The following is a 72,089-nucleotide window of genomic DNA, read 5'->3' on the forward strand; positions in this document are numbered from 1 at the left end:
CTAGTGATTATGTTGTTGGTGCTGTTCTAGGACAAAGAGTTGACAAGAAGTTGAATGTCATTCACTATGCTATTAAAACTCTAGACAGTGCCCAAAGAAAGTATGCCACTACGGAGAAGGAGTTTTTAGCAGTCGTGTTTGCATGTGAAAAGTTCAGATCTTATATAGTTGACTCCAAAGTCACTATTCACTCTGATCATGCTGCTATTAAGTACCTTATGGAGAAGAAGGACGCTAAGCCTAGGCTAATCAGATGGGTTCTCCGGCTACAGGAATTTAATTTGCACGTTGTTGACCGAAAGGGTGCCGATAACCCTGTAGCAGATAACTTGTCTAGGCTAGAGAATGTCCTTGATTACCCACGACCTATTGATGACAGCTTTCCTGATGAGCAATTGAATGTCATCCACACTTCACATAGTGCACCTTGGTATGCTGATTACGCAAACTATATCGTAGCCAAATACATACCACCCAGTTTCACCTACCAGCAAAAGAAGAAATTCTTATTTGATTTGAGACACTACTTTTGGGATGATCCTCACCTTTATAAGGAAGGAGTAGATGGTGTTATTAGACGTTGTGTGCCTGAACATGAACAGGGACAAATCCTGCAGAAGTGTCATTCCAAAGCCTACGGAGGACACCATGCTGGAGACAGAACCGCTCGTAAGGTATTGCAATCAGGTTTCTATTGGCCCACTCTCTTCAAGGATGCCCGTAAGTTTGTCTTGTCTTGTGACAAATGCCAAATAATAGGGAACATAATTAAGCGTCAGGCAATGCCTATGAACTATTCACTTGTCATTGAACCATTTGATGTCTGGGGCTTTGATTATATGGGACCTTTCCCGAGTTCCAATGGGTATACTCACATCTTAGTTGCTTGGATTATGTCACTAAGTGGGTAGAAGCTAACCCCACTAAAAATGCTGATCACCACACCTCTATTAAGATGCTTAAAGAAGTCATTTTCCCAAGATTTGGAGTCCCTAGATATCTGATGACTGATGGCGGTTCACACTTCATTCATGGTGTTTTCCGTAAGATGCTCGCTAAGTATGATGTCAACCATAGAGTTGCATCTCCTTATCATCCTCAGTCTAGTGGTCAAGTGGAGTTGAGTAATAGGGAGATCAAATTGATCTTACAAAAGACCGTCAATAGATCTCGAAAGAATTGGTCTAGCAAACTTGACGATGCATTATGGGCTTATAGGACTGCTTATAAGAATCCCATGGGCATGTCGCCGTATAAAATGGTTTACGGTAAGGCCTATCATTTACCTCTTGAGCTGGAACACAAAGCTTATTGGGCAATCAAAGAGCTCAACTTCGATTTCAAACTTGTCGGTGAGAAGCTGTTGTTTGATATCAGCTCATTAGATGAATGGAGGGCCCAGGCATATGAGAATGCCAAGTTGTTTAAGGAAAAGGTTAAGAGATGGCACGATAAAAGAATACAAAAACGAGAGTTCAATGTAGGTGATTATGTCCAGCTATACAATTCTCGTTTAAGATTCTTCGCATGCAAGCTTCTCTCTAAATGGGAAGGTCCCTACATTGTCGAGGAAGTATATCGTTCCGGTGCCATCAAAATCAATAACACGGAAGGTAATTTTCCGAGAGTGGTAAATGGGCAAAGAATCAAGCATTATATCTCTGGTACTCCCATAAATGTTGAGACCAATATCAGCAATATCATAACTCTAGAGGAGTACATAAGGGATGTTTATCACCGTGTTTCAGACCCTGAAAACGAAGAGGTATGTGTTTCGGTAAGTAATTGGACTCCGAAACTTTTCCAATAGGAATTTTTATCCATTTTGGAATTTATGGAAAATTAGAAAAATAAAAAGCAGTCCGGAGAGCGCACGAGGCAGCCACAAGCTTGTTTGCCGCGGCCTCCCCCTGGCCGCGGCAACAGGGCTTGTGGGCACTTCGTGTGCCTCCCGGACTCCGTTTTCTTGAGGAGCACTCCTTCTGGTCCAGAAAAAATCATTATAAATACGCCCGATGGTTTTGATCTCTGTATCGCACAGTTTTCCTCTGTTTTCGTTTCGAGCCTGTTTCTGTTGCAGCTCTAGATCGTCATGACTTCCCCAAATGTTCCTAAGGACAAGATCTTCGAGAAGGTCATCAATCCCTACCTCACGGAAGTATTGCAGCACCCCCAATCTATCAAGATGAGCGAGGGGATGTTGCACATCCGTGATGTTGAGGGGCCTAAGAAGACCGGAAGCATGGAGACGAGGCTCGAAGCAATGGAGCAACAAGTCTTCAAGTGCCAAGGGATGGTGGAGCGTGGACTCAACGCTAACCATGTGATGATCACGGAGTTCACCAGCAATCACAAGATGGATGCCATTGACATTGGGAAGCACCTCTCCAGGCTTTATGATAGGGTTGATCAACTTCAGGGCCAGATCTATGACCTACAGAACCAAAACTGTGAGTATGAGTATAGATTTAAATCAATACGGTTGGCTGCAGATTTGAGGATTTCAGCGACTCGTTCATCCTGCCATGATGGAGCACCCATGCCTTGGAAGACGGAGGATCATACTACTTCAACAACTCCACCACCATCACCACCAAAGGAAGACAACTAAGCACTGGTATGGGCAATCCCCTTGGCTTTTGCCAAGCTTGGGGGAGTTTCCCTGGTATCGTATCATCTTTATATCTTTTGCTTTTACCTTTGTTTTAGTTCTTTCCTTTTCAGTTTTATTTCTTCTCTCAGTGGAATAAGTCTTTAGTGTTTTAGTTTGAGTCTTTTGCCTTCTGACTCCCCCTTTGTATTCGAGCTTGCAAGCTATATAATAAAGAGTATCTTAGTCAAGGGCTTTGTTTTGTGCCGTGATCAAAAGTATGAAAAGAACGATAGCATGAAAGATCATGAGATGATCTTATGGAAAGTGATAGCTTCACATATAACAAGTATGATGATTGAAACTTGTTGAGAGTAGACCAACATAGACCTCAGTCATTGTTGCAATTAATAAGAAGTAATAAGGAAAGAGAGGTTCACATATAAATATATCATCTTAGATACCTTCTATAATTGTGAGCACTCACCAAACTACTACATGCTTAGAAGTAGATGTTGGACAAGGAAGACAACATAATGAATTGTGTTTGCTTGGTTCCAAACAATGTTATATGCTTAGAGATCCCTTAGCATGTGACGGTTGTTTCCACCTCATATTAGCCAAAACTCCCGCACCAAGTAGAGATACTACTTGTGCATCCATAAACCTTCAACCCAGTTTTGCCATGAGTGTCCACCATACCTACCTATGGATTGAATAAGATCCCTCAAGTAAGTTGTCATCGGTGCAAGCAATAAAAATTGCTCTCTAATATGTATGATCTATTAGTGTGTGGAAAATAAGCTTTGTACGAACCTGTGATGAGGAAGACATAAAAGCGACATACTGCATAATAAAGTTCTTTATCACAGGAGGCAATATAAAGTGACGTTCCTCCGCACTAAGAGGAGACGCATCCAAACCTCAAAAGCGCATGACAACCTCTGCTTCCCTCTGCGAAGGGCCTATCTTGTACGTTTACTTTTTTGCCCTTGTAAGAGTCATGGTGATCTTCACCAATTCCTTATTTAGCCTTTTTCTTGGTGAATGTCTTATGCTTGGGAAAGATCTATATTCATATATCAACTTGGAGCTGAGTACTTATGCTTTATTATTGTTGACTTTACCCTTGAGGTAAATGGTTGGGAGGCAAAACTATAAGCCCCTATCTTTCTCTGTGTCCAACTGAAACTTTGATACCATGAGTACCACGTGAGTTGTAACAATTGGGGAAAACAAAAGAGATGATTGAGTATGTGGATTTTCTTTACAAGTTCTTATTTGTCTCTTTCTGATGCTATGATAAATTGCAATTGCTTCAATGACTATGGACTGTTGTTGGCTACTTCTCGGTAAGGTTTTTGTTTCATACTTTGCTTTGTGAAGGAATTGTTACTTTCCCATAAGAATCTCTATGATGTATTGCTGTTCTATGTGTGATCATGATGCCCTCATGTCCGTATTATGTTTTATCGACACCTTCATCCCTAAACATGTGGACATGTTTTGGGTCTTGGTTTTCGCTTGAGGACAAGCGAGGTCTAAGCTTGGGGGAGTTGATACATCCATTTTGCATCATGCTTTCATGTTGATATTTATCGCTTTATGGACTGTTATTATACTTTGTGGAACCTTACTTATGCCTTTTCTCTCTTATTTTGCAAGGTTTATTTGAAGAGGGAGAATACCGGCAGCTGGAATTCTGGACTGGAAAAGGAGCAAGTCTGAGTCCTCTATTTTTCGCAACTCCAAATGCCCTGAAAATCAACGTGGATTTTTTTGGGAATATATAAAAAATACTGGGCAAAAGAAGCGTCAGAGGGGAGCAGCCAGGGGCCCACAAGCCTGGTTGCCGCGACCTACCCCCCTGGCCGCTGCAACACGGCTTGTGGGCACCCTGGTGGCCCACTGGCCCCCTCTTTTGCTATATGAAGGGTTTCGTCCGAGAAAAAATCAGGGTGGAGCTTTTTCGTGGATTCTCCGCCGCCACGAGGCGGAACTTTAGTAGAACCAATCTAGGGCTCCGGCAAGACGATCCTACCGGGGAAACTTCCCTCCGGAGGGGGAAATCGTCGCCATCGTCATCACCAACACTCCTCTCATCAGAGGGGAGTCATCTCCATCAACATCTTCATCAGCACCATCTCCTCTCCAAACCCTAGTTCATCTCTTGTAACCAATCTCCGTCTCGTGACTCCAGTTGGTACTTGTAAGGTTCCTAGTAGTGTTGATTACTCTTTGTAGTTGATGCTAGTTGGATTACTTGGTGGAAGAGTTTATGTTCAGATCCTTGATGCTATTCATTACACCTCTGATCATGATTCTGATTATGCTTTGTGAGTAGTTACTTTTGTTCCTGAGGACATGGGATAAGTCATGCTGATAATAGTCATGTGAATTTGGTATTCGTTCGGTATTTTGATATGTTGTATGTTGTTTTTCCTCTAGTGGTGTTATGTGAACGTCGACTAGATAACACTTCACGATATTTGGGCCCAGAGGAAGGCATTGGGGAGTAGTAAGTAGATGCTGGGTTGCTAGAGTGACCGAAGCTTAAACCCCAGTGTATGCGTTGCTTCGTAAGGGGCTGATTTGGATCCACTAGTTTAATGCTATGGTTAGACGTTGTCTTAATTCTTCTTTCGTAGTTGCGGATGCTTGCGAGAGGGGTTAATCATAAGTGGGATGCTTGTCCAAGTAAAGGCAGTACCCAAGCGCCGGTCCACCCACATATCAAACTATCAAAGTAACGAACGTGAATCATATGAACATGATGAAACTAGCATGACAGAAATTCCCGTGTGGCCTCGGGAGCGTTTTTCCTCTTATAAGACTTTGATCAGGATTGTCCCTTGCTACAAAAGGGATTGGGACACTTTGCTGCACCGTTGCTAGTACTTGTTACTTGTTACTTTTCGCTTGCTACGTTTCACATTACGACACCATCACTTGTTACCGCTACTGTCAGTGCTTGCAGTTATTACCTTGCTGAAAACCGTTTATCAGAGCCATCTTCTCCTCGTTGGGTTCGACACTCTTACTTATCAAAAGGACTACGATTGATCCTCTATACTTGTGGGTCATCAAGGTGGCATGATAAAACGATACAAAAAGGTGAGTTCAATGTAGGTGATTATGTCTTGCTATATAATTCTCGTTTAAGATTTTTTGCAAGCAAGCTTCTCTCTAAATGGGAAGGTCCTTACATTGTTGAGGAAGTATATCGTTCCGGTGCCATAAAGATCAACAACATGGAAGGTAATTTTCCAAGATTGGTAAATGGGAAAAGAATCAAGCATTATATCTCAGGTACTCCCATAAATGTTGAAAGCAATATTATCAATACCATAACTCCGGAGGAGTACATAAGGGATATTTATCAGCCTGTTTCAGACTCCGAAAACGAAGAGGTATGTGATTCGGTAAGTAAACCAACTCCAAAACTTTTCTAGTAGGAATTTTTCTTCGTTTTGGAATTTTTAGAAAATTAGAAAAATTTAAAGTAGTCCGGAAAGCGCACGAGGAGGCGACAAGCCTGCCAGGCGCGGGCCACCCCCTGGCCACGCCTAGGGGGCTTGTGACCACCTCGTGTGCCTTCCGGACTCCGTTTTCTTGCGGTGTACTCCTTCTGGTCGGGAAAAAATCATTATATATTCTCCCGAAAGGTCTGAATCTCGTATCACGCAAATTTCCTCTGTTTTCGTTTCGAGCCTGTTTGTGCCGCAGATTTAGAGCAAGATGTCGTCTCAGGAATCTGTAGGGGAGAACGATCTCCCTCAAGTCTTTGAAGAAGTAAATGCTGATCTGAAAAGAATGGAGGTCATGGAGGCTAAGGAAAGGCTACCTGAAGAAACTAAGGGCAAAAGTAAGGAGAAGAACCCGGCGTTGGACGAAGGGCAATCTGTGCTCAACAAGGAAGATGCTGAGGAAGAGGATTTTCTTCAACCCTACCTCCTCCTTTTACCTCCATCCTTGATAGAGCTCTTGAGGTTATATGAAATAACTCGTGTTCGTAATACTTGTCATGGTTTTGTCACGACAGATGTCCTCGTGAACGGACTTAAAGATGGAGCCGTCACACCTTGGTGGCGACTCGAAGGGGTGAGCGAAAGCAAGACTCAGATTTACCCAGGTTCGGCCCCTCGTGAGGAGGTAAAAGCCTACGTCCTGCTTCGTGTGCATTAATGGTGGTTTCGATTACAAGGAGGGTGTAACTGGCCTAACCCAGCTCTCGATTCTCTCTCACTCGCCCAACCTTTCCCCGGGACTCGCCTTTATATACAGGTCGAGGCCCTAGGGTTTACAAAGTCTTGCCATGCTACTCCTCATGGCTTTCCTTATGTCTAAGTCGCCGTGCTCTCCATGATTGGGAACTCCCTTGGTAATTGTCATCCGCACGACCTCTTGAACCGTCACCGAGCTTCTGGTCCACGAAACACGCGTTGAATGGTAAGTCGCCCCTTTAATGACCCGGCCCACTAAGGGTGGGTTATCCGCAGGTAATATCCCCAATATTAGGCCCAGATTGTCTTGAATTCATTCATGTCAATAAACCTTCACCAATTTGGGGCGACTCCTACCATTTCTATCTTTCGACGATCGCTAAGTCGCCACTCGTGGTGATCTGCTCTGACCCGCAGTGTAATCTTCAATGACATCATCTCATCCCTTTAACTCCGGGGTTGTTAACACCGCAACCATCAACAGATCTTTTGCTCCATAATCACTTATCTCGAAAATCTAGGCGCCATCATCGCAGTCTCTGACTTGTCGCCTCGATCTCTGCCTTTGACAGCCTCGATTCCCGTTCCTGCCCTTCAAATAATCGTAGGAGAAATGGGGGGGGGGACCCCGTCACCTACCTCCATCTCTCCCTCGTCTTCCTCGCGCTCTTCCTCTTCGAGCACCAGCACCCCGACATCGTCACCGGCTCCTAGAGCTCCTCCATCGACCGTAGTCTTCCGGGCACCAAGAAGCACAAAGTGCTGCGCTTTCGTCCCCAGCACCGATCTCCTTTCTCCAGGTACACACATTCCCTTATTAGGGTTAACCCGAGGACACCATGACCATTGTTCTTGCATGCCAGCTCCGTGACGCGACGAATGTTCTTTACCTGCCTTAGATCCACTTCGTATCTTCGCAATATACTTTAGGCAATAGAAAACTACGGCTACGCTATCGCGTCCTTTTGCTATCTTAAGCCTTCATGCCGTAGATCCAATGCTGTCACTGCCTTATGCTCATAGCTTTCCTCCATTATTTCTAGCAATATCCCTTTATTTTGATCCACTCGTAGATCCATAGTTTACTTCCTGTTTTTAGATATATGTGTGTTCGCCTCCCGAGAATATCCCTAAGGAAAAAGGACCTTTAAGAGTCGCTTCCATATCGACTTAAATTTATTACCATAGCTATGCCCCTTTCTTTCCAATTGAAAGGCGAGTTACAATACTTCAAAGATACTTCCATGAATCGCCCGAATAGCGGGTTATGATGTATCTCACCCATTTGGCGAGTCACCAAATCCTTTTTGAACATACCGTAGACCCATACCGGCGAGTTAGAATACTTCATAATTGTCACTGAACCGCCTCGTTCCCCTCTCTTTTGTAGTCATGGCTATTTCAAAGTGCAATTGGTTACCCACGAAAATCGATGACGCCGCTCTCGAGAAATTTTTGAAGGAGGGTCTCCTTAACAGTAAGGAAACCATCGGTTGGAGAACTGCCCCGGGCGAGTTGACTCCCAATCCTGCTGCAGGAGAAGTAGTCATGTTTACCGATTACCTTGAACGAGGCTTTAAACCGCCCGGGTCGAAGTTTTTCTGAGACGTCCTGCACTTCCTTAACGTTCATCCTCAAGACCTGGGACCCAACTCCATCAGCAACCTTTGTCAGTTCCAGGTCTTTTGTGAGGTATACTTGCAGAGAGAACCCATAGTTCCTTTATTTTGGAACTTCTTCCATTTGAATCGCCAGACCGAGTTTCCCAACGGTCCCAACCATGAACTTGGAGGAGTCAACATTCAAAGACTGGCCATCCCAAGGGCTGGGCTGAGTCATGGTTTTATTGCCGGGACACCTCTCCACCTGGCGAAAACCCTCTTTCGGGCTTCAGAGTAGATCGCCTTCCAATGGACTTCAAACTGCCGGAGAAACTCACAGAAGAAGAAGAGTCGGAATTTATCCCCATTTTCTCTGAGTTAAAGTCTTTGACCAACAACGTACTCATCGGGATTGATCTATTCTGCTGCTGGGTGGAGTGGAGTATTCTTCCCTTGAGTCGCCGAGATGGGCTGATGTACGAATATGATGGTATGGTAGACCATCTGCAGTGCTTCAATTGCAAAAGACTCTCAGAGAGTGAAATTGTCGGAATCATCAAGAAGCTAACCGGTGAGCCTTTGGAAGAATGTGCCAAGATTGGGCTCAAGGCCTTCTACCGCTCCAACCCGGTGCCGCCAGTAAGAATCCATGCCGCCTTTCATCTTTTTTATGCTTACCAATGCTCTTGGTTTGAAATTCGCTTCTATTCATCAAAAAACTGATCGATTTTGGCGAAGGGGCCCCAAAGTGATCGCCCAAAAGACCACCAAGCCGCCACCAAAAAAGAAGAAGAAAGCAAGCAAAAGTAAAGCCGCCACCAAAGATTCATCTTTTGTTGGCGAGTCACGAGCTGACGAAGTGCATTCAGAGGTAAGGCTTCCCCTCACTCATTATCTGTGTATTCCGACTTATGCTTATACCATGCGTCTTTATGTGTAGGGCGAGGACAATGAGAGCCAAGATGATGCGGTCGAGGTAATTTCCATTTCTTCCGACTCACCTTCTCCTTCTCCTAGACCAGCCAGACGGATCTGTGGGAAAGTGCCCATGTCTCACCCATATGCTTATATGGACCCTGATTTCCTTTTGAAGAAAGCAAGATATACCCCCAAGCGCAAGACCCGTAGTCACTCTAGCTACTTAATCTCCGGACTGCCTAAGAAGGCAACCGGTCGGAAACGCACCAGCGAGGTACACTTTTGTTTTATCATACCCTTCCTTGTGTAAAATATGACTCGCCACTTTTTTAACTTTAAGCCTTTGTTCTACCAGACTTCACCACCTACATCTGGCGACTCGGCAATATCAGCTCTCTTGCCGATGGTTCGTGTACAAGGATGAGTTCCTTTGTTAATCCCAATTTCTTCTAAACAACAGTATGTTCTTTTAATCTTGGTGCCTTTGTCTCAGAGCACAAGCGAAGAGAAGGAAAACTGGCGACTTATCTTCTGCTCCTAAAGCAGCTGATGCCTTAGGCACGAGCACCTCTGTCCCAGAAATTGATGAAGAGCAAGCGGCGGCTCATGATATTCATGTGGACGATGTTCCCGATGTCCGGGATGACTCGCCCGTAATTTTGAAGGAAACTACTGACAAAGTTAACCCGCCAAGCCCTCTCAAGGCGACTGAAGATCCAGATGATGTCATAGTCACTGGTACTGGCTATTCCACTCCTCCAGCTGCGGTACTGTCCAAGCATACCTCCAAGGAATCTCGTCCTTCCCCTGACCAAGACACCGGTAAATTCAAGCTCCCCCAGTATGAGAAACTGGAATTTGACCAACTTTGTTCCGGCTTCGCAAGTCATCTGGAGAGGGATTATGAGATGAACAAGAGCTTGATTCATCTTATGAGGGTTAGGCATGAGGTACGCCTACTTATGTATTCTCCCCCACCCATTAGCCTTTCAAGGACCGGCTCATCTTTTGAAAGATGAGCTGGGTCTTTGAATATAGTTAAAATCTTCAACCTGTAGCCCCCAAGGGCTGGGTCATCTTTTTTGAAAGATGAGTCGGGTCTTGAATATAGTTAAAATCTCCAACCTGTAGCCTCCAAGGGCCGGGTCATCTTTTGAAAGATGAGCCGAGTCTTGAATATAATTAAAATATCCAACCTGTAGCCCCCAAGGGCCGGGTCATCTTTTGAAAGGTGAGCCGGGTCTTGAATATAATTAAAATCTCCAACCTGTAGCCCTCAAGGGCCAGGTCATCTTTTGAAAGATGAGCCGAGTCTTGAATATAATTAAAATCTCCAACCTGTAGCCCCCAAGGGCCGGGTCAGCTTTTGAAAGATGAGCCGGGTCTTTGAATATGGTATGACTTTTGAATAAAATCATACATTAGCCCCCAAGTATCAGGAGTATTGCTTGCAATAATGTTGAAATTTGTCTCCCCAAATTTAATGTGCAGGAATCTATGACCCAGACAGAGTCGGATATAGCCGACTTAAGGAAGAATCTGGTGGAACAACAAGACACACAATCTGAGTCGGAGAGAAAATACCGCTTGGTTCTGGCTGAGCTGGAGAGGATGAAGGCCGACCACCAAAAGCTGGAGAAGAAAGCCAAAGCTGACCAAGCCGCCCTCTTCAAGCGTGCTGAGCAGGTTGAAGAAAAATTGGAAGACGCCCAGCAAGAGCTGGCCGGCTTAAAAAAGCACATTTCCAACATGACTGTTGCTATGTTTGGTAAGAATTAACCCTTGCCTTGTTGAAGAAAAAATCTGGTCTCCCAAAAAATTATCACATACTGATGTGTCCTTTGTAGGTTCACGAGCCGCCAATCTTCCAGATGACTGCATGTTGAAGCTGAAGAATATATATACTTTCGCTGAGCAGCTATATACCGGGGGCGTGCTGACGATTAAGGCGGTGATGGGCAACAAGGATCCACTCAGAACTATCAAACACATGCTCGGCTATCTTTCCACATTGCCCCCTCAAATAGAGGAACTAAAAAGACCAGCCACCCGAAAGGGAATCCTGAACACCCTGAGTCGGTGTTTAGCCTATGCCCCGGAGCTCAAACCAGAAGAAATAGCCGTCTTCTACCCTGAGCTGAAGGATGATGGGTCAGAATTCACCGAGGTGGACTACCACCGAGTTATCATAGAATCTCGCTTCGCGGCGACTCAACTGGCAGCCAGCTTGGATCTGAGCAAATACCAAGCCACCTATGATGAGAAGAAAAAGAAAGTGACGCCTCCCTCGTATGAAACTGCTAGCTTGGTTCCTCGTCGACCCAAGAATCCCTTTGATCTTGATGAAGATGAGTTCATTGCCCTGTCCAAGTGTAATTGGAAACTGGGTGACTTACGGATCGAAGGCGGAGAGAGCTCAAGGCAAGGCGACTCGGAGGCAGCTTGACCCGTCATCTGATCCTTTCTTCACTGGGGGATAACACCCGCTTTGGCCATGCGAGCCATGTAATAGTTTGTTTAGATTTTGCGGAACAACAGTCAGTCAGTAGTACCTGTTGATGGAACCTTTCCTGAACCACTTTTATTCCTTGAATCTATGCGTGAATCGTCTTATGTGTCAAGAAAAACATGAGCCGACTCAGTGAGTGCTTGGAAAAGAATAAACCAGCCCCCTGGATTATGGCAAAAAATAGATTAGCCCACCCCGGGTTATGGCAAAGAATAAATCAGCCCCCGGGTGATGGCAAATAATGGTGAAAAAATGAGCCGGGGCGAGTTATAACCAAAAGCCGACTCAAAAATATTTAAGAAACCTTGTGGTCTTGCCATCAAGAAACAAAATTTTATCGACTCAGTGAGTTACGATAGGATAAGATGAGTTTGCAAAACTCTAGTATTACCCTTAGAAAGCTTTTGCAAAAGCCTTGTTTGTTTTAGATCGGCTGATCAGGCGCGAGTCAAGCTTCAGTGAAGCAGGTTCAATGAACCAATGGTTTCTCTATTTCCCATGTGTGACTCTGGCTGGTACCTTTTATGTTTTAACCAAGGCGAGTTCAGTATCCATATAACGAATTGACTCGCCCTGAGTACATAGGTCCATGTGGCGACTTGTTCAACACAAAGTCCAGTATAACCATTTGTAATGCAGTAATTTTTCGCTAGCCAAGAGGGTATTCAGGCTGAACTCAATGAGTGGAAGCCCCCAAGTGACCTATGATTCAGGAAAAAGCCGGGCATAGGATCACAGAAGCGTATACGCTCTTACCGTGAAACAACTTGGGAACTAGTAGCCCCCAAGTAAGCCGGCTTAATTCTCAAAACCACATAAGGTGCCTATGTTTGAACCGTGCAACTTGGCAACGTTGGTCCTCTTTGGCTTTATCAAAGCCCAGTTTTGAAGTAAGTGCAGCATGGCGACTTACGCTCTTTGACCTTGATAGCGTCCATGTTTGGACAACTTATAGAACAATAAAGACTCATGCTTTCAAAAGCTGAAACGGCAAAGGACCCCGAAATTCATGGGTGCCGACTTTATTGCTTTCATAATTCATGGATTACAATTTTTCTGAAAACTCGTAAAGAAAAGGGGAGCCATGGCTCTAAGTGTAGTAGGGCCGCAGATGGGCTATGTTCCAGGGGCGAGTTGTCTCAACCTCTGTAGTTGGCCGATCTAGGCGAAGATCCATCAAGTAATATGATCCGTTCCGAAGAGCATTGCTGATGACAAACGGTCCTTCCCACGGAGGTGATAGCTTGTGCATACCAGTATGATCTTGAATCAAACGGAGCACCAAGTCGCCTTCTTGGAAAGTCTGGCTCTTGACCCGGCGACTGTGGTAACGTCACAAGTCTTGTTGGTAAATCGCCGATCGTGATGCAGCTAAGGCACGTTCCTCCTCCAAGGCGTCCAGCGAGTCCTCTCGCGCCAGCTCGTGCTCCAGTTCCTTGTAGGCGGCGACTCATGGGGAATCGTGTTTGATGTCACTTGGTAACACCGCTTCTGCTCCATAGACCAGAAAGAAGGGAGTAAAACCCGTGGAGCGATTTGGAGTTGTCCTGATACTCCATAGTACTGACGACAACTCCTCCACCCAACATCCTGGAGTACGTTCCAAAGGTACCATGAGCCGAGGCTTAATCCCTCACAATATTTCCTGATTCGCCCTCTCCGCCTGCCCATTAGATTGGGGATGTGCAACCGCGGAAACATCAAGCCGGATATGCTCTCGTGAACAAAACTCTTGCATTTCCCCTTTGAATAAATTGGTACCATTGTCAGTAATGATACTATGAGGATATCCAAATCTAAAAATTAGTTTCTTCAAGAATTAGACGACCGTATCTGCGTCACAGCTGCTAACAGGTTCTGCCTCCACCCACTTGGTAAAATTTTCAACCGCCACCAATAGGTGAGTCTTTTTGGTGGAAGACATCTTGAAAGGGCCAACCATATCAAGCCCCCGGACTGCAAACGGCCAAGTTATTGGTATCATCCGCAATTCCTAAGCCGGTACGTGCATCTGGCGTCCAAATTTTTGGCAGCCATCACATCGGCGAATGATCTCCTCTGCGTTTGCGTGAGACGTTAGCCAATAGAACCCATGTCTGAAGGCCTTAGAAACCAAGGATCGGGACCCAAATGATGACCACAGTCGCCCGCGTGAATCTCATTGAGGATCACACATCCTTATTCAGGAGAGACGCATCTTTGAAATACCCCCGAGGTGCTTCGCTTATGTAACTCACCATTGTGTGTGACCATGGATTTACACCGATGGACGATTTGGCGAGCTAATAACTCGTCGGCAGGTAACTCGCCTCTGGTGAGGTATGCCATGTAAAGAGTCGCCCAGTCGGGAGTAGAGTGTAGAGCCGCCACGAGTTGAGACTCGGGGTCCAGTACTCCTAAATCTTCCTCTGAAGGCAGTTTTACCGAGGGGTTATGCAATACATCCAAAAAGACATTGGGAGGGACTGGCTTACGTTGTGAACCGAGACGGGAAAGAGCGTCCGCTGCTTCGTTAAGCTGCCGGTCGATGTGATCCACTTGATAACCATTGAAGTGACACGCTACATCTGACACAACTCGTCTGTAAGCCGCCATCAGAGGGTCTCATGAATCCCAGGTACCAGAGACCTGCTGTGCCACCAGATCTGAATCGCCCAGACACCGGACTCGCATGAGATTCATCTCTTTGGTGAGTCATAAACCATGGAGCAAAGCCTCGTATTCCGCTGCATTATTGGTACATGGGAACATGAGCCGAAGGACATAGCAAAACTCTTCACCTTGAGGCGAAGTTATCACCACACCAGCCCCCGAGCCTTCCAATTGCCTGGACCCATCGAAATAGATGGTCCAATAAGTAAGATTGGGTCTCTCCTCTGGGATTTGTAACTCGGTTCAATCATTGATGAAGTCCACGAGTGCTTGATATTTGATGGCCGTCCGGGGCGTATATCACACATGATGGGATCCAAGCTCGATGGCCCACTTAGCAATCCGTCTAGTGGCCTCTCGATTCTGTATGATGTCACCAAGGGGGGCGGAACTGACGACCGTGATCGGGTGTTCCTGGAAGTAGTGCTTCAGCTTTCGACTCGCCATAAACACCCCCAAAACCAGCTTCTGCCAATGTGGGTAACGTTGCTTGGAGAGGGTCAGGACCTCGCTGATGAAATACACCGGTCGCTGGATCGAATACTCCTTTCTTCTTCCTTTCGCTCGACAACTACTGCCACACCGACTGCCTTGGAATTTGCTGCAATGTACAGGAGCATAGGTTCCTTATCTGCCGGAGCCACCAACACTGGCAGGTTAGCTAATTGCCGCTTCAAGGCTTCAAAATCTCCATCGGCTTCGTCCGTCCAAACAAAACGATCAGTTTTCTTGAGCAACTGATAGAGAGGGATGACCTTCTCCCCGAGGCGACTTATAAAGCGGCTTAGAGGTGCGATTCGTCCCGCCATACGCTGGACTTGGTTAACGTTGGCCGGTTTCCCCAGTGAGGTAATTGCCTCAATCTTGTCCGGGTTGGCCTCAATGCCACGCTCCCATACCAAAAAACCCAATAACTTCCACGTAGGGACACCAAAAACGCACTTGGTGGGGTTAAGCCTCATCTGATAAACGCGCAGGTTGTCAAATGTTTCCTTGAGATCTCCCAAGAGCGACTCTTTTCGGTGAGACCTGACCACGATGCCATCCACATAAGCGTGGACATTACGGCCTATCTGGTTATGCAAAAAAATTGGATGCAACGCTGATAAGTCGCCCCCGCACTCTTGAGCCCAAACGGCATGGACACGTAACAGAAAGCTCCGAATGGGGTTATGAAGGATGTCTTCTCCTGATCCGCCACCGCCATCTTGATATGATGGTATCCCGAATAAGCGTCCAAGAAACACAGACGTTCACAACCCGCCGTCGAGTCAATAATTTGATCAATGCGGGGAAGGGTGAAGGGATCCTTCGGACAGGATCTGTTGAGGTCAGTGTAGTTGATGCACATGCAGAAAGTGCCGTTCTTTTTGAGCACCAGGACCGGGTTAGCCAGCCATTCAGGATGGAAAACCTCGATGATGAACCCGTCGGCCAGGAGCCGGGCTACTTCCTCTCCAATCGCCTTACGATGCTTTCATTAAACCTGCGAAGGTACTGTCGAACTGGTTTTACTTTAGGGTCAGTATTGAGATGGTGCTCAGCAAATTCTCTCGGTACACCCGGCATGTCAGAAGGCTTCCATGCAAAGATGTCCCAATTCTCACGGTTGAATTCGATGAGCGCACTTTCCTATTTGGGGTCGAGACCCGCTCCAATGGTGAACTGCTTGGTGGAGTCGCCAGGCGTAAAGTCTATAACCTTGGTGTCGTCCTTTGGTTTAAACTTGAGGGGTGGCTTAGAATCGATGGTCGACCTTTTGAGCGGCGTCATGTCCGCCGGGTCAACATTAGATTGGTGAAACTGAGCTCCTCAGCCGCGCAAGCTGAGTCGGCATAAGCCGTGTCTCCTTCTTCACATTCTTGAGTTATCTTCCTGTCGCCGCTGATGGTAATAGGACCCTTAGGTCCGGGCATCTTGAGTTTGAGATAAACATAGCATGGACGGCCATGAATCTTGCATACGCCGGCCGCCCAAACAACGCATGATAGGGGCTCTTGATTTTGGCCACTTTGAACAGGAGGGACTCGCTCGTGTAATTTGACTTTGTGCCAAAAGCTACGTTAAGTTTAATCTGCCCAATTGGATATGCCGACTTACCGGGGACGATGCCGTGGAAGACCGTGGATGATGGCATCAGGTCTTTCTCCAAGAGGTTCCCCATCCATGAGGACCTTGGAAAGGGTGTACCCTACGACTTGGGGAGCCACCACCAAAGCCAAGTCGTCGGGGTTGTCTACTCGGGGGGATGGTCTTCCTTGCTCCAGGTTATGGGCTGCTCAGACCAGTGAAGGTACCGGGGGAGTGCCGGCTCAGCTGTGCTGAACGTTCTATGCTTCACCTTACGATCACGCTTGCACGTGCTGGTGGTGAACACGTGATATTGCCCGCTGTTTAATTGTTTGGGGTTATTCTGAAACCCGCCACGATCTTCCTATCGCTGGGGATCCCCTTGCGGGGGTGGTTGCTGGAATACTCCCGGTGGGTGGTACTGCTGATTGTGAACTTGGTACCGCCCAACGTTGGGCTGAGACCCGCCCTGCGGTCCCGGGTTAGGAAAACCACCGATCGGGACTTGGCATGACCCGGATGCACCGGGTTGTTCCTGTCGCTGGCCCTGTTCACCACCTTGGCCTCTCCTGAGCACCTCGGCCCGGAATTCCTGCATCACATAGCAATCCTCCCAAGAGTGAGTCGCCGGTCCCTCTGCCGTGGCATGCTGCGGACAAGGGCCTTTGAGCATCTCGTGATAATTGCGTGGTTTCTTCGCACTAAAGCCCCGCTTTTTCTGGCGCAGATTTCCGTTGCTAGTATTAGTATTAGCAACAAATTCTGTAGGACCCTCATGTTGTCTCTTTTTGCCGTGTCCGCCATGATGGTGGTTGCCCCGGCCCTGAAACTGAGAATGGCCCTTGTGTAACTAGCCCTTCCTGGCGGTACTAACTTTATCATCGTCCTCCCCGGGATCCTTGGTGTCGTCCGACTCAGCATACCTAGTAAGGGTATCCATTAATTCGCCCATATCCTATACTTTCCGCTTGAGCCGCCCTAGCTTTAGTACGAGAGGTTCGTAATGGCAGTTCTTTTCCAGGATCAAAACCGCCTGAGCCATCAAGATGCCTTCTGATGAGTGAATAACTTCCGCGACTTGCCGGGTCCAATGGTGGGCCGACTCATCCGGCCCCTGAACGCAGTGCTGTAAGTCGACGATGGTCATCGGGCGTTTGCAAGTACCTCTGAATTTTTTGATCAAGCTCTCCTTTAGCTCCGCCCAAGTGTTGATGGAGTTGGGTGGCAAGTTTTTCAACCACGCACGTGCCGTACCTTTGAGCATCATGGTGAAGTACTTAGTGCAAACCACCTCGTTTACGTCGAGCATGTCCATCACGAGTTCGTAGCTCTCGATCCATGACCCTGGCTCAAGATCCGGCGAGTAATTGGGGACTTTCTGAGGCCCTTTGAAATCCTTCGGCATTCTCTCGTTGCGCAGAACTAGTGCAAGACATGACACACCGATGTGCTTGCCTCCGGCGTCCGGGGGCGCGGGAGGCGACGACGTGTAAGCCGGGTAGACCCGACCCGCCGTGGTTGCTGTCTCTATCTGACGCGCAGCTCGCGCCGCGTCCACGATATCCCGAGCTCGCGTGTCGGGCATCCTGAGCGGGTTACGTTGAGGGGGTCGCCGCGGCCCGCTAGTTACCGCGGGTAGGTTCTCGTGGCGACTCCTGGTGTGGCTCGCCTGAGGCGTGGAATGCAGTCGATCGAGCTATGAGAGTACTACGTGTGCTGGACCACGGCCGTCTTTAGAATCTGGATGGTGTTTCTGGCCTCTATTTCGGTAGGGGAGTTTCCATAAATCGGCAGGGACTCCAAGTGGCGGGTTGCCACCAGCACATTATCCATGGGATTCGAGAAGTGACCCCGTGGCATCTGGAACCGAGTCGCATGGGCATCCATTGGTTGAGGCGGTGGTGGATTGGGCGGCGGAACCGGACCTCCCTGCTACGGCAACAAAAGTTCTTCCCCCACAATAGTGCCAGAAATCCTTCTGTCATCTCTTAAGCTTGCGTTGGTTTTTCCCTTGAAGAGGAAAGGGTGATGCAGCACAGGAGCAGTAAGCATTTCCCTCAGTTTGAGAACCAAGGTATCAACCCAGTAGGAGAATCTCGTCATGTCCAGAGTACCTGCGCAAACACAAAAGAGCTTGCACCCAACGCTATAAAGGGGTTGTCAATCCCTTCAAGATTGATTGCAAAGTAAGATCTGAAGGCGGAAAGTGCAACGAAGAAAAAGTGTAAGGCTGAAAATATGGTGTGGAGTAGACCCGGGGGCCATAGTGTTCACTAGAGGCTTCTCTCAAAATAGCAAATATTACGGTGGGTGAACAAATTACTGTCGAGCAATTGATAGAACCGTGCAAAGTCATGACGATATCTAAGGCAATGATCATACATATAGGCACACGTCCGATACAAGTAGACCGATACTTTCTACATCTACTACTATTACTCTACACATCGACCGCTATCCAGCATGCATCTAGTGTATTGAGTTCATGACGAACAGAGTAACGCCTTAAGCAAGATGACATGATGTAGAGGGATAATCTCAAACCAATGATGAAAACCCCATATTTTTACCCTTGATGGCAACAACATGATGCGTGCCTCTCTACCCCATCTGTCACTGGGTGAGGCCACCGCAGGGTATGAACCCAAAAGCAATCATTTCTCCCATTGCAAGAATCATAGATCTAGTTGGCCAGACAAAACCCACAACTCGAAGAGAATTACAAGGATATGAAATCATGCATAAGAGAGATCAGAAGAAACTCAAATAAGATTCATAGATAATCTGATCATAAATCCACAATTCATAGGATCTCGACAAACACACCGCAAAAGAAAATTACATCGGATAGATCTCCATGAAGATCATGGAGAACTTTGTATTGAAGATCCAAGAGAGAGAAGAAGCCATCTAGCTACTAGCTATGGACCCATGGGTCTATGGTGAACTACTCACGCATCATCAGAGAGGTCATGGTGTTGATGAAGAAGCCCTCCGTATCCGAATCCCCCTCCGGCAGGGCACCAGAACGTTCCCTAGATGGGATCTTGCGGAGATAGAAGCTTGCGGCGGCGGAAAAGTACTTTCGATGATCTCCTGATTTTTTCTGGGATTTTAGGGAATTTATAGGCGAAAGTCCTAGGGAAGAGGTGGCCCTGGGAACCCACAAGCCAGGGAGGCGCGGGCCCCCTGGCCGCGGCTAGGGGGCTTGTGGGGTCCCTGCAGGCCCCCTGCCCTGATTCTCAGGCTTCCCGATCTTTTTCTGTTTCGGAAAAAATCTTTTTGGCAGTTTCGTTCCGTTTGGACTCCGTTCAAAATCCTCCTGTGAAAGGGGTCAAAAACATGGAAAAACAGGAACTGGTACTTGGCACTGAGTTAGTAAGTTAGTCCCAAAAAAATATATAAAAGGCATACAAAACATCCAAAGCTTGACAAGATAATAGCATGAAACCATCAAAAATTATAGATACGTTGGAGACGTATCAAGCATCCCGAACCTTAACTCCTGCTCATCCTCGAGTAGGGAAGTGATAAAGACTAATTTTTTTTATGTGGAATGCTACCTAGCATAGTTGTCCTTTGCAACTTCTTTCATGTGACATGAATGTTCAGATCCGTAAGATTCAAAACAATAGTTTTCTATTGACATGAAAACAATAATACTTCAAGAAAACTAGCAAGGTAATCATGAACTTTCAAAATAACAAGGCCAAGGAAAGTTATCCCTACAAAATCATATAGTCTGGCTATGCTCCATCATCCTCACACAACTAATGTAAATCATGCACAACCCCGGTATTGGCCAAGTAATTGTTTTCGCCCTCTTACTTTCTCAAACTTTTTATAATTATCACGCAATACATGAGCGTGAGCCATGGATATAGCACTATAGGTGGAATAGAGTGTGGTGGTGGTTGTGAGACAAAATGGAGGAGATGGTCACATTGACTCGGCGTATCAAAGGGCTATGGAGATGCCCATTAATAGATATCAATGTGAATGAGTAGGGATTTCCATACAAGGGATGCAATAGAGCTATAAGTATGTGAAAGTTCAAAAGGAGAACTAGTGGGTGTGCATCCAACTTGCTTGCTCACGAAGACCTAGGGCAATTTTGAGGAAACCCATCTTGGAATATACAAGCCAAGTTATATAATAAAGATTCCCACTGGCATATGGTAGTGACAAAGAAAGAAGCTCTCAATCATGAAGAACATGGTGCTATTATGAAGCACAAGTGTGGAAAAAGATAGTAGCATTGTCCCTTCTCTCTTTTTCTCTCCTTTTTTTATTTGAGCTCTTGGGCCTTTTTTTTATTTGGTCTTTTTGGCCTCTTTTTTTCCTCACATGGGAAAATGCTCTAATACTGATGATCATCACACTTTTATTTACTCACAGCTCAAAGCTTAGAATGATGATGACTCTATAGGAAATGCCTCCGGCAGTGTACCGGGATGTGCAACGATCTAGCTTGGCGTATGAATTTGAAACATCTCCCTAGATATCTTACGATCATGCAATGGCAATATGAGAGTGACGGCACAAGTCATGAGACGGAACGGTGGGAATTGCATGGAAATATATCTCGGAATGGCTATGAAAATGCCATAGTAGGTAGGTATGGTGGTTGTTTTGAGGAAGGCATATGGTGGGTTTGTGCACCGGCGAGAATTGCGCGGCACTAGAGAGGATAGGAATGGTGGAAGGTGAAAGTGCATCTATACCATGGACTCACATTAGTCATGAAGAACTCACATACTTGTTGCGAAAGTTTTTATTAGTAATCAAAACAAAGTGCTAAACGCATACTCCTAGGGGAAGGGTTGGTAGGTGTTAACCATCACGCGATCCCGACCTCAACACAAAGGATGACAATCAATAGATCAATTATTCTCCGACTTCCTAACATAGCGGTTCACCATACGTGCATGCTAGAGGATCACTAACTTCAACACAAGTATTTCTAGATTCACAACACCCTACTAACATAACTCTTAGTATTACCAAATTCACGTCTCAAAACTAATTGAGATGAATCGAAACTTATCTTTCTACTCAATGCACATGAAGATGGAGGTTTTTGTATCCTCTTTGGGTACCTATCACCTTTGTAACTACTTTCATAGCATAAGCCAACTACCAAGTCACTTACCGCCGTGCTCTAAAAGATCTAAGTGAAACACATAGAGCAAAATTATCTAGCTCAAAAGATATAAGTGAAGCACGATGAGCATTCTAGCAAAATCACGATGAGTGCATGTCTCTCTCTAAAGGTGTCCAGCAAGGATGATTGTGACACAACAAAAAGAAAAGACTCCTACGATACAAGACACTCCAGGCAAAACACATATCATGTGGTGAATAGAAATATAGCTCCAAGTAATGTTACCGATGGGTTGAAGACGAAAGAGGGGATGCCTTCCCGGGGCATCCCCAAGCTTAGGCTTTTTGATGTCCTTGAATTTGGCTTGGTATGCCTTGGGCATCCCCAAGATTGAGCTCTTTCCACTCCTTATCTCTTTGTCCATGACAACATCACCCAAAACTTGAAAACTTCACAACGCAAAACTTAAACAGAAACTCGTGATAACATTAGCACAAGAAAACAAACTACCACCTCTTTAGGTATTGTAGCAATCTTGCTTTCTATTTATATTGGTGTTAGATTACTGTATTCTCACTTTTCCATGGCTAGTACCCCCCGATACTATCCATAGTTTCATCAAAAAAGCAACCAACTCAACAAAAACATAATCTGTCAAAAACAGACCAGTCTGTAGCAATCTGTATACTTCGTATACTTCTGGTACCTCAAAAATTCTGAAAACTTACGACTTCCTAGGACAAAGGCATATCAACCAGCAGAAAAAAATAATCAACTGAAAATCTCTTTCTGAATAAAAATGAAAAATAATCTCGTGAGCGAATTTTTTTGTCTTTTCCAGCAGGATCAAACAACCATCACCAGGACTAGTCATAAAGGTTTTGCTTGGCTCAAACACAAAAAGAAACACAAAAGACACAATCATAACATAATTATGATGGTGTGGATGCAAAAAAACAGAAAGAAAAATATAAATTCATTGGGTTGCCTCCCAAGAAGCGCTATTGTTTAACACCCTTAGCTAGGCATTGATAATTCAATGATGCTCACATAAAAGATAGCAATCAGACGAAGAGAGCATCATGAAACATGTGAAAATCACATCTAAGTCTAACATGCTTCCTATGCATAGGAATTTTATAGGAGAACAAATTGGCAAGACAACCAACAGTTACCAAATGCAAGGAAGAAGAAAGAGATAATAGCAATCTCAACATAACGAGAGGTAATTTGGTAACATGAAAGTTTCTACCACAATATTTTCCTCTCTCATAGCAATTACATGTGGGATCATAATCAAATTCAACAGTATAGCTATCACAAAGGATATTCTTTTCATGATCCATATGCATGCAAAGTTGACGCTCTTCAAAAATAGTGGGATTATCATCAACTAAAGTGATGACTTCTTCAAACCCACTTTCAATATTATTGGAACAAGTAGTGGACATAGCAAAACTAACATCCCCAAGCTTAGGGTTTTGCATATTTTTAGCATGATTGTCATTAATAGAATTTATAATGAAATCATTGCAATCATGCTTTTCATTCAAGGATCCCTCGTGAATCATTTCATAAATTTATTCATCACGATTTTCAGATTCACGCATCTCAAGCAAAATTCCATAGAGAAAGTCAAGTGCACTCAACTCACTAGCAATTTGTTCCACATAAGTTGATCTCTGAAAGAGATTAGCAAGTGGGTGAGGATCCATATCACTAGATTTTCAGCAAGCGAAGATGCAAGCATATTGAAGGCACATAGCACACAAGCGAACAGAAAGCAAGCGAGAGAAAAGGGCGAACAAAAAAGGCAAACGAAAAAAGGAAAACGAAAAAGGCAAATATTTTTTTGTAAAATTTTTGTTTTCAGAAGTGGGGGAGAGGAAAACGAGAGGCAAAAAAAGTAAATGCAAGAGATGAGTTTGCGACACTTACTTGGATGAGTTCTTGACTTGATCCTCCCCGGCAACGGCGCCAGAAATTCGTCTGCTACGGCAACAAAAGTTCTTCCCCGGCAATAGTGCCAGAAATCCTTCAGCTTGAGCTTGCGTTGGTTTTTCCTTTGAAGAGGAAAGGGCGATGCAGCACACGAGCAGTAAGTATTTCCCTCAGCTTGAGAAGCAAGGTATCAATCTAGTAAGAGAATCTCATCAAGTCGAGAGTACCTGCGCAAACACAAAAGAGCTTGCACCCAATGCTATAATGGGGTTGTCAATCCCTTCAAGATTGATTGCAAAGTGAGATCTAAACGCGAAAAGTGCAACGAAGAAAAAGTGTAAGGCTGAAAATATGGTGTGGAGTAGACCCGGGGGCCATAGTGTTCACTAGAGGCTTCTCTCGAAATAGCAAATATTACGGTGGGTTAACAAATTGCTGTCGAGAAACTGATAGAACCGCGCAAAGTCATGACGATATCTAAGGAAATGATCATACATATAGGCATCACATCCGAGACAAGTAGACCGACACTTTCTTTATCTACTACAATTACTCCACACATCAACCGCTATCCAGCATGCATCTAGTGTATTGAGTTCATGACGAACAGAGTAACGCCTTAAGCAAGATGACATGATGTAGAGGGATAGTCTCAAACCAATGATGAAAACCCCATCTTTTTACCCTTGATGGCAACAACACGACGCATGCCTCGCTACCCCTTCTGTCACTGGGTGAGGTCACCGCACGGTATGAACCCAAAACCAAGCACTTCTCCCATTGCAAGAATCATAGATCTAGTTGGCTAGAAAAAACCCACAACTCGAAGAGAATTACAAGGATATGAAATCATGCATAAGAGAGATCAGAAGAAACTCAAATACGATTCATAGATAATCTGATCATAAATCCACAATTCATCGGATCTCGACAAACACACCACAAAAGAAGATTACATCGGATAGATCTCCATGAAGATCATGGAGAAATTTGTATTGAAGATCCAAGAGAGAGAAGAAGCCATCTAGCTACTAGCTATGGACCCGTAGGTCTATGGTGAACTACTCACGCATCATTGGAGAGGTCATGGTGTTGATGAAGAAGCCCTCCATATCCGAATCCCCCTCAGGCAGGGCACCAGAACGTGCCCCAGATGGGATCTTGCAGAGACAGAAGCTTGCAGCGGCGGATAAGTACTTTCGATGATCTCCTGATTTTTCTGGGATTTTAGGGAATTTATAGGCAAAAGTCCTAGGGCAGAGGTGGCCCAGGGAGCCCACAAGCGAGGGAGGCGCGGGCCCCCTGGCCGCGGCTAGGGGGCTTGTGGGATCCCTGCAGGCCCCCTACCCTGATTCTCATGCTTCCCTTTTTTTGTTTCGAAAAAAATCTTTTTGGCAGTTCCGTTCCGTTTGGACTTCGTTCAAAATCCTCCTCTGAAAGGGGTCAAAAACATGGAAAAAACAGGAACTGGCACTTGGCACTGAGTTAATAAGTTTGTGCCAAAAAATATATAAAAGGCATACAAAACATCCAAAGCTTGACAAGATAATAGCATGAAACCATAAAAAATTATAGATACGTTGGAGACGTATCACTCCCTTGGGAACAGTTTGGAAAGTCTGATCAGGGCCTGCCCCGGGGGTGCGCGGGGTGTCGAAAAGGCGAGTTGGATGTAAGTCGGCCGGGACTCGCCCATGGTGCCTCCTTTGGTGAACGGCGTCGGACACGTGCCACTGTCTCTCAAGCCGCACGCCTTCGGTGTTTAGCCACTCCGTCTCTGCTGCGATCGCGGCCTGCTGTGTTTCCACCCTGACGGCTTCTGCTTCCATGTCCCGCTGTGCCTTGGCCATTGCCTCTCGCAACTTGGCTAGCTCGGCGTTGACAGACTCCTGATTCTCGGACGTGACTGTGGTTGCCATGAGGCTAGCGACCTCCGCCGCTAGCTCCGCCATGGTTTGTGTTGGGGGTTTCGACGTTCCACTGATATCATTGTTGCCAGTTGGATTTTGCTGAGGCTGTGCTCACCCTGTCATGTAGATGGCGATTTGCCAACGGGACCTCTCGAAGACTTCGGGGTCCATTGCCAACGACAACCCTTCGAGTTGTCCTTCCTGGAGAGGGTGGATTGAATCTGTTTCACCCATGGATGACTCGCCGTCGGAATTGACCGGGGTGATCTCCTGGACCGCCACTTCGTCCTGTAAGTCGTTTCCCTGCGTTAAACCGACGAAGGCGTGCGGCTCCTGTCTTGCCGTGAGATGGGGAGGACGTACCTGGCCGGCTTGACGATGTCGGTGGAGGTGTCCGGCTCACGTACGGGTGTCCCAATCATGCCGATGAAGATGTTGATTTTGCAGAAGGGGACTCGGTAGCCAGATTCCACTGAATCGGCTTCTGGCTCCCACAATGAGTTGTCGATGTAGTACCTCCCGCGGTGGCTCTTCGTCATGATGCCGACTGCGTAGCTTTCTAACCCCGGTAGGGCTCCCTTCGAGAGCTCAAATCCACCGTGCGCAAGCCCATGGTGGGCGCCAACTGTCGTGGTTTTTTCACGGCAGATGTCCTCGTGAAAGGACTTAAGATGGATCCATCGCACCTTGGTGGCGACTTGAAGGGGTGAGCGAAAGCAAGACTCAGATTTACCGAGGTTCGGCCCCTCATGAGGAGGTAAAAGCCTACGTCCTGCTTTGTGTGGATTAATGGTGGTTTCGATTACAAGGAGGGCGTAACTCGCCTGACCCAGTTCTCGATTTTCTTTCACTCGCCCAACCTTTCCCCGGGACTCGCCTTTATATACAGGTCGAGGCCCTAGGGTTTACAAAGTCCTGCCATGCTACTCCTCGTGGCTTTCCTTATTTCTAAGTCGCCGTTCTCTCCATGATTCGGAACTCCCTTGGTAATTGTCAACCGCACGACCTCTTGAACCGCCACCCAGCTTCTGGGCCACGAAACACGCGTTGAATGGTAAGTCGCCCCTTTGATGACCCGACCCACTTAGGGCGGGTTATCCGCATGCAAATCCCCAACAATACTTATCTCACCCGTGAAGTTGTTTTGCTGGAGAAACATATCACAGAGCTCCAAGATATAAATCAAAGATTGATGGCCTCTTGGAATCAAAAGACAAGACAGCTCCACCACCATCACCTTCGAAGGAAGACAACTAAGCACAGGTATGGGAAATCCCCTTGGCTTGTGCCAAGCTTGGGGGAGTTTCCCCGGTATCGTATCACCATCACATCTTTTGCCTTTACCTTTTTCTTAGTTCGTTCCTTTTTGGTTTTATCTTTATCTAGTAGAATAAAGTTCTTAGTGTTTTAGGCTTGAGTTTTGCTTTGTGTCACCCCCGATGTATTCGAGTTCGTGAGTCAGATAATAAAGAGTGTTTTAGTTAAGGGCCTTGCTTCATTCCATGATCTAAAGAAAAGAATGATAAAAGAACAAAAGCATGAAAGATCATGTAATGATCATATGGTAAGTGATGACCTCACATATAAAAAGAATGTTGATTGAAACTTGTTGTGGCTGGACAAACGTAGACCTTGGTCATTGTTGCAATTAATAGGAAGTAATAAAGAAGGATAGGTTCACATATAAACATATCATCTTTGACACCATCTATGATTGTGAACACCCATTACACTATTACATGCTTAGAAGTAGATGTTGGACAAGGAAGACAACATAATGAATTATGTTTGCTTGGTTCCGAACAATGCTATATGACTAGAGATCCCTTAGCACGTGACACTTGCTTCCACCTTATATCAGCCAAAAATTCCGCACTAAGTAGAGATACTACTTGTGCATCCATAAACCTTCAACCCAGTTTTGCCGTGAGAGTCCACCATACCTACCTATGGATTGAAGAAGATCCCTCAAGTAAGTTGTCATCGGTGCAAGCAATAAAAATTGCTCCCTAAATATGTATGATCTATTAGTGTGTGGAAAATAAGCTTTGTACGAACCTGTGATGAGGAAGACATACAAGCAACAGACTACAAAATAAAGTTCTTTATCACAGGAGGCAATATAAATTGACGTTCCTTCACACTAAGAGGTCACACATCCAAACCTCAAAAGCGCATGACAACCTCTGCTTCCCTCTGCGAAGGGCCTATCTTGTACCTTTACTTTTTGCCCTTTAAAGTGTCATGGTGATCGACACCAATTCCTTTTTACGCCTTTATCTTGGCTAACTTCATATGCTAGGGAAAGATCTATATTCATATGTCAACTTGAAAGTAAGTATTCATGAACTATTATTGTTGACATTACACTTGAGGTAAATAGTTGGGAGGCGAAACTATAAGCCCCTATCTTTCTCTGTGTCCGACTGAAACTTCGATCTCTTGAGTACCACATGAGTTGTAGCAATTGTAGAAGACGAAAGGATGATTGAGTATGTGGATTTGCTTTACAAGCGCTTATTTGACTCTTTCCTGTGTTATGAGAAATTGCAATTGCTTCAATGACTAAAGGCTATTGGTTGTTAATTCTCAATAAGGTTCTTGATCTATACTTTACTTTGTGAAGGAATTGTCACTTTAGCATAAGAGATTATATGATGGTATTGCTGTTCTGATTATGATCATGATGCCTGCATGTCTGTATTTTGCTTTGTTTTGTCGACACCTCTCTCTCTAAACATGTGGGCATATTTATTCATCTCGGTTTCCGCTTGAGGACAAGCGTAGTCTAAGCTTGGGGGAGTTGATACGTCCATTTTGCATCATGATTTTATGTTGATATTTATTGCTTTATGGGATGTTATTACACTTCACGGTACAATACTTATGCATTTTCTCTCTTATTTTACAAGGTTTACAAGAAGAGGGAGAATGCTGGCAGCTGGAATTCTGGCCTGAAAAAGGAGCAAGTTTGAGATACCTATTCTGCGCAACTCCAAACGCAGTGAAAATCAACGAGGAATTATTTTGGAATTTTAAAAAATACTGGGCGGAAGAATTACCAGAGGGGAGCCACTAGGAGGCCACAAGCCTGCTAGGTGCGACCTACCCCCTGGCCGCGCCTAGTGGGCTTGTGGGCTCCCTGTTGGCCCTCTAGCTCCCATCTTTTGCTATAAGGAGGGTTTCGTTCCAGAAAAAATTAGGAGGAGGCTTTCGGGAGGAGTTGTCACATCCCTGGAACCCTAACCAAGGTTTAGCATTGTGCTCATATTTTCTTTGCATTTCATCCAAGAAACTGGCAACAAGATCAAAGTAAGTGGTGAAGGGAAACTCAAAACCCTAGCCACTTCTTAATTCAAAGGAATTATAAAGTTATTCAAATCAATGAACCCAAAATGGTCTCAAGAAAAGTTCAACTTTTCTGATAATTCTTGAAAACAAATAAGCAATGAAGGAAACCATTTCCTTTATACTTTTGGCATTTTAAATAAATGCAAAAGACTACTGGTTTCAAGTTTTAAATTTGAATTCAAAGATTTATAGTTTTCGAAAATGCTGAAAACTTTATGCGTGATTGGAAATATTCCAACTAACACCCCAGCATTTTTCAAACTATTTATGGTTTGTTTGTGAAGACAAAATAAATGGGAAACAATGTTAGTAAATAAATCAGAAGGAAAAGTGAAAGGAAGAGCTTACCTGTTATCTGTCGCCGGCCCAGCCCACTAGGGGCTCCTGTGACAGCCCGAGGCCGACGCCCCAGAAGATTCCCCCTTCTATTTCGTTTCCGTCGTGTGTTATTTTTTATTTGTTGCATCATCGCATCATGCATGACATCATTTATTTTGTGTGTTTGTCTTGTGTGGCTAGTTGCACCTTGGTATGAGTGTGAGGCATGTGTGGATGTGTTTGGGCTTGTGCAATGTGAGTGGGTGCATCAAGTGTCACCTCAAAACCCCCTTGTTGTACCATGTTCTAAAAAACTCCCTCTTTTCCATTTTTCGTTGGGGGCAGATTTAAAGTCTCTCATTTCAATCAAATAAAACGATCCTCCTTTTTTTAAAAATCCTTCTTATTAAAGGTCGAGGCAACCCCTCTGGTTTTTATTTATTTATTCTTTTGTTTTATTTCAAAATAGAGTCTCATTTTATTTATAAATAGGGGTTTAAATTTTATTCTTTTGTGAAAGGGTTTTATTTTAATTCTTAAGAAAAAGGTTTCACTTTTATTTCTGTAAAAAAATGCCCAAAAACTATTTCTTATAGTGGGGTATGTTTTAAAGTAGTCAAAAGGTATTTTCTTTATTTTTTATTTTTTCCCTGTTAAACCATTTTTCCTTGTGAGTTTATGTTTTTCTTTACAAAAGGAAAACCAAGTTTAAAAAAATAAAACAAAGGGAGGGAAGGAGGCCCAGCCGGCCGGCCCAGCTTACCCCTGCCCTAGCGCCCTCCAGCTTCGCTCGATCCCTCCTTCTCGTCCCGACTGCGCCGTCCTCCCGTGCGCCTCCTCCTCTCGATTCCATGGCCTCGATTCCCTCTTTCTCGTGGAGCTTCCCCCTCCTCTGCCTAGCCCCGAGCCCCTGCCGTAGCCTCTCCAGCGCCTGCCCTCGGCCTCGCCCCCGCGCGACATGGCCGTCGCCCCTGCTTCCCAGGCCGTCGCCCCTACCTCGCCTCCGGTCGCCGCCCGCCGATGCCCGGCCGCCACCGTCCGCCATGGCCCGACTCCTCCTCCGCCGCGCTGCTCGCCCGCCGGCCGTTCTCCCCGCCATGGCCTCGCCATCGCCCTCGGCCTTGCCACCTCCAATGCCCCGTCGAGCCGCCGTGCTCGCCTCCCCATGGAGCCCCGCCGAGCTGCTCTCCCCGCGCGCCGCCTCGTGAGCTCGCTGTAGCCGCCGGGTGCTCGCCCCGCCGCCGAGCCGCCTTGGTCGCCAAGCCCCGCCTCCGGTAGCCCCGCGCACTGCCCTCGTCCCGTGTCGCCCGCCGCCGGTCGCCATGGCCGTTCCCTGCCCGAGGTGCTCCAGGGCCCCGAACTCCTAGTGCGTTTTGCTGCTGCCCTGCCAAGCTTGCTGTTGCTCACTGTGCTTGCGTGCCGCTGGTTTGCTGCTGCACGCCTGCTCGCGTCGCTGTGCTGCTGTCTTTTGCTATTGCGAGGTGCCGCTGCCATTTCTTGCTGTAGCTAGCTGATGCCTGATGCGTGTCGTATCGTTGCTGCTTTTCTAGATGCATGCCGTAGCTCGTTGTTGCTGCTAGTTGTAGCTAGACTGGTCGTTGCATGCTGTTGCTATGCTTGTTGTTGCTGCCATGCTGCTGCGTCCCATGCCGTGTTGTTGTGCTAGCTGCTGGAGTCCCCTGTGCCTTGCCGTAGCTAGTAGCTAGTTGCTATTGCTAGTAGAAGCTAGTTGTTGTGGCTGGTGCTTGCCTGTGCTTGCTTGCCTGCATGTGCTGTTGCTGTTTGCCTTGCTGGCTTTGCTAGATGCAGCTAGGTGTAGTTGCCAGGCTAGGTTATTGTTGCTAGTGCTAGTTGCCGCTTTGCTAGTTGTAGTTGATGTTGTGTCGTGTGCCTTCGCTGCGTGCACCATCCCCGCTGTCGTGGGTCATCGACAAGATTCACGAGCATCCCGTCGTCCTCGACGACCCCCGTAACGAGTTCGACTTCCTCCACATCGTCAGAACCGTGTTCGAGTACCGACGCCGAAGACCTGAGAACCACGACGACCACTACTTCCACGACGACCACGACGACAACTACTTCCACGACGTCCACGACGACTATTGTTCCCCTTCACCGAACCGAATCGCTCCAATTCGCACACGTCGAAGGTATACCGTGAGACGTGTCGTGACTGTCTGCATGTGATGTATGAGATGATTGTATGTTAGCCTGTTGCACGTTGTTTTCTTTCCGTCGCGCCCTGACACATGGGAACCCGGTAATCGGGATCACCCCACATTTATTTGGCGTTCCCGCACACGTGCTTCCTATACGTTGGCACGATATCTCGACGAGTTATGGGGATAGGAACGTTGCTGTGGCATTGTTTCCGTCTTGTCGACACAGTTTCCCTTTCGCTCGCCGTGGCGATACCTGCTTCTCTCCCTTCTTGCCGTGCTTGAACTTGCATGCATAACACATTCATGGCATATAATCGTGTGTTGCATGTTTCTTCTGCCGTAGCTCCGATCTATGTTTCGCGTGTTACCCGACTAAGATGTCATGTAGGATCATCGCTCACCCCTTGCCATGTTAACTACAATTTAATATTGCCGAGTAAATAATCGGGAGTGAATTAAATAATTAAACGTGGAGTTTCGTCGATATGCAACCGTTGCATATCGAGCTTCACTTAACGTGTAGTGTTTGCGTGAGGTGATTTGCCATGCCATACCGTGCATTTTAACCTGATCATGCATCATAGTAGGTTGTGCATCATGTGGTGCATCGTGTGGTGAATACCTGTGTTGATGGTTGTTTCCTGTTTGCTCCGTCTCGATAGAGTTCTGCAAGCGTGTCGGAATGTGAGGACCCGTTCGACTACGTTGGTTCGTCGACTCCACCGAGTTGTTCTTCTTCCACGCGGGATCTCAGGCAAGATGACCATTTCCCCAGATACCATTACTATCATTGCCATGCTAGTTTTTATCGCTTCTATCGATTATGTCTCGTTGCCTACCACATGTTAAATATCAGCCTCTCAACAATGCCATGATTACCTTCAACCTGTTCGACCTAGCAAACCACTGATTGGCTATGTTACCGCTTGCTTACCCATGTTGTTAGCGTTGCTAGTTCCAGGTGCAGATGCTTCCATGTGATAACATGGGTTCCTTGTCATTTCACCCTATTAAATGCTATTTAATTTAATGCACCTATATACTTGGTAAAAGGTGGAAGGCTCGGCCTTTCTAGCCTGGTGTTTTGTTCCACCTTTGCCCCCTTAGTTTTCGGCTACCGGTGTTATGTTCCATAAACGAGCGCTCCTAACACGATCGGGGTTGTTATTGGGACCCCCTTGATAATTCGTTTTAGATTAAAGCTGGTCTGGCAAGGCCCAACTTTGGTACTACATTTGCCTAATAACTAATGAACTGCATAGGGAGTAATTAACCCGAGGATAATTTAATCAACCCCCGGGCCAGTGCTCCTCATGAGTGTTGGTCCAAAATGGAGCAGCTTATTATCGCTACCCGAGGCAACTCGGCGTTTGGCGTGGTAACCATCGCTCATCCATCGTGTCCTGAGAATGAGGTACACGACTCCTATCGGAATTGTCGACACGTCGGGCGGCCTTGCTGGATTAGTTTTACCTTTGACGGAATATCTTGTGCATCGGGATTCCGGTGATGCTTTGGGTAATCTCAGAGTTGAGGTTTTCCACTAGGGAATCCGACGAGATCGCGAGCTTTGTGATTGAGGATTTCTATGCGGCTTGTGGTAATTTGTGATGGACTAGTTGGAGCACCCCTGCAGGGTTAAATATTTTCGGAAAGCCGTGCCCGCGGTTATGTGGCAACGTGGAAACTTTGTTTAACACTGGTTCTAGATAATTTGAAGTTAACTTAATTAAAACATGCCAACTGTGTGTGTAACCGTGACTGTCTCTTTCGTGAGTTCTTTCTCCGATCGAGGACACGGTGGGGTTATGTCTGACGTAGGTAGGTGTTCAGGATCATTCATTTGATCATCAGTAGTTCACGTCCGTTATGCGTAGATCTTCCCCCTCTTATTTATTGTACTCGTAAGTTAGCCACCAAATATATGCTTAGCCGCTGCTGCAACCTCACCACTTAACCCTGCCTCACCTAATAAGCTGTACTAGTCTTGATACCTTTGGAAATGAGATTGCCGAGTCCCCTGTGGCTCACAGATTACTACAACACCAGTTGCAGGTACAGGTAAAGGTAACTCGACGCGAGCGCGTTGATTGTACATTTGGAGTTGCTTCTTCTTCTTCTTCTTCTTCATCGATCTAGGATTGGGTTCCAGGCCGGCAGCCTGGGATAGCAAGGATGGACGTCGTTCTTCTTTTGTCGTTTATTTTCGTCCGTAGTCGGACCCTGCTCTTACTCTTGACAATTATGTAATGTACTGATGTGACTCTGATGTAGCTTGTGGCGAGTGTAAGCCAACTCTATATATGTCTCTTCTTTTCAGTACATGTACTTGTAACAATATCCATTCTTGCGACACGACGAGATGCGCTTCTATCTCTGACGAGGTCCTCGTGCCAAATTGAGGATAGGGTCGCATCTTGGGCGTGACAAGTTGGTATCAGACCGTACCGACCTAGGAGCCCCCTTGATTGATCGAACTTGGCCGAGTCGAGTCTAGTGAAAAACTGCTTTGAGTCTAGTTATATATCGGAGAGTAGGATTCTTTTTTCTCCTCTTCTATGCTCTGGTGAGGAATCTTGATGTAATAATTTAGTCTACTCCTCTTCTCACTCAAAATTGTTTTAGGATCACGCGGATATTTTGGAATCTATATGATGCCAATGTGACGGAGTTCTGTCTTGGTGGCTCCTATCTGCTCTAAGTCTCACGGGAGTTGAGCTCCAGGGGATTCTTGAGCACATCGTTATCATTCAGATTTCTTAGTATCTCAGAACGAAGGATGTTCGTAATTGCTTCAATACTAGTAGTGGCGAGATAACCCCGATGTCCTCAATACTGGTGCAGATTGTTCGGGAGTACTGCCATACTTTGTACCGTTGTGATCACGAGGGTCTGTAGTAGATGAAGGTCCGAGATTCTGGTCGTGTGTTGACGGATGTGATACAAGTGATGGGTTAGTATAGGAGTTGTGTGATTATTACTCCTTGTATCCGTGTACCAGATTGCATGACCTGATTTTTCGGGAATTCATAGGTGGGAATTCAAGTAGTTGCTTATAGGACAATCTTCCAACAAATACATGATGTTAGGTTGGGGTTCGACATCTAGTGGATTTGTTTGTTCACGTCGACTTACAGTGGTACACGTTGTGTCTTAAAGAGTCCTTGTAGCTTGCTACGACTCAGGGATGCTTCGTATGTCGGGTGCACTGCCTTGCACTGATGGCTACTGTAATGGTCGAGCCCGTGCGATTTTGTCCACGAAAATATCGGACAAAATATTTCTCATGAGTTTGTTCTGGCTTGTTTCATAAGCCTCTCCCTTTGTTTTGTTTTAATATGGTAATTCAAGTTGCTTTGATGTCAAGTGGTGATTTCAGATCTTTCCAGGAGGTGTTCTCATAATTTTTTTATGTGAATGCAAATTCTTTGCTCAATCAATTCTCTTGTTAATTCTTGTCAACCGGAGTCATCATGTTAATTCTTTTCCAACCGGTGGGCTTCTCTCCAAGTGGATTCAATCCTCTCCAATTTTTGCAAGATTATTCTCTCATCTTATTCCGAAGTTTGTCTCATCTGTCCCAAGTAGTCTTTGTTTTTTCCCACCCTCCCACCCTTTTTCTTCAGTGATTCAATTTTCATCCAAGAGTTTTCTTTTCATTATGCTTCCTCTATCTCTTCTTCCTTTTTGTAGCCGGTGATTCATTGTGAACATTCTCAGGAGTCGAGTTCATCATTTCTTCATTTTGTTCCTTCCCGGTGAACTTATTCAGCTATCCGTGTTCATCATATCCTTTTCATCCTTGTAATTCTCTTTCATGTTGGAGATTCTTTCAGCCTATCTTGGTTATTCATTCCTCTCTTTTCATCCGGTGCGTTGAAGATATCTCAGAGTTTCTTGTTTCAAATCTTTCATTATTTCAAGGTTCTCAACCTCATCTAGTTTTCATTTGTACCGGTGCAATATCCCTCTTCTAAGCAATCTTGTCAACGGTGATTTCTTTGAGTGGGCCCATAACCCACAGGTTTTTCCCAGGATCTTATATGTCTCTTCTCATCTTTTCGGAGATCTTTAATTCTTTTCAACTATGGCGTAAGTATGAATTTCATCAGTCATATTCCTTCTCCAAGATCTATTTGAATTAATTGTCATATTTGGCTCAACGTTGCTTTCTTCATTATTCCGGAGTGTCTCAGTTATTCGTGGGTTGTTTCTCGTCATCATTCTCAATCTTGCTCCATTCTTGTGAAGATTGTCATCTCAGCTTCGTGTTTTCCTCTCAATTGTTTCTATCGTGAGTAATCCCTTTCATGCTATCCGGTGCATTTCTGAGTTGTTTTTATTTCTCGTTCCTCCGAAGGCCACCATTTTAGAAGATTCTTCGTTCTCAGCTTTCAGCTTTCGTTCTCTAATTCTTCTCAATTGTTGCCTCTTCGTTCGTCTCTCGTTTCTTCCGGTGCCTTATTCAAGTTTTCTGTTAGGTGGTGTGTTTCCATGCATTCTTGGAATTCCCATTCATTTCAATTCTCGCCGGTGCCTCTTTCAAGAATTCTTCTAGTTTGTGCTCATATCTCTCCTCAATCTTTTCAAGAAGAATAAGTTGTATGCTAAATCCGTTGCTTGTCATCAATTAAACTTGATGAAGGATAAGCATAACATAATTCTTATTCCTGTTTCATAATGATTTCAATTCTTCTTCCGGAGTGGCTCATGATATCAATTCCTTTTTCTCAAGTGTTCTTATCTTTTCTTTTCCGGAGTTCCAAGTTCTTTTAAGTATCTCTTTGTGAAGCTTCATCTATATCTTGGCAAGGTCTTAATATTATTCTTTCATCCTTCTTATCTTTGCATCATCCTTTTGATACGGAGGTCCTTCATGGTGGTTCATCAAGGTTTCAATTCATTCTCAAGTATTCTTCAAGATTCTTGTTGGAGTACCTCAAGTATTCTTTCTCTTGCATTTCCAGCGCGTTTGTTCTTCCTTTATTCTTTGAGGTGGTATTATAGCATTCTTGTTAGTGTAGGAGTCTCGAAGAGTTTTCCTCTCAAGAATGAGATAATTAAACCCACCAATTCTATGATCATGAGATATTTTCAACCCATGATTTCTTCATTGAGCTATCTTGATTTGGACTTCACCTAAAGCTTTTCCTATGGATTGTGGTATCATGGTGCTTCTCATTAACCCTAGTTCTCAAGGTATCCTTTTGGTGTAAGAAGTGTTCATTTCTTGTTGCTCCCAAGCTATCCTTGTTTCTTTTAGTGGTTGGTTGTCACCTCATATTTGTTGAGATGATTACTATCTTGTTCTTTTCGTTGTTGGTTTTCCAATTGCTATATCAATTCTCCGTCCGGAGGATCTTCAATTCTATTGTGATGATAGTTGGCATTCTTTCTTCATTCTCTTCTTCCGCTTGAGTTAGTTCCTATTCTCGTGTTCCGGAGGCATTGTGATGTTGCTCTTTTGGGTCTATCATCTTGTTCTGTCAAGATCATGGTGTCCCTTGCTCTATTTAGTTGTTTGTTATGTATATTGTCTATTTCTTCTACCTTTTCGAATTTTTTGTCCCATTTTATTACCGAAGTGCTGCCGAAATTTTCCGTGAATTCTTGCTTGTTTCACATATCATTGTCATCGCTTTGCATCCTTCAAGGATCGTTGGTTTCACTCGTTTGTCAAAGAAGCGACTAAGTTTTTACCTCTTGTTCTTTCTCATCCTCTCCCCCTTTCATTCTTGGATCTCGGGGCGAGATCCTCTTGTAGTGTAGGAGAGTTGTGACAGCCCGATGCCGACGCCCCAGAAGATTCCCCCCTTCTATTTCGTTTCCGTCATGTGTTATTTTTTATTTGTTGCATCATCGCATCATGCATGGCATCATTTCTTTTGTGTGTTTGTCTTGTGTGGCTAGTTGCACCTTGGTATGAGTGTGAGGCATGTGTGGATGTGTTTGGGCTTGTGCAATGTGAGTGGGTGCATCAAGTGTCATCTCAAAAACCCCTTGTTGTACCATGTTCTCAAAAACTCCCTCTTTTCCATTTTTCGTTGGGGGCAGATTTAAAGTCTCTGGTTTCAATCAAATAAAATGATCCTCCTCTTTTTAAAAATCCTTCTTATTGAAGGTCGAGGCAACCCCTCTGGTTTTTATTTATTTATTCTTTTGTTTTATTTCAAAATAGAGTCTCATTTTATTTATAAAAAGGGGTTTAAATTTTATTCTTTTGTGAAAGGGTTTTATTTTAATTGTTAAGAAAAAAGTTTCACTTTTATTTCTTTAAAAAAAATGTCCAAAAACTATTTCTTATAGTGGGGTATGTTTTAAAGTAGTCAAAAGGTATTTTGTTTATTTTTATTTTTTCCCTGTTAAAACCTTTTTCCTTGTGAGTTTCTGTTTTTCTTTAAAAAAAGGAAAACCAAGTTTAAAAAAAAATAAAACAGAGCGAGGGAAGGAGGCCCAGCTTACCCCTGCCCTAGCGCCCTCCAGCGTCGCTCGATCCCTCCTTCTCGTCCCGACTGCGCCGTCCTCCCGTGCGCCTCCTCCTCTCGATTCCATGGCCTCGATTCCCTCTTTCTCGTGGAGCTTCCCCCTCCTCTGCCTAGCCCCGAGCCCCTGCCGTAGCCTCTCCAGCGCCTGCCCTCGGCCTCGCCCCCGCGCGCCATGGCCGTCGCCCCTACCTCGCCTCCGGTCGCCGCCGGCCGATGCCTGACCGCCACCGTCCGCCATGGCCCGACCCCTCCTCTGCCGCACTGCTCGCCCGCCGGCCGTTTTCCCCACCATGGCCTCGCCATCGCCCTCGGCCTTGCCGCCTCCAGTGCCGCGTCGAGCCGCCGTGCTCGCGTCCCCATGGAGCCCCACCGAGCTACTCTCCCCGCGCGCCGCCTCGCGAGCTCGCTGTAGCCGCCGGGTGCTCGCCCCGTTGCCGAGCCGCCTTGGTCGCCAAGCCCCACCTCCGGTAGCCCCGCGCACTGCCCTCGTCCCGTGCCGCCCGCCGCCGGTCGCCATGGCCGTTCCCTGCCCGAGGTGCTCCAGGGCCCCGAACTCCTCGTGCATTTTGCTGCTGCCCTGCAAAGCTTGCTGCTGCTGCGCTGCTGCTACCGAGCTTGTTGTTGCTCGCTGTGCTTGCGTGCTGCTGGTTTGCTGCTGCACGCCTGCTCGCGTCGCTGTGCTGCTGTCTTTTGCTATTGCGAGGTGCCGCTGCCATTTCTTGCTGTAGCTAGCTGCTGCCTGATGCGTGCCGTATCGCTGCTGCTTTGCTAGATGCATGTCGTAGCTCGTTGTTGCTGCTAGTTGTAACTAGCCTGGCCGTTGTATGCTGTTGCTGTGCTTGCTGTTGCTGCCATGCTGCTGTGTGCCATGCCGTGTTGTTGTGCTAGCTGCTGGAGTCCCCTATGCCTTGTCGTAGCTAGTTGCTAGTTGCTATTGCTAGTAGAAGCTAGTTGTTGTAGCTGCTGCTTGCCTGTGCTTGCTTGCGTGCATGTGCTGTTGCTGTTCGCCTTGCTGGCTTTGCTAGATGCAACTAGGTGTAGTTGCTAGGCTAGGTTATTGTTGCTAGTGCTAGTTGCCGCTTTGCTAGTTGTAGTTGCTGATGTGTCATGTGCCGTCGCCGCGTGCACCATCCCCGCCGTCGTGGGTCATCGACAAGATTCACGAGAACCCCGTCGTCCTCGACGACCCCCGTAACGAGTTCGACTTCCTCGACATCGTCGGAACCGTGTTCGACTACCGATGCTAAAGACCTGAGAACCACGACGATCACTACTTCCACGACAACCACGATAGCAACTACTTCCACGACGTCCACGACGACCGTTGTTCCCCTTCACCGAACCGAACAGCTCCAATTCGCACGCGTCGAAGGTATACCGTGGGACGTGTCGTGACTGTGTGCATGTGATGTATGAGATGATTGTACGTTTGCGCCGTATATTAGCCCGTTGCACGTTGTCTTCTTTCCGTCGCGCCACGGCACATGGGAACCCGGTAATCGGGATCACCCCACCTTTATTTAACGTTCCCGCACACGCGCTTCCTATACGTTTGCACGATATCTCGACGAGTTATCGGGATAGGAACGTTGTTGTGGCATCGTTTCCGTCTTGCCGACACAGTTTCCCTTTCGCTCGCCGTGGCGACACCTGCTTCTCTCCCTTCTTGCCGTGGTTGAACTTGCATGCATGACGCATTCATGGCATATAATCGTGTGTTGCATGTTTCTTCTGCTGTAGCTCCGATCTATGTTTCGCGTGTTACCCGACTAAGATGTCATGTAGGATCATCGCTCACCCCTTGCCATGTTAACTACAATTTAATATTGCCGAGTAAATAATCGGGAGTGAATTAAATAATTAAACGTGGAGTTTCGTCAATATGCAACCGTTGCATATCGAGCTTCACTTAACTTGTAGTGTTTGCGTGAGGTTATTTGCCATGCCATCCCATGCATTTTAACCTGATCATGCATCATAGTGGGTTGTGCATCATGTGGTGCATCGTGTGGTGAATACGTGTGCTGATGGTTGTTTCCGGTTTGCTCCGTCTCGATAGAGTTCCGCAAGCATGTCGGAATGTGAGGACCCATTCGACTACGTTGGTTCGTCGACTCCACCGAGTTGTTTTTCTTCCACGCGGGATCTCACGCAAGATGACCATTTCCCCAGATACCATTACTATCATTGCCATGCTAGTTTTTATCGCTTCTATCGATTATGTCTCGTTGCCTACCACATGTTAAATATCAGCCTCTCAACAATGCCATGATTACCTTCAACCCGTTCGACCTAGCAAACCACTGATTGGCTATGTTACCGCTTGCTTACCGATGTTGTTAGCGTTGCTAGTTGAAGGTGCAGATGCTTCCATGTGATAACATGGGTTCCTTGTCATATCATCCTATTAAATGCTATTTAATTTAATGCACCTATATACTTGGTAAAAGGTGGAAGGCTCGGCCTTTCTAGCCTGGTGTTTTGTTCCACCTTTGCCCCCTTAGTTTCGGCTACCGGTGTTATGTTCCATAAACGAGCGCTCCTAACACGATCGGGGTTGTTATTGGGACCCCCTTGATAATTCGTTTTATATTAAAGCTGGTCTGGCAAGGCCCAACTTTGGTACTACATTTTCCTAATAACTAATGAACTGCATAGGGAGTAATTAACCCGAGGATAATTTAATCCACCCCGGGCCAATGCTCCTCATGAGTGTCGGTCCAAAATAGAGCAGCTTATTAACGCTACCCGGGGCAACTCGGCGTTTGGCGTGGTAACCATCGCTCATCCGTCGTGTCCTGAGAACGAGGTACGCGACTCCTATCGGGATTGTCGACACGTCGGGCGGCCTTGCTGGATTAGTTTTACCTTTGACGGAATATCTTGTGCATCGGGATTCCGGTGATGCTTTGGGTAATCTCAGAGTTGAGGTTTTCCACTAGGGAATCCGACGAGATCGCAAGCTTCGTGATTGAGGATTTCTATACGGCTTGTGGTAATTTGTGATGGACTAGTTGGAGCACCCCTGCAGGGTTAAATCTTTTCGGAAAGCCGTGCCCGCGGTTATGTGGCAACGTGGAAACTTTGTTTAACACTGGTTCTAGATAATTTGAAGTTAACTTAATTAAAACATGCCAACTGTGTGCGTAACCGTGACTGTCTCTTTCGTGAGTTCTTTCTCCGATCAAGGACACGGTGGGGTTATGTCTGACGTAGGTAGGTGTTCAGGATCATTCATTTGATCATCAGTAGTTCACGTCCGTTATGCGTAGATCTTCCCCCTCTTATTTCTTGTACTCATAAGTTAGCCACCAAATATATGCTTAGCCGCTGCTGCAACCTCACCACTTAACCTTGCCTCACCTAATAAGCTTTCCTAGTCTTGATACCTTTGGAAATGAGATTGCTGAGTCCCGTGTGGCTCACAGATTACTACAACACCAGTTGCAGGTACAGGTAAAGGTAACTCGACGCGAGCGCGTTGATTGTACATTTGGAGTTGCTTCTTCTTCTTCTTCTTCATCGATCTAGGATTGGGTTCCAGGCCGGCAGCCTGGGATAGCAAGGATGGACGTCGTTCTTCTTTTGTCGTTTATTTTCGTCCGTAGTCGGACCCTGCTCTTACTCTTGATGATTATGTAATGTACTGATGTGACTCTGATGTAGCTTGTGGCGAGTGTAAGCCAACTCTATATATGTCTCTTCTTTTCAGTACATGTACTTGTAACGATATCCATTCTTTCTACACGAAGAGATGCGCTTCTATCCCTGACGAGGTCCTCGTGCCAAATTGACGATAGGGTCGCATCTTGGGCGTGAAAGCTCCCCGGTCATCTTCCTCCTCCTGCCAGTAGGCAGAGGAGAAGATGAGCACGGCGGCCAAGCCCCTGCCACCTCCTGCCTGCCTGCTCGCCGCAGGAGGCCCCCAGGAGCGCCAGCGCGATGCCCCGAGCCTACTTATCCTCCTCCCCGCGGCCTTATCTCCTCACCTGGGGCTCTCGTTCCCCTTTCCCCTCTCAGATCTCTCTCTCCCCGAAGCTCCGGTCGCCATTGACCCGTCGCCTTCCGGTCCTCCCCGACCCTGCCGGCAGCTTCACAAGAACCACCGTGAGCTCCTCTTCCCGTTCCCCCTCTTCCTGAGGCCATTCCCCTCCTCTAACCCCGTTAGCCGCCGGAGCCCGAATGTCCTCGTCGTAGGCCATGTCGTTGCCATCGTTGTGTTACCCCGCTCGCGAGACCGAGCTCAGAAATGAGCTCCTCGAGCTCTGTAGATGCCGTAGAGCCCTTTCCCCAGCTCGCTAGTGCCCCGCAACGCCACACCCGACGATGCCCGAGCCGCAGCCGCTGCTGACCTCGTCGCCGGCGTGGACTCCGGTGACCACTCGGTCCAGCTCCCCCCCCTTTAGATGCGGCGCTTCACTAGCTAGCCGAAGCACTAAACCACGCCCAAAACCGATGCCTGTAGCGCCGATTAGCTCAACTCTGGCGAGTCCTCCACCGCGCCCGTGGTCGCCGCCAGCCATATTCCGGTGGGGGCCGACGTGGTCAACTAGTTAGCCCACTAAACACCCCCGTAGCCACTGACAGTGGACCCCAGGGTGGGTCAAACCCAGTTAGGGGCTGGTCAACTCGGGGATTAGTCCCTGGTCACTGACCAGTGGACCCCACTGGTCAGGTTTGACCTGGCAAAGTCTCTGTTGACCAAAGACGTCACTGTGACGTAATAAAGGGATTTTCTAATATAAAAATAATTCCAGAAATGTCTAAAACTTCTAACAATCATAGAAAATAATCTGTAAGTCCAATGAAAATAATTTATATATGAAAAAGTATCAGAAAAATTCAAGGAATCTGAATATGTCATTTTCAAACATGTTTGAAAATGTTACTGAACCCAAATATGTAGATTAATGAATAAGTTAATTCTTATAAATACTTTGGAGATGGAATTTGGAAATTATTTAAATTTCACTACAAATGATATGATCAAACACTGTCCAAATCACAAACCAGCAACCTAACATGTCACTCCATGCATGTTAAAAGCAATTTGATCTGAGCATCAGGTCGAATCAATTAAAATGGTATCTGAGAATACCTTGTTTGAAGTACTATTTGAATTTGATTCAAATCAACTTCAAACCTAATAAATGTTAGCTATAATAGTATATCACTTTGCATCCTCATGCCATGCTCATGCATCATCTTGTTGCATATGCTTGTGATTGATTGTTGTCACTCTTTTCGGTAGGCTCCGCCCCTCCGGATTCCACCGAATATCCGACTGACGGATATTGTCCCTCCTCTGAGCAACGAGGCAAGCAACCATTTTGATCATCTCGATAAATCCCATGCTCTCGCTCCTGCACTTATTTATTGCATTAGGATCAAATGCTTCAAATGCTTTTGCCACGTTAGTTGAACCCACTTCCTTTGCATGACCTATCCTTGTCACAGTAAATAGCTGAACCTTGCAACCTAGCATACCTGGTAGTTGCTTGAGCCATGATGTGCCTTATCCTGCTATGCATGCTATGCTTAGAGTTGTGCCTTATACATCGTTTGGGGCCGTGGCAGAAACCCCGGCCGGACTTCCGTGCGGGTTACCCTCAGATAGGCGATAGACCTGGACTAGGTACTAGTGTGGTTAACGGTTGTGGCCGACTCCCTCGCTGGGCTTCCGCTTGAAGGTTGCCGAGGTGCATGATGTGCACATGGCGATAAGTGGCGAGAGCGTGTGTGACGAAGTACACCCCTGCAGGGTTATGATCTATTCGAATAGCCGCGTCCGCGGATATGGACTACTTGGAGACATATGTTGTTCATAGATAACTTAAATGGCTACTCATAAAATTGTCAAGATAAGCGTGAGTGTCGTGGATGGCATTTCCGTATGGAGATGGAATGATTCCATGATGGAGTATTATTGTGGTGTTAGTGGACTCGTGTGCGAGAGATCAAGTTGTCAAAAGTTGTTTTAAAAATGTAAGTTGTCTAGCCACGAGTCAAATGCTGGCTTTCCGCATGAAACCCCACAATACCTTTTTGATACATTGCATGAGTAGATAGTTATCCTAAACTCTTGCTGAGTACCTCCGTAATCATGTTTGTTTAATAATTGTTGCAGAGGTTGTTAATGACCCTAACGGAGGGTTCTTCCTAGACATCAACGACGACGAGTAGCTGGTGTCCCAGCTACGATCTGGCCCTAGGTTGGGTCTGTAGTATAGTCAGGCCATGTGCCTTCTAGTTTCACTGTCTGTACTCAGACAGTTTTAAACACTTCCGCTGGCTTGTAACTGAATGTGTGCTATGATGGGTCGTGAGACCCTTACTGTGTAATATTATGTGTGTGGCTCTTCCGAGCCTCTTAAATAAAGCTTGTATGTTTATGGTTATGTTGTGATGCCATCGATGTATCTATACATATCGGTATGCCATGCGTACGTGTGTCGTACTTGATATGTATGGGGTTCGATTACCTAGCCGTAAACTTTAGTAGCACTCCTTACAGGGAAATGCCCCTTTGTGATCCAACGAGCCATGGTAGCTCGCTACTGCTCCGGACACATTGGTTGACCGGCATGTGTCCTTCTTAGCTGCTGTGTCTGTCCTCTTTGGGGAAATGTCACACGATGTAATGGAGTCCTTGTAGCTTGCTACGACTCGTCTACATTCGCTAGTGACCGACACCTGCCTTGCTGGGTCATGTATGCCTGTCCCTGTGTGGAACTTCCACTTTGGTTTATGACTAGACATGTCGATCCGGGTTCTTTGTCATTGGAATGCTAGCGACATAATTGCATACGTGAGTCAAAAGGCGTAAACGGTCGTGACTAAGGTAAGGCTGCAGCCGTGGGGTTAACCGTGCATGAGACCGCAAAGGGATGCGATGTGTTAGAGGCTGGATTCCTATGTCTTAGGATCGGGGTCCCGACAACGTTGGTATCAGAGCCTGACTGACTGTAGGACTACTAAGCCAAACTGGTCGAAGTTGAGTCTAGAATTGCTTTAGTTATCCATAAGGGAATTGTTTGTGGAAGGGAACGTAAGACTCTTGTTCTCTTCTGAAGCTATTCTATTCTGGTCATCCTCGTTTTTTCTGCGGGAATTAAGGACTAGGTTACTCATCTTCTTCTAGGCTCATGTTTCTGATCGATAGATTATAAGACTACGGGTCGAGAGTTATATTGGGTTCCTTTTATTCCTAGGAAAAAGGAAGTAAGTTTGATGATCAAAGACTTGAACTTGATAGTTGAGTGGTTACGCTATTCCATTTTGGGTTGTCTCAAAATTTGTTTTTGAGCATTTACAGCCGTTATGCTACCCAATTTTGCATTCAGAGCTCTAATGCTTTTGCATTACTCTCTATTTTTAGATGGCTGGCCGTCCTTCTCGTCAGGTGGTACGTCTGACCAGGTGCATTGATGTGCCGGGTCATACGGCCATGCTGGTCAGGGTGATGTCGGTGTGCGGTTACCGCTGGTACCCCGAGTACATAGTGGAGAAACAGTACCGAGATTTCAACCAGAGCCAGTATATCTGCACTGTTAGCGTATTTCCAGACTACCCTGGAGCTGAGGAGCCAATCCATTGGTCCTACGGGTTGGGAGTCACTGTTGACATGGCAGTACAAGATGCTGCCTATTCAATGGTGACCGTTATGAGGGCGAGACATGCACTGCTGCAGAATTCAGAGTTCTGCTATGTTCCTGCCTCTCAGCCTGGTGAAGAGGGATACCTCAGCGGAGTCTATTTTGATTCTTCTATGGAGGATCCACTACTGCAGTCCACTGCTGAGATGCTAGAGAAAAGAGAGAGGGATGCTCATGCTCTCCGCATGGAGCTTTATGCTACCCGTGCCCGTCTGTGGACGGCTTTGACGCAGCTGGCACCGGTAGTCCAGATAGGGTACAAAGATATGGAGATGTTGAACCCTATTAGGACCCATCTTCCGACCCACGTTGACTGGCCAGCTATAGGAGGAGTCACCCCTCTTCGGGGACCCCTATTACCACCAGTCAGGGGAACGAGGCCACATCCATGTCCTTATGGATCCCAGGGATCTCAGGCCAGAGTGTTTCCTGATTCGCAGGTTGAGCTTCCAGGCCATGGAGGCAATCTCTATGAGATGTTCTATGCGGATGCCTGAGCCGTGTGTGGAGGGATAGTATGGTAGTAGTTGTACGTTCACAGTCCTGCGTGACTTGTGAAGTATGCCTGTGATGTGAAATGAATTCCGGAGGCCTAGATAAATAATGTATAGGAAGCTTGTAAGCCTTTGATGAGTAGTTTCATAATTTCAGTAGTTTGCTCTTCGATTAAGGTTGTACTGAACTATGTAAGGGTGTGTATGAACCATGGTGTATATATAGCAGATGCTTGTTACCATGTTGTTCGGATATTCATTTCCGCATTCCGTGTGTTCAGTACATTCTTAATCCATAGCTGGTATTGATGTGATATTGGTCTAAGCTGTGAGTTTTTTTGCTAGGATGGTGTTCACCAGGTTGAACCGTGCCCCTGCTCATGAGCAAGGCGAGGGTAGTCAAGCGTCGCAGGAAGACCTGCCTCACCCGCCCTCTCTAGCGGAAGTTATGCTAGAGGCAGAGAGGAACAAAAGAGAGACCAACCGACTGTTAGAGCGTATTGAGCAGAATACGGCTCATCAACCTAGGAATGCTGCAGTGTCCCTCAACGACTTTGTGACGCTAAATCCTCCAAAGTTCCATCACTCCGTCGACCCCCTCGATGCTGATGACTGGTTATGCAGCATCTCACACAAGATTCGCTCTGCGAATGTTTCTGAGGCCGACAAGGTGACCTTTGCGGCGTATTTTCTGGAAGGACCCACCAATCTGTGGTGGGAGAACTTTGAAGCTATGCGTCCTGCTGAGCCAGCAGCCACATGGGCAGACTTCAGTGCAGCCTTCCGTCTGCACCATATTCCAGAGGGCCTGATGGACAGAAAGAGAGAGGAGTTCTGTGCTTTCACCCAGGGCAAGATGACCGTGGATGCCTATAGCCGCGAGTTCGGTAACCTCGCTCGCTATGCAACAAAGGAGGTGTCTACTGACGCCAGGAAGCAAGCAAGATTCCCTAAGGGTCTGAGTCCTGAGCTTCGTCGTGATCTGCGCCTCCACGAGTGTGCAAGCTTTCAAGCCCTGGTCAACAAGGCGATCAGTGCCGAGACTGGTCATACCGACTTTGAAGCCACAAGGAAGCACTCCCTTGACTTTGGCTCGTCATCTGGTTCCGCGTTTCCAAAACGCAGGCTGTGGGTTCCGAACAGTTCTCTGCCGCCAAGATACACTCCGAGGCAATCCTACGTGGCGCCTCAGACGAATCAGACCAACCCTCCAGCAAAAACTTATGGTGGTCCAGCTAGCAATGCTGCACCACGTGCCAACCAAGTGATATGCTACAAGTGTGGAGAACCAGGGCACTATTCCCGTGAGTGTCCTCAAAATGTGGGTGCCAAGCAACCCGGAAAGTCCGTCGGGCAAGGCAAGTCGGGCAAAGCTTACTATGTGAAGCCAACTCCTGCACGTGGCCGTGTGAACTATGTCTCAGCAGAAGAAGCTGCACAGGATCCCGACGTCATACTGGGTACGCTTCTTGTTAATCGTCACCCATCGTCTGTTCTCTTAGACACTGGGTCTTCTCATTCCTTCATTTGAGAAAGTTATGCGCAGTTGCATAACATGTCTTTTTGTGATATGCCAATTCCATTGGTTGTCCAAACCCCTGGTAGTAAATGGCAAACCTCTAGGATAACCTATGACAATGAAATTCTAGTAGACAGGCTAGTTTTTCTAGCCTCATTGATAGCCCTGAAATCTTCGGATATTAATATCATCTTGGGTATGGACTGGATGTCAGCTCACTATGCCAAGATTGGTACTCATTCTAGAAATGTTCAGCTTACCCATCCCTCGGGTGAGATAGTCAATGTCTCTACTCGAGTTGCCAAATGCCAACTCTATTCCTTAAATGCCAACCCTCTTCCGGAACTTGAAGACATCCCGATTGTCCGTGACTTCCCGGATGTTTTTCCAGAGGAACTGCCAGGAATTCCACCTGACAGAGATGTAGAGTTTGTGATAGATCTTGTTCCGGGAACTGTCCCAATAGCCAGAAGACCATATAAGATGGCACCCCTGGAGCTAGCCGAACTTAAGAAGCAACTAGATGAGGCCTTGAATAAAGGTTTCATTCGTCCTAGCTCTTCTCCTTGGGCTTGCCCCGTCCTCTTCGTCAAGAAGAAAGACGGAACGGATCGAATGGTTGTAGATTACCGACCAGTTAATCTCGTCACCATAAAGAACAAGTATCCGCTCCCCAGGATTAACGATCTGTACGATCAGCTCGCTGGATCCTCAGTCTTATCCAAAATGGATTTGAGGTTGGGACACCATCAAATCAAGATCAAGAACGGGGACATTCCAAAAACGGCTTTTGTTACTCATTATGGCCAATACGAGTACACCGTCATGTCCTTTGGTTTAACCAATGCCCCGACCACCTTCTCTCGTCTGATGAATTCAATCTTCATGGAGTATTTGGATAAATTCGTCGTGGTATACCTCGATGATATTCTCATCTACTCGAAGAACCGACAAGAACATGCTGAGCATCTAAGGCTGCTATTGATGAAACTTCGAGAGCATCGCCTTTATGCCAAGTTTTCAAAATGTGAATTTTGGTTACCAGAAGTGACCTATCTAGGTCACGTAATCTCTGGTAAGGGTATTGTTGTCAATCCCGAGAGAGTTCAAGTCGTCCTTGATTGGACTCAACCTGAATCGGTTATGCAAGTTAGGAGTTTTCTTGCTCTAGCGAGCTATTGTCACCGCTTTGTAGAGAATTTCTCCAAGGTTGCAAAGCCTCTAACTGAACTCCTCAAGAAGGATAAAAGGTTCGAGTGGACACCACAGTGTGAGCATAGTTTTCAGGAACTGAAAAGACGCCTCACTTCCGCTCCTGTGTTGCTACCACCAGATTTTTCTAAGGACTTTGTTATCTATTGCGACGCCTCGCGACAAGGATTAGGTTGCATTCTCATGCAAGATCGTCATGTGATCTCATACGCATCTCGACAGTTGCGTCCACATGAGGATAATTATCCCACACATGACCTTGAGCTTGCAGTTGTGGTCCATGCACTAAAAACCTGGCGACATTACCTTCTGGGTAATCGTTGCGAAATATTCACTGATCACCAAAGTCTGAAATATATCTTCACCCAGCCTGATCTGAATCTCAGGCAAAGACAGTGGGTTGAGTTGATCTCGTATTACAACCTAGGGATAACTTACACCCCGGGGAAGGCCAATGTTATGGCTGATGCACTAAGTCGTAAATCTTACTGTAACAATTTGATGCTACAACAAGGTCAAGCACATCTCTATGAGGACTTTCGGAAGTTGAATCTTCATATTGTTCCTCAAGGATTCCTTTCTACCCTGGTGGCGAAGCCTACCCTTAAGGATCAAATTATAGCTGGCCAGAAGCGTGACAAGGGTATATCACGGATCAAGGAGAATATTATTAGCGGAAACGCTAAAGAATTTTCCATGAATGGTCAAGGTGTTGTGTTCTTCCAGAATCGTCTAGTGGTTCCTAAGAACCTACATCTAAGGCAATTAATTCTTAAGGAGGCCCATGATTATCCTCTCACCATTCATCCCCGTAGTACTAAGATGTATCAGGACCTACGCCAGAGGTTCTAGTGGACTAGGATGAAGAGAGAAATTGCTGAGTTCGTTGCTAACTGCGACGTTTGTCGTCGAGTTAAGGCAGAACATCAAAGGCCTGCTGGCACCCTTCAACCTTTAGCTATTCCTGAATGGAAAATGGGATAAAGTTAGTATGGATTTCATTACCGGATTTCCCAAGACCAAGAAAGGAAATAATGCTATCTTTGTGGTCATTGACCGTCTTTCCAAAGTAGCTCATTTTCTTCCCGTTCGTGAGAGTATAACAGCTAGCCAGCTAGCGGAGTTATATATCTCTCGAATAGTGTCTCTTCATGGTGTTCCCCTGGAGATTAACTCGGACCGTGGGAGCATCTTTACTTCTCGCTTCTGGGAAAGTTTTCAGAATGGCATGGGGACTCACTTATCTTTTAGCACTGCTTTCCATCCCCAATCAAGTGGTCAAGTAGAAAGAGTGAATCAAATCTTAGAAGATATGCTCTGAGCTTGTGTTATATCATTCGGTATGAATTGGGAGAAGTGCCTTCCATTCGCTGAATTTGCTTATAACAATAGTTATCAATCAAGCTTGGGCAAAGCTCCTTTTGAAGTTCTCTATGGACGAAGATGTCGAACACCTCTTAATTGGTCAGAAACCGAAGAGAGGCAACTCTTTGGCCCGGATATGATCCAGGATGCAGAAGAGCAGGTTCGCATTATTCGTGAAAAGTTGAAAACAGCTCAGTCTCGTCAAAAGAGCCAATATGATCGTCATCATAAGGCTGTGACCTTTGAAGTTGACGAGAAGGCTTACCTTCGGGTTACACCTTTGAAGGGTACCCATCGATTCGGTATCAAGGGCAAGTTGGATCCTCGTTACATTGGTCCTTTTCGCATTCTTGCCAAACGAGGAGAAGTTGCCTACCAGTTGGAACTTCCTCCGCATCTTTCCAAGGTTCATGATGTCTTCCACGTCCTCGCAACTCAGGCGTTGCTTTTCGGATCCTATCCGTGAAGTGGACCACGAAACACTTGATCTCCAAGATAACCTTTCTTATCGAGAATACCCTGTTCGTATTCTCGACCAAGCTGAGCGTACTACTAGACGTCGAAACATTAAGTTTCTTAAAGTTCAATGGTCAAATCATTCTGAGAAAGAGGCAACATGGGAAAGAGAGGATCGTCTTCGACAAGAGTATCCCGCGCTATTCCCGACGACTTCTAAATCTCGGGACAAGATTCTTTTGAGTGGGGGTGAGTTGTCACATCCCTGGAACCCTAACCAAGGTTTAGCATTGTGCTCATATTTTCTTTGCATTGCATGCAAGAAAATGGCAACAAGATCAAAGTAAGTGGTGAAGGGAAACTCAAAACCCTAGCCACTTCTTAATTCAAAGGAATTATAAACTTATTCAAATCAACGAACCCAAAATGGCCTCAAGAAAAGTTCAACTTTTCTGATAATTCTTGAAAACAAATAAGCAATGAAGGAAACCATTTTCTTTATACTTTTGGCATTTTAAATAAATGCAAAAGACTACTGGTTTCAAGTTTTAAATTTGAATTCAAAGATTTATAGTTTTCAAAAATGCTGAAAACTTTATGGGTGATTGGAAATATTCCAACTAACACCCCAGCATATTTCAAACTATTTATGGTTTGTTTGTGAAGCCAAAATAAATGGGAAACAATGTTAGTAAATAAAACAAAAGGAAAAGAGAAAGGAAGAGCTTACCTGTTATCTATCGCCGACCCAGCCCACCAGGGGCTCCCCGGTCATCTTCCTCCTCCTGCTAGTAGGCAGAGGAGAAGATGAGCATGGCGGCCAAGCCCCGGCCACCTCTTGCCTGCCTGCTCGCCGCTGGAGGCCCCCAGGAGCGCCAGCGCGACGCCCCTAGCCTACTTCTCCTCCTCCTCGCGGCCTTATCTCCTCACCTCGGCCTCTCGTTCCCCTTTCCCCTCTCGGATCTCTCTCTCCCGGAAGCTCCGGTCGTCGTTGATCCGTCGCCTTCCGGTCCTCCTCGACCCTGTCGGCAGCTTCACAAGAACCGCCATGAGCTCCTCTCCCCGTTCCCCCTCTTCCCGAGGCCATTCCCCTCCTCTAACCCCGTTAGCCGCCGGAGCCCGAAGGTCCTCGTCGCCGACCATGTCGTTGCTGTCGTTGTGTTACCCCGCTCGCGAGACCGAGCTCAGAAATGAGCTCCTGGAGCTCTATAGATGCCGTAGAGCCCTTTCCCCAGCTCGCTAGTGCCCCGCAACGCCACACCCGACGATGCCCGAGCCGCAGCCGCCGCTGACCTCGTCGCCGGCGTGGATTCCGGTGACCACTGGGTCCAACTCCTCCCCCTTTAGATGAGGCGCTTCACTAGCTAGCCATAGCACTAAACCGCACCCAAAACCGATGCCTGGAGCGCCGTTTAGCTCAACTCCAGCGAGTCCTCCGCCGCGCCCGTGGTCGCCGCCGGCCATATTCCGGTGGGGGCCGACGTGGTCAAGTAGTTAGCCCACTAAACACCCCCCTAGCCACTGACAGTGGACCCCAGGGTGGGTCAAACCCCAGTTAGGGGCTGGTCAACTCACGGATTAGTCCCTGGTCACTGACGAGTGGACCCCACTGGTCAGGTTTGACCTGGCCCAGTTTCTGTTGACCAGAGACGTCACTTTGACGTAATAAAGGGATTTTCTAATATACAAAAATTCCAGAAATGTCTAAAACTTCTAAATATCATAGAAAATAATCTGTAAGTCCAATGAAAATAATTTATATATGAAAAAGTATCAAAAAAATTCAAGGAATCTGAATATGTCATTTTCAAACATGTTTGAAAATGTTACTAAACCCAAATATGTAGATTAATGAATAAGTTAATTCTTATAAATACTTTGCAGATGGAATTTGGAAATTATTTAAATTTCACTACAAATGATATGATCAAACACTATCCAAATCACAAACCAGCAACCTAACATGTCACTCCATGCATGTTAAAAGCAATTTGATCTGAGCATCAGGTCGAATCAATGAAAATGGTATCCGAGAATACCTCGTTTGAAGTAATATTTGAATTTGATTCAAATCAACTTCAAACCTAATAAATGTTAGCTATAATAGTATACCACTTTGCATCCTCATGCCATGCTCATGCATCATCTTGTTGCATATGCTTGTGATTGATTGTTGTCACTCTTTTCAGTAGGCTCCGCCCCTCCGGATTCCACCAAATATCCGACTGACGGATATTGTCCCTCCTCTGAGCAACAAGGCAAGCAGCAATTTTGATCATCTCGATAAATCCCATGTTCTCGCTCCTGCACTTATTTATTGCATTAGGATCAAATGCTTCAAATGCTTTTGCCACGTTAGTTGAACCCACTTCCTTTGCATGACCTATCCTTGTCAAAGTAAATAGCTGAACCTTGCAACCTAGCATACCTGGTAGTTGCTTGAGCCATGATGTGCCTTATCCTGCTATGCATGCTATGCTTAGAGTTGTCTATGGTCTGTCATCTGGGAGATGAACAGAATTGTGAGAATGTGTTCGGTAAGCAAGGGTTGTGTGTTGAACCTGATTTGGTAAAGGTACCGGTGAAAGGCTGTGTAGGAGTACATGGTGGGTTGTTTCATTGGAATCGTCCTTAGGAACTGAGTTCCGTGTATGTAATCCAATACGAGATACTACCACATGCTGGGCCCTGAAATATGACCCCGCTTGACTTATTAATCGCTTAGTACCCGGTCCAGGAGTTCCAAGTAGTTTCTGGTGTTTATAGTCATGCTGGAGGCCGTGCATAGTGCTGACCCGAGAGGTGGGCTGTGATGCGGTAGGCAGTGGCACGGTGTACCAAGTGGCACCCGGATGGTGGGCTTGGGAACCCTGCGCACATCGTTTGGGGCCGTGGCGGAAACCTCGGCCGGACTTCCGTGCGGGTTACCCTAAGATAGGCGATAGACCTGGACTAGGTACTAGTGTGGTTAACGGTCGTGGCCGACTTCCTCGCTGGGCTTCCGCTTGAAGGTTGCCGAGGTGCATGACGTGCACATGGCGATAAGTGGCAAGAGCGTGTGTGATGAAGTACACCCCTGCAGGGTTATGATCTATTCGAATAGCCGCATCCGCGGATATGGACTACTTGGAGACATATGTTGTTCATAGATAACTTAAATGGCTACTCATAAAATTGTCAAGATAAGCGTGAGTGTCATGGACGGCATTTCCGTATGGAGACGGAATGATTCCATGATGGAGTATTGTTGTGGTGTTAGTGGACTCGTGTGCGAGATATCAAGTTGTCAAAAGTTGTTTTAAAATGTAAGTTGTCTAGCCATGAGTCAAATGCTGGCTTTCCGCATGAAACCCCACAATACCTCTTTGATACATTGCATGAGTAGATAGTTATGCTAAAGTCTTGCTGAGTACCTCCATACTCATGTTTGTTTAATAATTGTTGCAGAGGTTGTTAATGACCCTAACGGAGGGTTCTTCCTAGACATCGACGACGACGAGTAGCTGGCGTCCCAGCTACGATCTGGCCCTAGGTTGGGTCTGTAGTATAGTCAGGCCATGTGCCTTCTAGTTTCACATGTCTGTACTCAGACAGTTTTGAACACTTCCGCTGGCTTGTAACTGAATGTCTGCTATGATGGGTCGTGAGACCCTTATTGTGTAATATTATGTGTGTGGCTCTTCCGAGCCTCTTAAATAAAGCTTGTATGTTTATGGTTATGTTGTGATGCCATCGATGTATCTATACATATCGGTATGCCATGCGTACGTGTGTCGTACTTGATATGTATGGGGTTCGATTACCTAGCCGTAAACTTTAGTAGCACTCCTTACATGGAAATGCCCCTTTGTGATCCAACGAGCCATGGTAGCTCGCTACTGCTCCGGAGACATTGGTTGACCGACATGTGTCCTTCTTAGCTGCTGTGTCTGTCCTCTATGGGGAAATGTCACGCGATGTAATGGAGTCCTTATAGCTTGCTACGACTCGTCTACATTCGCTGGTGACCGACACCTGCCTTGCTGGGTCATGTATGCCTGTCCCTGTGCGGAACTGCCACTTTGGTTTATGACTAGACATGTCGATCCAGGTTCTTTGTCATTGGAATGCTAGCGACATAATTGCATACGTGAGTCAGAAGGCGCAAACGGTCCCGGCTAAGGTAAGGTTGCAGCCGTGGGGTTAACCGTGCGTGAGACCACAAAGGGATGTGATGTGTTACAGGCTGGATTCCTATGGCTTAGGATCGGGGTCCCGACAGGAATTGCCGCCGCCATGAGGCGGAACTTGAGCAGAACCAATCTAGAGCTTCGGCAGGGTCGTCCTGCCGGGGAAACTTCCCTCCTAGAGGGGGAAATTGTCGCCATCGTCATCACCAACAGTCCTCTCATCGGAGGGGACTCATCACCATCAACATCTTCATCAGCACCATCTCATCTCCAAACCCTAGTTCATCTCTTGTAACCAATCTCCGTCTCGCGACTCCGATTGGTACTTGTAGAGTTGCTAGTAGTGTTAATTACTCTTTGTAGTTGATGCTAGTTGGATTACTCGATGGAAGAATATATGTTCAGATCCTTGATACTACTCAATACCTCTCTGGTCATGAATATAATTATGCTTCGTGAGTAGTCACTTTTGTTCCTGAGGACATGGGATAAGTCATGCTATAAGTAGTCATGTGAATTTGGTATTTGTTCAATATTTTGATGCGTTGTATGTTTTTTTTCCTCTAGTGGTGTTATGTGAACATTGACTACATAACACTTCACCATTATTTGGGCCTAGAGGAAGGCATTGGGAAGTAGTAAGTAGATGATGGGTTGCTAGAGTGACATAAGCTTAAACCCTAGTTTATGCGTTGCTTCGTAAGGGACTGATTTGGATCCACTAGTTTAATGCTATGGTTAGACTTTGTCTTAATTCTTCTTTCATAGTTGCGGATGCTTGCGAGAGGGGTTAATCATAAGTGGGATGTTTGTCCAAGTAAGGGCAGCACCCAAGAACCGGTCCACCCACATATCAAACTATCGAAGTAGCGAACGCGAATCATATGAACATGATGAAAACTAGCTTGACAGAAATTCCCATGTGTCCTCGGGAGCGCTTTACCTTCTATAAGAGTTTGTCCAGGCTTGTACCTTGCTACAAAAGGGGTTGGGCCACTTTGCTGCACCGTTGTTACTATTTTTACTTCCTACTTGCTACGAATAATCTTATCACACAACTATCTGTTACCGATAATTTCAGTGCTTGCAGAGAATACCTTGCTGAAAACCACTTGTCAGATCCTTCTGCTCCTCGTTGGGTTCGACACTCTTACTTATCTAAAGGACTATGATAGATCCCCTACACTTGTGGGTCATCACACCGCAAGATTGAACCAATTAAAAGGCACCACTCCTGCTGAAGATAAATTAATCTAGTTGGCCAAATCAAACCGATAGATCGGAGAGAAATACAAAGCTATCATAATCATGCATGTAAGAATTCAGAGAAAACTCAAATACTTTTCATGAATAACCTGAACATAAACCCACAATTCCTCAGATCCCAACAAACACAAAGCAAAAGAGTGATTACATAAGCTAGATCACCGCAGGAATCGCAGTGATCTTGGCAATGAAGAACATAGAGAGAGATAGAGATAGTCATCTAGGTACTAACTACAAACTTGTAGGTGTGTGGTAAACTACACACACATCACCATGGGAGTACCAAGGTTGATGTAGAGGCCCTGCGTGATTGATCCCCCTCGATCAGGGCACCGGAATAGGGTTCCAGATGGGTTCACATCAAAACAAAGACTTCCGGCAGAAAAAAGTATTTGGGGTGGCTCTGTGGTGTTTGTCCCACAAAAGAGAATTTATAGGAGCGGAGATATGGACAGAGGAGCTGGGAGGTTGTCCCAAGCCATCAGGGCGCGGCCACCCTCTCGGGTGCGCTCTGTTGGCTTGGGGGCACCTCGTGTGCCCTCTAGTCTTCTTCTGAAGCTTCCAGGTCTTATTTTTTGTCCAAAATTTTTTTGTTAGAAAGTTTCGTTGCATTTGGACTCCGTTTGGTACTCTTTCCTGCAAAGCCAAAAACAAGTAGAAAACCGCAACCGACACTTGGCACTGGGTTAATAGGTTAGTGCTCAAAAAAGATATAAAACATCATATAAATGCATACAAAGCATCCAATATTAATAATATAATAGCATGTAACAATCAAAAATTGTAGATCCGTTGGAGACGTATCAACATCCCCAAGCTTAATTCATGCTCGTTCTCTAATAGGTAAATGATAAAAACAGAATTTTTGATGCGACATGCTACCTAACATGTAATATCTTTTAGATATGTTCATCAAGAAATGATGAATCAATAAACATTAACATAGTAATATCCATAAACATAAGTAACAAAAACATCAACTTTCAAAATATACGATCCCTAAAGAATGTTTACTCCCTATTCATTTTATCATATTAGCATGGTATTACTTCATCTTCACCACATAAATACAAATGTCAAGCACCACGTTGTTAAGCCAAGCAACGTACTTTTGAACCCGCTTCACCTTTGATAACCCACTCAATACATGAGCCTGAACCATGGACATAACATATAGGTGGAATGGAATATAGTGGTACATTTCAAAGGAGTAAAAGTGGATAAGAAAGTCTCGCATCAACTAGGCAGACCAACGGGCTATGGAGATGCCCATCAATCAATATCAATGCGAGGAGTAGGGGTTGCCATGCAACGGATGCCCTAGAGATATAATTGTATGAAAGCTCAATGGAAGGTAAGCGGGTGTGCATCCAACTTGCTTGTTCACAAAGACCTCGCGCGTTTGAGGAAGCCTGTCATTGAAAAATGCAAGCCAAGTTTTATAAAGAAAAGTTCCCAGTAGCATATGAAAATGACAAAACATGAGACTCTATATATGAAAAACATGGTGCTTTCACTAAGCACAAGTGTGAAAAATAGGTAGTAGCACTATTCCTTCTCTCTTTTCTCTCATTTATTTATTTATTTTTATTTTTATTTTTTCTCCTTTTTCCTTTTTTTCTTTCCCTTTTCTCCCTTTTTCTCTATTTTCTTTTATTTTTTGTACGGAGTCTGATCCCGACTTGTGGGGGAATCATTGTCTCTATCATCCTTTCCTCACTGAGACAATGCCCCAATAATGAAACTATTTACTTACAACTCGATATGAAAAACTACTAAACAATATGAATCTATATGAATGCCTCTGATGGTGTACCAGGATGTGCAATGATCTAGAATAACATGTAAACAATGATGAACGGTGGCTTTGCCACAAGTACTATGTTAGCTACATGATCATGCAAAGCAATATAATGATGAACACACAAGCCATGAGACGTAACGGTGGAAGTTGCATGTCAATATATCTTGGAATGGCTTGTAACGTATGGTGGCAGTTTTGAGAAAGATATAAGGTGCCTTATGTTTAATAGAGCATATCCTCTGGTGGGGTTTGGATGCACCGACGAAGTTTACACTGATCCTCGAGGTGAGAATGGGCAATGCACGGTTCCGAAAAGGCTAGCAAATATGAAAAGGTGAGAGTGCGTAAATACATATTCACATTAGTCAAAAAGAGCTCACATACTTATTGCAACGATTTATTAGCTCTATTGAAGAAAAGTACTACTCACATGCCCCTAGGGAGGAGGTTGGTAGGAGTTAGCCATCGCGTGCCCCGAACTAAACAACACTAGGATTTCAACGAGGAATAAGAATGCTCACACATCAGCACCATGCCATAACCAATATTTAGATGAAGAACAAGTTAACATGCTTGAACTATCAATATTTCTACTAACCAACAATCATGTACTCACGCCCTTTCATATTACCACATCAATATCGTTAACCCACAATTTCTCTTTTGTGTGATACATGGAAATTTTATTGTATCAACCTCGAATACCTATCCTTTTTGGACTAGTCTTGTAATCCAGGAAAATTACCATTTCCCCCCTATTAGACTCTCACACAAATATAAGTGAGGAACGAGAGTACATTTATTACTAGGAAATCTACACGTCACCGTGCTCAAAAAGATATAAGTGAAGCACTAGAGCAACTTCTTAGCTCAAAAGATAAAAGTGAAGCATATAGAGTATTCCAACAGTTCATGGTGCACATGTGTTTCTCTTAAGTAGGTGTGTACATAAATAAAGTATAATAGAAAACTAAAACAAAAGCCAACTATAGTACACAACATTATAAGCAAAACACATATCATGTGATGAATAAAAATGTAGCTCAAAGTGACATACCGATGGAATGGAGACGAAAGAGGGGATGCCATCTCGGGCATCCCCAAGCTTAGATGCCCGAGTCATCCTAGGATATTATCTTGGGTACCTTCGGCATCCCCAAGCTTATTTTCTTGTTAATCCTTATTACTTCTTCCCTCGTGATCACACCCAAAACTTGAAAACTTCAGCACACAAAACTCAAGAGGAAACTCGTAGATCTGTTAGTATAATAGGCATCATAAACTTCATGTACGGTTATAAATTGATTTATGTTTTTTCATAATATATTTCATTCCAACTTATGCATGGATTATACCCCTATACAATCCATAGCATCATAAAAACAAAAAATGCAAGCAAAAACAGATTTTGTCTAAAACAGAACAGTCTGTAGTGATCAAAACTTAAACCATACTTATGCAACTATCAAATTCTGAAAAATTAGGAAAACCTAGGAAATTTGTATTAAAATACTGTAAAAAATTCAGACCAAAAATATGTCCCAGTAAAATCACAGAAATTTTGCAATGGACGTAAAAGTTTCTGTTTTTGCACCGTATCAATTCTACTTATGATCCAAATCATCTGAAAGGCTTTACTTGGCACAAATACTAACTGAAACATAAAAACACAATCATTATAGTAGATATAATCACGTCAACTCAAAATATCATAAAGTAGAACATAGAAAATAAGATCACTATGTGGTTGCGTCCCAACAAGCGTTATCGTTTTGAGCCTTAGCTAGGCATAATGTGTAGTTTCAAGTGATATCATATTTCTTGGAATTCACATCTTTGCATGAGTGTTCATGAGGAGTATTTTCAAAGACAATAGGAAAACATCATGAAGCAATATCTTAGCATTCTCAATGCTACTTTCCTTAAAACCTTCTGTATTCTCTCTTACTATCCAAGAATATTTTTATTGATAGCATTGAAAACTTGTTGGATACTATGAATAGGAGGAACTTATTTCTTGGTATTTTTATCAAAAGTATGGTTATCTAGAAACACATAGATCATCATATAGTCCTCATTATATAAAATTTCATCTATCACAGTGTGTTCACGACTCATATTATAGTGATCAAAGATATCCCAGGCCTCTCACACTAATAGGCAAATTCATGCATGAAGATAAGAGTGGCTATCCTTTTAGCCCTAGGGTCTTTAATAACCGTTAACTCATAGAAAAGCCTTAACAAAGTAGGGTGAGTATGCATAAATCTTCTTTCAAGTTTAAGAACAAGAGCGGAAATAGCATCGACATAACTTTTGGTTCTATAAAAGATTGGTGTATTTTTGAAAGGCCAAGTACTCGTACAGTTAAAGAATTCTTGGACAATGCTTTTCCCAATGATATTCCCCTTCCCTGCAACAAAAACATTTACATTTTCTTGTGGGGGAGTTTCCTCTTTTGGGGTTTTTACCTTCATCATCCTTCTCAATGATAAAATCAAACATGCTACCAACTTCAAACAAGCGAAACAAGCAAACTAGCAAGCAAACAAGTAAACTAGCAAAGATAAATATTTTTGTGTTTTTGATATTTTTAGGAAAGCAAATATAACAGAAAATAAAAAGTAGAACAACTGAACAATAATTTATTTGAAGGTACTTGATAGGTATTTGGTGATACTCCCCAACAACGGCATTAGAAATCCTTCCTGCTACTTGTAAACTGCGTTGGGTTTTCCTCGAAGAGAAGGGGATATGCAACAGAATAGAGATAAGTATTTTCCTCAGTGAGAACCAAGGTTATCGTACCAATAGGAGGACCATGCAAATGCCCATCTTTAGTGCTTTCACACAAAAGAGCACACACGTGCACCCAACGTAGGCAAGAGGCTTGTCAATCCCCTTGAACTCGTTACTTGCAAGCAATAAGTAGTGATAGATAGATAAATAAATAAATATAAATGCAAAACAAAAATAAAGTAAATAATGGGAGAAATATTTATAGTGTTTTTAAAATTTGATTAGTGAAGATCCGGGGGCCATAGTTTTCGCTAGAGGCTTCTCTTTCATAAAAGGATTCGGTGGGTATAGAAATTATTGTTGGGAAATTGATAGAAAAACACATAGTTATGCAATATTTATTGATGACAATGGTCATTACCTATAGGAGTCATGTCCGTAAGGAAGTAGACCAACTCCTGCCTGCATCAACTACTATTACTCCACTCATCGACCACTATCTAGCATGCATCTAGAGTATTAAGTAAAACAGAGTAACACTTTAAGAAAGATGGCATGATGTACACAAAGTAAATCCAACTAATATGAAAAAACCCCTTAATTTTACCATTAATGGAAGCAATACAAATATGTGAAACGTGCATTTTTGTCATTGGGAATGAGAACCGCAAGACTGTACCCATTACAATGCACCACTCCCGTTGAAGATAAATCAATCTAGTTGGCCAAACCAAACCGATAGATCGAAGAGAAGTATGAAGCTATCATAATCATCCAAGTAAGAATTGAGAGAAAACGCAACTAATTCCCATTAATAATCTGAACACAAACGCACAATTCATCGGTTCCCAACAAACACACCACAAAGGAGTGATTACATAAGATAGATCACTTCGGGAATCACGATGATCTTGGCAATGAAGAACATATAGAGTGAGATAGATAGATAGAGAGAGAGAGAGAGAAAGAGACGAGGATATGGACCTTGGGTACAACAAAGTGGAGGAAACCCAACTCCAAGACATTTGGGGCCAGGTGACCCCCCGGCCACCACACCGCTGACCGGCTTGCGAGAGCCGACCCGTCTGACTCGCCCCAACGGCAACCGTCGGGTCACCGTGTGACGCCCTGGATTTGCTGCTACAGTAATGCTTGTGTTTAAGCTACAGTGATCATAGGATTAAGTTGATGTTTTGTTAAACCATGTTTGATCATTAATAGAATCAAACATCACTTAAATTTCCAAATGACTTTCAAAATTCATTTGAAAGGTGATTTTAAAAGTTCTGCAAACAAGGCATTAAAAATCATGGATAGGTTTCAAATATTCCATAAGCTATTCTAAAATTGTAAACAACATTTTATAAATTGGTTTAGTGCCTCTAAGTCGTTTATAATTGTGGCAAAACAATTATTAAATGCCCATTTGGATTTATGTAAGTTTCAATTATTTTCAAAAGGCCCCTAAACTTTTTATCCCGATGCCTAATATTACCCTTGTAATATTGGGCATGTCCTCTAAATTTTATAAAATTATTTTATAAATGATATATTAAAATAAAAAAACATTTAAAATAATATATATAAAAAAACATTAAAAAAAGAACTAAAGCCCCCTGCCCCTGGGCCGAGGCCCATCCTCGCCTCCCCCACAGGCAGCCCATCTCCCCCAAACGGCCCAATACCCATGGGGTATATAACCCCAATCCTATCCCTAATATCCCCAACCCACCACTCTCTCCCTCCCACCCGACAGCCACCACCAGACCCCCACGACCCCCACCTCATTCCTCTCCCTCTCCCTCCAGATCCAGAGTGAATCGGGGCCGGGGAGGCCCAAGCCCCACGCTGCCCCGCTGGCCATCCTCTCCGCCGACCACCTCCGGCCCTCTCCCCTCGCGGCACACACCCCCTCGTGACCGTCCACACCTCCCCGACTCCCCGCTGACCGCCGCCGACCCTCCTCACCACCACGCCGGATTAGCCCCTCCACCATGCCGGCCCTCCCTAGACCTCCACATCGAGCCGCGTCTTCCCCAGCAATGGCGGTGAGCCACCGGGCTCTGGCCTCTCTCCACATCCCCATTTCCCCACAGCTTCGGCAACCCCACTCACACCGCAGCTCTCCCGCAAGCCCCTCTGCCCCCTCGCCGGTGCCATGCCCATCGCCGGCCGCCGCTGGTGCTCGTGGCTCGTCACCGCCCTGCTCGTCGCCCGCCACCACACCATGCTGCTATCGGCCGACCGCACCGTGGCCATGGCTCGACCATGGCTACGTGCATGCAGCCATGCATACCCAGCCACATCCATGGTTGGTTGTTCCCTGTCGATCCATGGGGATTAGCCCCCTCCCTGTGATTAGTTAGTTTAGGGCTAATACCCCCACCAAATGACAACTGGGGCCCAACCCTTGAAACGTAAACGGTAATATAAAAAATATATGAAAAAATAAAAGAAATTAATTAATTAATTATTTTAATTGATTAATTAGTTAATTAGTTAAATAGATAATTAATGATTTATTAGATTAATTAATTATTGTGTTAATTAGTTAATAAGTGTTTAAGATTAAATAGAATAAGTAATTAAAAAAATTAATGAATTCTGTTAATTAATTTATCGTAAGCACACAATGAAAGGTGGGTCTTATACCCGCAATGAGTATGACAGTGGGCCACCCCTCTCGGTTACTTATTTAGTAAATTGTTTGAGTTAAAATAATTAGTTAGACTAATGTGTCTATGACAGATGGACCCCCACTTGCAAATTAGTCTCGAGTTAGATTAAATTAAAACTCGGTTAACCCTTAGTCTATGACAGCACGACCCCACGAGTCAGTTTGATGAGTCAACACATCGTGTTGATTGCTGATGTCATGATGACATCAGCAAGATGTCATAAATACAATTTTTGAATTAAGTTAAATCTGTTTTACTTTCTGGATATTGAAGAAAACTTAAAAAAATATTAATTAAACCATAATTCACATGAAAATATTTCGAACATGAAAGTTGATCGGCACAATGAGACAAGCCCGGATACACTATCCGTTCGTCTTCCACACGTTCCTAGCACAGAGGACATCGAACTTTTCCTTCCGTTTCGCCTAACCGGTAGTAGCAAGAAACGCGGGAATTATCATCCAATATTTTCCCGATCCGTCTATGACGGATGATATTTCGTTAGCTCATGCCTAGACCTGCATATTGCCATGTCATGCTTAGTGATTGCATCTGTGTTTATATTTATTGTTTCTTCCCCTTCTTCTTACCGGTAGACCCCGAGACTGACGCTGCTGCCGGGTACGACTACCCTCCTGACGATCAGCCCTTTGCTACAGAGCAACAAGGCAGGCAAACCCCCTTGATCATCCCTATATCACCTAATTCTTTCTCCCTCATGCTTGCATTAGAATTTTGCTACTGTTATAGATAGATCCTATTCTGATGCATAGCCTATTTTTGATAAATTGCTACTTTACTATACTGCAATCTAAACTGTTTAGTATAGGTGGAGCAGTCATCCCCTTTGCCCCCTTAGTCCAGTTCCCCTCGCTTATTGTCATGTCTTGATCCCTGATCGACGAGCCAAGACCCGACACAACACTCACACCCCCCTTAGTTGTACGACGCTGCAGAGATACTATCGGGACCGAGGGTGACACCTCGCGAAGTACTCATGATGCTATCTCTGTAGTGCAGCTAGTCGGTCGTGGTTATCGAGGGTGATTCCTCCTTCACCACTCCCAACGATGACTCTGTCATGCAACCCCTCAAGTGTGAGACCCTCGAGGGTGATTCCCCTAAGTCGACCTTGACGGTTAGATCGTTCGGAATCCAACGAGGGTGATACCTTGGATCCACCTAATGTTACAACCACATAGTTACTTGACCGTGTTACTTGGAACATTGATGAATAATGTAGACATGTGGATTCCCGCGTGGATGTATCGATGAGTTAATTAAAATGCTAAGGATTTGGGTATTTGATCTGGGTTGGTCGGAGACCTTTTCACACTAACCAGCTATGCGGGAGAAGTTATGGGTACTCGACGTCGTGGTATCAAGCGAAACTCTTCAGACGTCAGCAATGGAGCGGCGCGCGCCTGAGTGGTACAGATTATCATCGTTCTTGTATAAGAGGTGCCAAGATTGACATCGTCCACCCTCGCATCATGCAAGAGTGCAAAGGTTGATGGGCCCATGACCCATGCGCGCTTAGGATTTAGACCGGCGGGCTGGCCTCTCTGTTCAGTCTAGGTGGGGCTACGATGTGTCGATGTTTCGAGGCCGGGCATGACCCAGGAAAGTGTGTTCAGCCAGAGTTTATAGAGCGTGACGGGAAACATGGTGCTCCCCTACAGGGAAGAAATTGACTATTCGAATAGCCGTGTCCACGGTTACAGGACGACTTGGAGTTGTGCCCCGATCTTATACAACTACAACCGTTACTTAACTGGAATGTTTGCTTCGGGATTTCTTCCTCCCAGGTAGTGGAGGAAGAATCTTTGGGCGTGTATTTAATTAATATTGCTGCAACAATATGACTATTAATTGTGTTACCTGCTCTAATCTCGTCTATTGCTGCAAGACCCCTGAAGATGCTAGTCTTCGATAGGACAAGACCTTCTCTGTATTTTCTCGCATTGCTACAGTCAGTCAACATAAACCCCTTCTTTGATACCGATGCAAACTTAGCATAGTTCCGATGTCAGTCTTGCGAGTACTTTGGATGAGTACACACCGTTGCTTTGCCCCCCTTTTCCCCTTGATCCGTTGCTGCGACCAGATGATGGAGCCTAGGAGATGGTGTATCCCACGGACGACGACTGCTACCCCGATGGAGCCTGCTGCTACATGGAGGCTGCTGACAACCATGGGTAGTTTAGGAGGTTCCCAGGCAGGAGGCCTCGCCTCGTTCGGTCTCTCTATCTTTTGTGCTAGCCTTCTTTAAGGCATTGTCATGCTCCATGTCTGTACTCAGATATTTGTTTCTTCCGCTGACTCATGTGTTTATCGAGCTTCTGTATTCTAGCCCTCGAGGCCCCTGGCTTGTAATATGAAGCTTGTATGTTTTTATTTGTGTCTAGAGTTGTGTTGTGATATCTTCCTGTGAGTCCTTGAGCTTCTTCGTACAAATTTGCGTGTATGATTAGCGTACGATCAAATCGAGGGCGTCACAAGTTGGTATCAGAGCCGACTGCCTGTAGGTAGTCCCCTTTTCAACTCCTTTGCTGAAGTTGAGTCTACTACTTGAAAAACTTACTAACTTTGATGTTGTGGTTTACGTGCCCATATCTCAATCGGGTGGTATTAGTATCTTTTACTCCTTTGCTATACTCTGGGTTCTACTCTCTCTCCTCTTATGGGTTAAAGATTTTGCTGACTCTAACTCTAGGTTCTCGTAAATACTTTCTCCCGAAGAGCCCCTCATCCCAGATGATGACCTGATTCATCAGAAGACTCCGAGTATACTCTTCAACTTTCTCTCGAGAACTTGTGCTCATCGCTTTTGCGATTCCTTTCCTCCGTCAACCCCTATGAATGACTACATACAAATGTCTTTCAGACTATCATTTTCCAGTCACTCTTTTTATTACAAGGTGCATCGGATTATCTCACCAGGGATTCGTTCGTCCTCAGATGTCATTGGTTTCACAAAATCCTTTGAATTGCTATTCGATCTTCCGAAATCCTCAGTAGCCTTCTACTCTTGACCTTTCTGGATTACTTACATTATGGTTAATTCTATATGTCTAGCAGCATTTATTATAATCCCTTGTGGTTATCATTTGATTCTATTGATTTAACCTGTGCATGAATGCACGCAACCATCAGTTGATTTTCCTAAGTTATCTTTCCTACCGAGACGTCCTTCCGTACACAAGCTGGTTCTGGACAAATCAACCTTGATTGATTGTCCATCTTAAGTCCATTCAGCTTACTTGTATTTGATCGGAGCATCTGATTCTGATACACCAACCTGGAAATCATAATTTCTTTGGTATTTAAGTATCAATATTTTTTAGGTATTCTATAATCCGATGCCTTGAATTCTATCTCCCTCTGATTGAGTACCGATACTCACATGAGGTCCTTTGTGGACCGTCAGACCCACTGTTGGGTTATTATCCAACGACATCCTTCACATTCAAAAAATTCTTGTGATATGCTTCCCCTGATACATGATGCCATTGGTAAATTGTGTCTTCTCCCTTTGATAAGTTGTATCATATGCTTTTGTGAGCAATTCTCTTCAAGCATGTGTTAATTATTCTTGAAGTTTGTGGTATATGTTCCTAAGATGCCCCGATGGGTTGAACCTATGCCTTCCTAAAACAATATGATCTGAAGAGTTTTCACGAGACTTACTCTTCTTGTGCCAATTATTCTTTCAAAGCTAATAATTCATCAAAAGCAAGGAGTAAATGACAGGTGATGCATTGATGAAGTGGGAGCCGACCTTGAACTTTGTGTTCATGCCCATGGAAACAACATTAATCCTATCATAGAAGCTTTTCGTAACTATAAAATTCCCTTGATATAATGTGATCTGGTATCTGTGAACTTGTCCTTTGCAATCGTGGTTCCGACCAAGGTTGTTCTTCTTTGAACCCATATGTAGACAAGTTAAAGTGCTTGTCTTCTTCAGATCAATACATCGGTCCAAGCTTTAATGTTGATCTACCTTCGAGTATTATCCCTCGTACCTCGAGAATAGCGCGGAGCTACATCACTTCCTGTGAGCTCCTCACCAGCTATGATATTTCATTGATTCTAGTTTCCTCGTATTTTGAATCGTTGGACACTCAAGTGCATCGATAACTGACTCGAGTACACATTGCAATTCAACAACTTTTAGTAATCTTCCTTGTTTATGAGTTTGTACTTGATCTTATCAGTCCAAGCTGCTAAGCTACATCATCATCATCATGCTCAAGCTTGACCATGCTATCTATGTCCTCCATCCCTCAGACACATTTGCAACTGTGCGTTAAGCTTACATCAAGCTTTCAACATCATGTTTGTTGTCTTGAAAGGCAATTTCCATTTTAAGCTGGCAATCTTATTTGTGGCTCTGACAACGTTTGGCTTCACCATTCCTTTGCTTGATGTCATTGTTGAACGATTACCTCTTCATGAAACTTCTCTACAAATGTGTTGTGATCATCATCAGCATTTTGAGCTCTTTCAGGGTATCAATCGAATGCATGATGAGAAATACCATCCTTTCCCCTCGATGATTTGTAATTATCATCGACATCCTTGTTGCCTTCCCTCCAACACAAACATGTTCATGTTTTGTGTTGACCTATGAGTTTCGTGTAATTCAGCTTATGTTACCTTCTATCTTGGGGTATTACCATCTTTTATGTCAAGAATGTTGTGAGCATCATTGCGCCTCTTAAGAATTCTTGATATAGTGATACTTCTCACCATCACCATTCATCTCTTGGTCCCCTGTTGTTTATAACCGGAATACCGACAAGTGAACTCTGATGTGTGATTCCAGTACTTCTGGCAACCCTATTTCCTTGAGGTTAACAACTGATTGTTTCATTCTTGGTGTGTTGGTTCTTGACTCACCATTCTAGCATTGGTCATGCTACTCATTCCGTATTTCTGAGTGCACCCTTCGATCAGTGTTTAATTGTTGATGTTCCCTCAAGCATACGTCATCATATCATTTGATCCGAAAAATGCTATCTCCTTGTTTCTTATAATTTCGGACATTCATCCTTATCGAAATCTTGAGGGATTGTTGCATAGCCCATCGGCCATACCGTCAACTTCTCCATGTTTCATAATGAAGCTCTTAAAGGCATTTTCTTTGTGCCTAGCTCTTGAAGAATGCGTCTGATAGAAGACGTGTTTTCCCAAAGTTCACGTGCATTCTTGTCGCCGTGAATATGAGAAAGTTTTGTTTCGCTTCCTCTAGGAACATCCTAATTCTTTCACGCATGTGCGGAGTGTTATATGTTTTGAAGATTTGTTATCTTCGCTTCATATAATTTTTTCTTAGCACACAAGCCACTAACCGATTTGACCAAGGAAAAGAAGTTCCGTCATAAGAGCTAATCGAGGCTTGCACAACGGCCTTGATATCCTCGATGATGGTTCTCAAATCAGAACTCGGTTGCATTATGTTGTAAAAATTCCATATGGGCACAAATGTCTTGACATTGTGCTCATGTTTCTTACAATCCAACTCATCATCCAATACTTGCTTCCGTAGTTCATATCCCGAGATTCTTGCATCATCATATTTTCTTCTCAAGCATCTTGAGCCTGAGGTATCCTGACATCAATTGGGTCTGAATCTCGGACATATACGATGGTTGGAACATTTCCCAATATTTATAACTTTGGTATTTAGGTAAACCGGTACGATACTGTCTTGTCTAACACATCGGGTCGAAGGACCTATTGTTATAATTTCTTCCATGTGTAAGGTTAGCCATTCTACCATGAGGATATTGTAAGACTTGTGTTATAAGTTGTTCCTCATGTATCCCTTGTGTACCCAAAGCCCGACCTTTATGTCATGACCATGTCGATGCTACCTCGAAGCACATATGTGGTACTTCAAATTTCAACAGGAACATTGGAAGCGCAATGCTAAATTGTTCCTGATAAATTAACCAAACCATATGGTATGGGTAAACATCATGATTCTCCTTGCCCTTTTATCAAAATGGTTATGAACTTGATGTCCTATCCTGTATACCATACTCTATTCTTCCTCGGGAATGGTATACTCTAAATACTTGTGTGTGTGAACACATTTTCCTTTCCATTGGTCTGTTTGACCTTTCTTGTGGCATAACCTATCTGAGCAGTGGTAACCCCCTGCTTAGGTAAAAACCTCGGTATAATACTCTGTCAGTAAGACCCTGTTACTATTGTGGACAACATTCTGGTAGCCGCCGGTGGATGAGAACTTTGCCTATTGGTCCGCCTCGTTCCAACGAGCAGGAAAATGGTTCTATTCGTTCCCCGCCCTTGGTACCGATGTTGTTGCCAACATAACTGACAGGCTATCATGTGACATGTCTTGCTACCAAGACCGTATAAGATGTCACCGTTGTGCCTACTCTTGGCCCGCATGGTGGACCCATAACCCAAAGTTCCACACTCTTGACCCACATGGTGGACCCATAACCCAAAGTTCCACACGATCGAAACCCGACTCTCCTAGAGATCCTTGACTCCAAAGTATCCTTTACACTTGGCTTCGTATGAGATTCCAGAGCCACCGTCCAATGGAACGATCCATCTTCGGTCCGAATATTATCCAACATGCTGAAGATCAAGTCCGCATTATTCATGAGAATCTGAAGGCTGCTCAGTCCCATCAAAAAAGTCAGTATGACCGTCATCATCAAGATATGGTCTATCAACCTGGTGAAAAGGCTTATCTTTGAGTCAGGCCAATGAGCAGCACACACCATTTCAGGATCAAGGGCAAGCTAGCTCCTTGTTATATTGGTCCTTTCAATGTTCTCGAAGGGCGTGTTAAAGTGGCATATCAACTGGAACTACCACCAAACCTTTCTCAGGTTCATGATGTGTTCCATGTGTCACAACTTCGTTGCTGCTTCAAAGATCTTATTCGAGTAGTGGATCATGATATGCTTGAGCTACATCAAGACCTCTCTTATAAAGAACATCCGGTCCGCATTCTCGATCAGGCTGAACGTCACACTTGTCGCAAGGTCACCAAGTTCCTTAAAGTGAAGTGGTCAAACCATTCTGAAGATGAAGCCACTTGGGAACGCGAGGATCATCTTCGTGATGAATACCCTGAGCTCTTTCCTTCTACCCCTTAATTCTCGGGATGAGAATTCTTGTTAGTTGGGGAGAGTTGTGACGCCGTGGATTTGCTGCTACAGTCATGCTTGTGTTTAAGCTACAATGATCATATGATTAGGCTGATGTTTTGCTAAACCATGTTTGATCATCAATAGAATCAAACATCACTAAAATTTACAAATGACTTTCAAAATTCATTTGAAAGGTGATTTCAGAAGTTCTGCAAACGAGGCATTAAAAATCATGGATAGGTTTCAAATATTCCATAAGCTATTCTAAAATTGTAAACAACATTTTATCAATTAGTTTAGTGCCTCTAATTCATTTATAAATATGGCAAAACAATTATAAAATGCCCATTTGGATTTATGTAAGTTTCAATTATTTTCAAAAGGCCCCTAAACTTTTTATCCTCATGCCTAATATTACCCTTGTAATATTGGGCATGTCCTCTAAATTTTATAAAACTATTTTATAAAGGAAATATTAATATAACAAAAACATTTAAAAGAATATATAATATATATATATATATATAAATATAAAAAAAGAACTAAAGCCCCCCGCCCCCTGGGCCGAGGCCCAGCCTGGCCTCCCTCATAGGCCGGCCCACCTCCCCACAACCGACCCAATACCAATGGGGTATGTAACCCCAATCCTACACCTAATATCCCCAGCCCACTACTCTCTCCCTCCCACCCCACAACCACCACCACACCCCCACGACCCCCACCTCATTCCTCTCCGTTTCCCTCCCGATCCAGAGTGGACCGGGGCTGGGGAGGCCGAAGCCCCACGCTGCCCCGCTGGCCCTCCTCTCCGCAGTCCACCTACGACCCTCTCCCTGGCGGCGCACCCCCCTTGTGACCGGCACACCTCTCTGACTCCCCCCCGGCCGCCTGCTCTCAGCCGCCGACCATCCTCACCATCATGCCGGATCAGCCCCTCCACCACGCCGGCCCTCCCTAGACCTTCACATCGAACCGCGTCTTCCCCTGCAACGGTGGTGAGCCAGCGGGGTCCGCCCTCTCTCCTCCTCCCCATTTCCCCATAGCCCCGGCAGCCCCACTCGCACCGCAGCTCCCCCGCAAGCCCCGCTGCCCCCTCACCGGTGTTGTGCCCATCGCCAGCTGCCACTGGTGCTCGTGGCTTGTCGCCGCCCGCCACCACACCCGCTGCTGCTGTCGGCAGGCCACGTCGTGGCCATGGCTTGCCTGTGGCTACGTGCATGTAGCCATGCGTGCCCAGCTATGCCCATGGCTAGTTGTTCCCTATCGATCCAGGGGGATTAGCCCCCTCCATGTGATTAGTTACTTTGGGGCTAATCCCCCCACCGAATGAAAAATGGGGCCCAACCCTTAAAACATAAATGGTAATATAAAAAATAAAATAAAATAAAATAAATAATTATTTTAATTAATGAATTAGTTAATTAATTAAATAGATAATTAATGATATATTAGATTAATTAATTACACTATTAATTAGTTAATGAGGTGTTTAAGATTAAATAGAATAAGTAACTAAAACTATTAATTAATTCTGCTAATTAATTTATCCTAAGCAGACAATGATAGGTGTGTCCTATACCCCCAATGAGTATGAGAGTGGGCCACCCTTGTGAGTTACTTATTTAGTAAATTGTTTAAGTTAAAATGTAATTAGTTAGACTAATGTGTCTATGAGAGATGGGTCCCCACTTGCTAATTAGTCTCTAGTTAGATTAAATTAAAACTGGGTTAACCCTAAGTCTATGACAACATG

The sequence above is a fragment of the Hordeum vulgare genome, chromosome 4H (genome assembly GCF_904849725.1).
Source record: "Hordeum vulgare subsp. vulgare chromosome 4H, MorexV3_pseudomolecules_assembly, whole genome shotgun sequence".
Taxonomy (NCBI): domain Eukaryota; kingdom Viridiplantae; phylum Streptophyta; class Magnoliopsida; order Poales; family Poaceae; genus Hordeum; species Hordeum vulgare.